The 72,089-nt window shown below is 35.6% G+C and overlaps 1 protein-coding gene across 1 annotated transcript; it reads left to right on the top strand.

Annotated features, from left to right (window-relative positions):
* Positions 1-16,786: 16,786 nt before the first annotated feature.
* On the top strand, positions 16,787-53,708 carry LOTGIDRAFT_135197 (hypothetical protein; the record flags this gene model as incomplete). The annotated part of the gene is made up of 2 exons (XM_009068914.1): positions 16,787-17,034; positions 53,432-53,708. The coding sequence occupies 2 exons, from the start codon at positions 16,787-16,789 to the stop codon at positions 53,706-53,708; spliced, it is 525 nt and encodes a 174-aa protein (XP_009067162.1).
* Between the last annotated feature and the right edge of the window lie 18,381 nt (positions 53,709-72,089).

Here is a 72,089-nt window from a genome sequence, read left to right as displayed (position 1 = left end):
GTCTAGCTACCTTTCACCCCCTTGAGCTCACAATGGTACAGTCTGCTAGTCATTATCGTTCAATTCTCTGTTTTGATTGGCTAAGCGGAAATCATTAAGCAAGCCATTCAATCTTTCAGCATTGTGTGTTTCTTCTAATGAGCGATGTGACAGCGAATTACCCTGCAGTGGAGTAAACCGTGGATCGCATTAACGTACGTACGTAAGGGAAGGCAACATATCGGCGTCATTTGCCCGTGGAGGATTTTTGTGTTGTACATATATAATATACTGTGTCTTGTCTATATATATAAAGTTATATATAAAACTAGTGTTGGAGAGATATATCGAGTCATTTTAACTGATAGCGTTTGACGAACACAGACTTCTGTCATTTAAATACACTTGGTTTAAACTATACTAGTAACTAACTACTGGTAAAGACGAATACACAGTATCGTCTGCTACACGTCGAACTTTTTGGACGTCTGCTTGCGTTTCTTATTTGAAAAGTGTCGTCTGCAAGACTTGATAATATATACTCTTTGTTGGATATTTATATCATGGATACTGGAATGTCTCCTTTTAATGGTGAGTTGGATTTTTGTTTTTCTTTTTAATTCAAATATATGGAATGTTCGAGCAGGTGACAATTCTTAAGTGGTTGTCTTAAAGAGATTTTGTGGTGTTTCGTGCGTCGAGATGACTTGACTGAGTGCTGTGTTTGATGGTTTACAATTATATCGTCATATCAGTAGGTTGACTGTTCTTTGGATTAAGGATGCCAATAGGGTGTAGGGTCGTTGGACGTAGAACACAATGTTCCTTGGAGAGAGGATGTTGATTCAATGATCTTCTATGGGTTGTCAGTTTGGTTGTTTGGTATCTGACGGTTGTCCGGACAACAGGGATGTTTCCGGATCTGCTATTCAATAGTCAAAGGGTCCGGAAGTGACAGGTGACAGCTTAATGTTCCCTTGTTTGGTCGAGGCACTGATTCAGTGGTTTATCCTCACTGCCTGTATTTGCCTTAGCTTAGAAAGGTGCAAGACGTTGGGACTTCAAGCTTCATATCATGACATCCAAGAGAGGTATAGGACATGGGGACTTCGAACCCCATGTCATGACCTTTCTTAAGCAAGGTGTAGGGTATCTAAGAAAGGTAGAAGACATTGAGACTTCAAACGCTATGTCATGACATCTAAGAAAGGTGCAAGACATTAGGACTGAAAGGACCTTGTCATGTGAACCATCGAAGAAAGATGCAGGACATTGGGACTTCAAGCCCTATGTCAGAACATCCTAGAAAAGTGCAGGACATCAGCACTAGCTCTTCAATTACATATGCTTCGAAAGGAACCTACGAGTTCCTACCCAAATTCTATTCATGATCACGTAAGATACAAAAGAAGTTGACATGGCGAGTTTTACGAGTACGATGAAGAAATCCAAAATGTCGTACTCAAATCCCATTTAAAGGTTTTGAAACTGCTACGTCACTTTTGACAACACAGTCAATGACTGATTAGAGACGTTGACATACGGTTTTTTGTTCAAATTAGTTGGTGATAGCTAGAAAGGAAGCCGTCACACAAGACAAAGGAACATGTGAATACTGTACCGTTCATACAAGACATGTATTGTATTGGCGAATTCAATTAACAGTGGGCCATTAAAAACACACTGACGTTGTGAAGGGGACTGCAGCTACTGTAGCAACTCATGCGTTTTGCACGTAAGGTATATTATTATGGTTAGAGCTAACGTTATTGGAAACTGCAGCGGTTGCAGCAATCCATGTGTTTTGTACAGAGGTTATCTAATAGCTAGAGCTAACGACAAATTTACGTTATGGAAAACTGAGATGTTCCTAGTAACTCGAATTTACGACGAATTTGAGGTTATGGGAAATGGTCGTAGGAACTCATGCGTTTTGTACGTATTGAGCCTGTCTTTGAGGGAACTTTGTAGTAACTCTCATATTTTGTACGTAAGGTTTCTTATATCATGGTCATTTGTCGCAGATCATACGTTGATGAAATGTATGTAGAGAGCTAGGTCGTTGAGGAAACTGTAACGTTTGTAGTAGCTCATACGTTTGTACATAGGGTATCTTAAAGCTCGAGCTTGCGATAAATTTGACGAAATTCCACTGTTAACCCACCCTTGTCAATCTAACACCAAAATTTCATGCATGAATTGAGCTTCGAAATCTTCAAAATTACTCAAGTTTAAAACGAAGCCTGTGCTGTAATTATGTTAAAATTGGATACCTTCAGTACATAATTAGGAGGAGCTCTTCAAAGAAATCCCACGAAACCTAATATACGAGCGGTCGTGACAATGTTAATATAGAAGATGACTGAATAAACATAAAACCCACTCTAAATAATTTCATATACAGTATAAATTATCAAAAACGATGAAAAATAAACACAGGGGAAAGTTTGAAGAATAGCGATAAACTAATTAATTGAAATATGGACCACTTTGTTTTGATGTAGCGATTTGGAGAAAAGTTTGTCATATTACAACCTTGTTATTATCTGATCTTTTAAGCGAATTTCTGCTAGTCTTAAAGGAGACTTTGAAGAATATAATATATTAAAAAACACTAATTAATTGAAATATGGACCACTTTGTTTTGATGTAGCGATTTGGAGAACATTTTGTCATTTTTCTGCTGTGCTATTATGTCGCTTTTTTAGCGAACTTCATCAAGTCATAAAGGAAACTTTGAAGAATATATATATTAAAAAAACACTAATTAATTGAAATATGAACCACTTCGTTTCCATGTATCAATTTGTCGTCGACCTTAGGATGGTTTCTGTGAAGAAACGACAAATTGTCTTGCTATGGGTCTTGAAAAGTAAATCGTAATGGCAAGTTTGAAGAATGATGAAAAACTAATTAATTGAAATATGGACCACTTTGTTTTGATGCAGGCTAGCCATTTGTGTTGGAGAAAATTTTGTCATAATACTGCCTTGCTGTGTTTTGTTGTCGTCTGCTAACTATAGTAATGGTATTAGAGAATCGTAAAGGAAATTTTGTAGAATGTTGTTAAATTAATTAATTGAAATACGGACCCTTTTTGTGTTGATGTAGCGACTGGTCTTGGACTCTAATGAATTACATGAAATTTGTCACGAAACCGTCTTGCTATATGTCTTTAAATTTCAATTCAGCATGGTTTTAGCAAATGTTAAGGACAACTGATTGTATGATTTAATGAAATATGAACCAGTTTGTATTAATGGGTCGATCTGTCGTCGATTCCGATGAGCGGAATTTTAGCTATGATAAACGAAATTGGAAAAAAAAAAACAAAACTGTGGAGCTTTTCGTCAATGTTTCTGCACATGAATGGACGAAAACTGAACGAAATATGAACCCCTTCCTGTACCCAGCTCTCACTCCCGACCCGCGACTCCCGATTGCGGATAAAACCCACATGGTAGTTCAAAAGATTGATTTGAAATTGGCGCTTTCTAAGAAGCAAATTGGATAAATTTATTGGAAACTTCTGTTAGTATATCCAATTAGGATCGTTAATGAAAAAAGAATCGGAGGAAAAGAAAAGAAAAAAGTCTAAAGAAAAGAGAAATCTCATTAGAAATGTCATTAAAGCATTTAATAGAACACAATAGAGTATTACGTATTTAACTATAGAAGAAAGACTCGAGCCTTTATCTCTTCTAATGTACTAGTGAATGCTATGATAAAAGATCGCATTACTATCAATAATGCTTGGTCTAAAATTAATTACATCGTAACTTTTTCATTAGTTGTGTTGTGTGCTTGTCTAATTAAATCAGAAAGTACGTTAATTAATGAATTGATTAAAAATCTTTGCCTCTATCTCTCTGTGTGTCTCTCTCGCTTGCTCTTGCTCTCTCTCTCTCTCACTCTCTCGATCGTTCTCTCTGTAACGTGTTATTTGTTATATTTGATATTGACGTACGAGTTATGTTATTAGCTTGCGTGTACCAAATAAATTCGACATATTATGATGAAGGACATTTTTGTTTTTATGGACTTGGATGTGCAAAATTTGGAAAGGACTTGCGGTTGCGAGTGTGCTTGGCGAATATATGCCATGGGTTCGAATCTCCTTCTTTATGGTGCTTAGTGAGATAGTAAATGGACAACGAAGTATTTTGTTCTGTGGAATGAGTTGCAATGTGCAAAATAGCGGATCATGCCCCCGGCTTAGAACCCCCAGTTTCGAATTTCTTAAAGCAGGAAAAGCATGTAAGCCACTTTTGAAAATTCTGTGCCCTACTCACCGCGCTTGCCCATCCAGTAATTCATAGAAAAACGCCATAATCACCGACCTGTAACCAAATCTGAATTGTCCTCTAAAAGAAAGACCAACATAAATGATGGCATCATGTTAATAGATTTCCAGGAGCATCAGGAACTGTGCATTATTAAAAATGTCAATAGCAGAATATTGCAAGCCTTTCAACATTATAAGGAGATGCATATTCCAGCACTTAAAGGCCTTTTCTTCGAATCCATTAGCAGTTAGCTTTAGTTTTTTGTCGACGCGGTTCGTATAATGACTGTGCCCTCAGTTAAGGTTGCATTAGAAAACATTTAAAAGTGTAAGCACATTAGCCAAATTTATTTAATGGCAACAAATTACAGGCGAAGAATAGTCGAGCAATTACCCTTTTACAACGTGCTAACTTAAACCTAGGAATTAGACTTTTCTTTTTTCCTCGAACGATTCAACGTCATTAGTTGCCAAATGCTTTTAAAATCACCGACAGTAATTTTCCTATAGGTTCTTTTTTTGTCATCTCAATGCAGCGTTTTCATCGACTCAGTTGTAAGAAGGCTTTCAATGCATTATACGAAGTAGTGTTTGTAAGCTATTTTAACGCTGGCGTTAAGTAACTTTGCTTTGCTTTATGAGCTCTCTCTAAAAGCTTCTATATACTCAAATTCGAATTACGCGGACTGATACATTTTGTTTATCGTTACAAGGTAATTTTATTCGTGTCCATTTACTCAGTTAATAGATATCCTTACTCAATTCCTGATTGCATTAAAGAGGATGAAGCGATTAAAGCACCCAATTGCTTCTCACTCGTAATTGAAATTTAACTGACCGCTGTGGTTTCCGTAATTGGTTACGTTAGATGTATGAATCCACTCTTTTGTGAGTGCGCTCTAAAATTGAGGTTTTGTACTACGTAATACGAGTACACAATCGTAGTTGAATGTCCCTCATTGCACACTGTCAAGTGTCCATATAAAACGCAGAGCACTTAAACGATAAACACGATCTCTTTCATTCAATGAATTCAACTTATTAGCTTCCTCATTGAACACAACATGGTGTTCATCTGTATAGGCTATTAGCCAGAACATAAACTTTATTGCTTTCTTTCTTTGCATGTCCCGACAAATTTCCCCCATTGTGCACTTCCATCTATATTCGTAGTTTAAATGCATAACAATAGGATCTAAAACTCTGCCTCTTTTATTCCCGTAACGTAACGTATAGCTCAATCTAAATTCTAAAACCTGATTATATTTCAACCAGTTTTTCTTGAAACGACAATAACAAAAATATTATTTTGTTAACAAAAGTTGACCAAACATTTGGGCTTGGTTCAAATTTGGTGAAAATAAATTTAAGGTTGTCAGACCATAGCCATTTTTGTTGGCAATTGATTAGAAAAATATCCATTTTGAAAGAAAATCTGTTTTCATTTTGAGTCTAAAATAACAAAATTGTAACGGACCTTGAAATTTGTGTTTGGTTTCCTCGTGAGCTATATAATAAAAAGCGTAATTAAGATTTTAAAGGGACATTACCGTGTAATTATATAGGGTATCGTCTTTCTTCATTCTGGTTGACCCAGTTGTAAATTAGTAATCACCACCCGTTTGACCCCAATTTTAGAAACAGGAATATTTAAGCTAAGCTAATCAGTAATAGTATTCTGAGCTCATGGTCAAGATGTGAGTCTTCAAATCCATTTGTGTCCAGAGTTATCCGCGTTTGAAAGTTTAAAAGACGAGTCGTCTTTTCTTCAGACACAGTCACATATAGAAAAGACATATATAGATATAGGAGATATGTTTGAAGGAAGTATGCGATTTTCGTACATTTCTAGTACTTCTGAAGACTATTTACATATATTCAAGATTCAAATCCACCCATCGAAAATAACGAATCATGCCTTTAAAAACGAGGATGAAAAATAATACATGACAGGAAGCGGTAATATAAGATATTCAAATATTGGACGGCGACCGAAATTTAAAACGTTAATCTAACGCTAGCCTTGTGTATCAAGAGATATGAATGGGTAAATTACTTTATGGGCCACGTAATGGTTTTTATCGAGATAATGCGAATTTTCACGGCCTTTGTTGACTTAATCTGCGTAATATTATCCATGAAGATTTATGAAGCTCGAGATAACCACTAGCCTGGCTGGTCTTCTAATGTGAAATAAGAATAATTTGCTTGTTAGATTGGTATGGAAGTTTACTAACTTGACGGTTCTGGCCCTATCCGTTCTCCGGACATGATAGACGTCGACAAAATTCTGTTAAAATATTCTGTAAATTTTGGCAACAAATTCTATAAATTTTGGCAACAAAATTTGTCAACAAATTGTATATTTATATCAACAAATTGTATATTTGTCAATTACTTGTATATTTATATCAACAAATTGTATATTTGTCAATTACTTGTATATTTATATCAACAAATTGTATATTTGTCAACAAATTCTGTAAACTTTGTTAGCAAATCACATGAACTTTGTCAACAAATTCTGTAAATTGTCAACATATTCTGTATCTGTAAACTTTGTCAACGAATTATTTATCCGTCAACAAATAGAGTAAACAAATATTGTTCACAACTGTTTCTGTTGAAAATAACAAGTTTGTAACGTCTGTTGGCAATAAGTCGTTTGGAACATGGTTCGGAGTTAACACTTACAATTTTGTCTCCATGTAATAAAAATTACGATTATTTCGGCCACATTACCAAAGAAAAAATATCATTAAGAAAGACTCGGTTGTTCAAATCAAGCATGACATTAATATATTTCATGGGAACGTCTTTGTAATTTTACAAATCAAGTCGAACCACCGTCCAATGTTATTAAATATTAAACTTCAATCTCTGATATTCTAATACCACAGTAATCAAGTTTCCTTAATTCAAGTCTAGTGCCCCAAGGTATCCAGTAATATCTTCTTTCAGTGGTCGTATCAGCAGTCGAGGTAGGGGGTAAGCCGTTAGGTTTACGTACGCTTATCATGCTTATGTTGTTCTGGTTCTGCTTACACTGGTTAGTTGAATAAGGATAGAGGTAAGGGGGCGGGGGGTTAGCCGTAATATTCGCTTTTCTGCCTATAATGCAGATATACACTAGATGGTATGGAATTTGAAGGGAGTTTTATGTCGTATTGCTTGTACCATGGAGCATTGTATTATTCAGCAATAGCTTCCCTTGTTCCCTATCCATTCTCAATGCACTATAGAACATAGCATTCTTCAGGCATGGCAAGTAATGCCTCAGCAAGTATGTACTAAATGACATATATTGTGTAGTTATATACTTTAAGTATATTCTCCCATTCAACGTGTGGTAAAACCATTAAGACAGGTACCGCGAGAAGAAAACAAGCGTTTCATGTTTTACAAGTTCATGCCATTAAGTCGTGTAACTTTGAGATTATTAATTAGGAACTCTTTAATGATGGAGGCGGAAAAGAGTAAAGGTATGTTATTATTCATTTAGATCATAGGGATTGAAAGCCAATACTGAGCCGACTTTCGGAAGCACCGGCCTAGGCATTAATATTGTTCTTACGATAGGTCCATTACCACCCAGTAGACAGCAATCGAACTCCACCGACTTCACTATTCAACTGCCATTCACTGGTCGTAAGCCTGGTGTGTAAGATCACTTTTCGTACTAAGAAATTATGGATGGTCAAGGGGTTTTCTCTAGAAACAAGTCGTGGACGTCATACAAGAGCTTCTTAATTCATTAGTTTCGATCTTGTTTTTACGACATTTTGTCTCCCCACTTTTGCTCTCATACTGATCTAAATTGTTTATATTCGTTTGGTTTCTTAGTTGTTTTACAACATTTGTTTCTCGGTCTTTTTTCCCACTTCTGTCATTCGAGATGTCGTCTGCCAATCTTAAAATGTCTTCTGCTACTTGGACAAATGGTTTGGCGAGAGCGACAACTGACAGAAGGTTTACATGTTGTTAAAGACTCGACTGTCGTTCAACATACAACCAATTATCTTGATATTCATTACACCACACTCCAGTCTAATCCACAAATCAATTCTTAGTCATCCTTAGCTGCTGGAAGTCTTTAAAAAGGACGGGAAGTCAACTCGTGTTGTACTGTTGTTATGCTGGGTAAGAGTCGTTCGGGTTGGACAAAATACTTTGGCTTCTTTCGCTTCATGCTGCGAAATCCAAATGAAGATTTTGGAAGGTTATGCCGGGTAAGAGCTGTTCGGGTTGGACAAAATACTTTGGCTTCTTTCGCTTCATGCTGCGAAATCCAAATGGAGTTTTTGGAAGGACTGCTGGTTGTATATTAGTAGGGCATGGGAAATTGGGTCTGTTTAAAAGGGTCTTGGGGAATCAAATCGTGTTGCGCTGTTGGTAGTGGTAGGTAAGGAGGTGTTCGAAGTGATACACCGCTGCTTTTTTTTCACTCCAAGTAGGAAGTCAAATCATTTTGGGATGCTGTAGGTGTACTGCATGTTACACGGGGAAAGGGTTCAAGTGGTTCGGATGAGACAACAAACGACCTCTTTGCTATAACTTGAACACATTGACGATCTGTAAATCTCATTCCATTCCATGCTAATTCGAAATGGGATTCTGACTTTTGACGAATCCATAATTGTTGTGGGACAAAAAACGAGTAATTGTTGGACGATTATTTCGAACAATATATCAGTGGCAATTTTATAATTAATGGAACTCTAACGTGTACCTAACCACTTACCGCACCAGAATACTTGATGGCGGAAGTTCCATTAGTTTAGGGGGGTTATTGGTGCGGAACTTTCAAGAGCGGGGAATAATTTTATTGAAGCCCAAACGACAACAGACTTTCTTATTTTGAAATGAAATTCATTCATAAATTTGAAATAAATAGTTAGTTAGTTACATCCGAATATTTCGTTTCATTTCTTTCTATGAGCATGTTGAGAATTTTTTCAGATTCCTTATGTCACCGTCCTACAAAATTTGATGACAATTGGAAGAATTTTAACTTTTGAACCATCCAAGCTTATGGATCTTGGAATGGCGGCCGTTGGTTAGAAACTCTTTATGTCAATAATATCTAATACCACGACCATCGCTTTCGAGTGTCAGTCTGTCTTAGGTCTCAATTACTGTAATAGAAACAATCGCAACCTGTGATCGACAAGTCTGGCAACAACTCAAAACCAATTTCCGTTCATCTAATAGCCATCACCCAAGACGCATTAATCTTTTAAGTAATGGTCTAAGGTAATGACTAGACTCGACACAATATCAGCGAAAGTCCCAAGCGTAAACTGATATCAGGAGCGTCGATTTCCATCCTCATGCAATGGCATAATGTTCGCCTTCCGTAAATTGAAAGCTCATTCATTTAGCAATTAACTCGTTGATTGAATCTGTCGGAAACAAGAGGACCCCAGGGAGTCGCCAATGATCGGCAATTCTTGTGTGGTCACAGTTATCCTATAGACTCGCCCAGCGAGACATGTATTGTTTTCATTCACGATTCATGATACAGTCAATGGTACAATGATTGGTGTCTCTTTGATACATGTTGTCTATAGACTTGTGTCTCCGTTTCAATAAAAGAATTGGTTTGTGATCGCAATAAGTTGTTAGGTTTTTCAATCGCAGTATGTCTACAGCCACTTGCTTCCATTTTAATAACATCACTGGTTTGCGACCGTAATAAGGTTATGTTTCTCTATAGACGCAATCAACTTAGTTGGTTTGCGATCGCAATTATCTGTTTCAACCAGTAATGGTTTGCAACCGCAGTATCAAAGGGTTTCTTTATTGAAACATGATACAGTTGGTAATACTGATGATTTGAGATTGCAATTCGGTACTGGTTTCATTCGTGAATCCTGATAGTTCTTCCTTATATGCCTGCGACTGCGACTAATGGTTACGTTGCATCCATGCAAATGATTAATATCCATGCTACTCTCTCAAGCATTCTTTTCTACAACGTTCACTACATTTATTATAGATCGAAGCATTTCACGAGTCGAGCTTGAAACCTTTTAGTAATATAGGACAAACTGTAATCAAGCTAAGTGGCTATCAAAGGACATTGTGTTCCATTACGTTGGTCTGGCCTTTTTGCGAGCCGAGGTCAATTAAATGAAACTATTATTAAAGTATAGAAAAGATAATTGGATATGACACATTAAACATAAATATTCAGGTTTGTTAATAACGCTAGTGTAGCCGCGAGGCGAAAGACCATTTTCTTTTCAATTGTATATAAATTGGAAGTTCATACAAATCTAATAAAACCGTTACATGAAATGTCTATTCGCTCGCACAATACAAGTTAATGACTGTCCCTTATATAATTGGAAAAAGGAGGGGAAATTGTATTGAACGACGCAGACGTCGACATATCCACCGTTCACGTCTCGTTTGTCAGAAATAATATCTTTTGTTTCGTTCGTCTTCGATGTAAGGCGACGATTTTAGACGAGTATTTGATATTATTCAAAGCTATCGTATGTCGAATGTATTGGACGTTTCTTTTGATTTTGGTTAGAAACGCGATGGTACTCCTGCATGTGGCCCCGCACCCTTTCCGCACCCTGCACCCTTGTAGGTAGTAGTTTAGGTTACGTCAACGCAGTAGCTGGTGCTTTTAATACTGCAGTTGGGACTGTCTTTTTCTTATCCCACCCCTCGTTAGTAGCTATTCCGTTTTACCTATAGGCACCCACTTTTGTTTTCAATTTAATAACATTCTTGAACACCTGATGCCACTTTGCGACTTTGTTTGTAGAGTAGTTAACGCTAATGCCGCTGTCATTATCATTGTACACTGCATGGCGTTGCCCGTCTTCATAAGCTCATTAAGAGCAGAAAAGTAGGGCGTAAAACTCCATTCATTTTATCTGGTTACTGTTCTTTGGTACATATTCAGTTTTGTACTCTACGTAGGACAAAAACAGCAGAAAAATATATCTAATCAAAATAAGGCGGCAAAGATTGAAGAGCAGACGAACAAAGGCACCAGTGTGGAATAGCAGACGTCGTTTATTAATAACATTATTGACAACACAAGCGGCAATTATAAGCCGCCATATTAACTACTACATTAACAAATTACATCGCTGGTGTATTCGGGATAATTAAATTCGGTAGATATAGGATGATAGACTAGTACAGCCACAATTAGGGCAATTAGCGAGAAATATGGATATGAAAAAGATCGTTTCAACATTTTTTGGCCCATTATAATGATTGTTATTTGACTAATAACATTTAGCAATTAGTAGAAATTCGCTGGCGGAGTATTGGTGTAAAATGCCATCACGCCAAAGTTGAGTTACCCCTTAGAATTATTGCTACTAAACAGTGGGTAAGCTTGGCAAAATATAGCAATTGACCATGCGTAAAATGATTAGCAAATACGATGTAGCAAAACAATTTAAACACTACTGCTAAATCCTTTGACTTCTTATAAAAGTTTACCGGAAGTATATGGTATCGTACATTGCTTACAGCCCCAGCAAATAACGTTATAGTCCTCGTTCAATAAATGATGTAATGTAAAACCATCCATAATAATAATCCATTCATATGTTTGTTAAATCGTAATATACTTCGCCCATAAACTTGATAAATAACTGGTTTGAACTCTTTTGGTTAGCTAGAGACTCTGGCGTTTCCTTCTCGACAGCTGGGTCATTAGGCAGTTTGCATCTATTTTTATAAAGATATTTGTAGAATGTTGTGTACACAATAAATAAATTGGTTAGTAATGAGCAAAGATTCGATGTTCGTTTATTTTGCTAACATTTCATTTTGTGTAGCATGATGTCGCATGTGATATCGAAACGTGACCTCGGCTGTGTAATTATTCAAATTAGTCGTTATTTTCCACAACACTATTGAAGAATGGTTAGGGGACAGTTAAAACCAAATTTTGAAGAGGTTTTATTCTGCTGTAACATATTAATGCTTTTGAGTTCATTGGAGTTAGCGACCTATACGATATTCGCACTTACAGAATACCTGGTATCACCTTGCATTTGGGATTGCCGAGAGTTTGTTGAGACATGTCTCTGCACAATACCAATACTGTTCGCATAGTTTTCTCTTTAGTGTCGCTTACAAAAATGAAAAATATCATCTGAAGTCAACACAAAATCGCATGCCGTCGTCTTTCTTTGCAACGATTAGTACATGCATACTCTGAGGTGAACTTAGAATTTATTCCTACAAGATGGCAATACTGTTCGCATTAGTATTCACTTTTGTCTCGTTTACAGTCTGAAGTCAACACAAAATCGCAAGCTGTCGTCTTTCTTTGCAACGTTTATTACAGGAAACCTTTAAGGTTAACTGTATTTCATTAAGATATTGAACCGAATAGCTGTGGTTGTAGTTTAATGTAAACCATTTCCGGTTGAGCCAGGGGCTATTCTGTTTGATATACCATTTTGATAAAGCGACTGTCTGCACGTCATCCTCGTTTTTTTGAAAATGTACTGATTGTTTTCTAAGATATGTTTAAATTGTTTTGTATCATTATCATTTCTTTAGTTTCGTTTATTTAGTAGATGCTTCCATTGAAAAAAAATGTTGGTCGTTGACCGGATTTGACTTGAGAACAACTTAAAGCCAGGGTCTGATTGGATTTCAACGTTTAGAACTAGGCTCCTTATTCCCGTACGTTGAATTATGTCTCCCCTAAAAGAAATTTATCAATGACCATTTTTAAGGGTTTCTGTAGCATTGTCGGAGTGAGTGAGAACATTAATGATGGTCGTGGGTTATAATCTCAAGGGATCGATGCTTAATGTACATGTACCTTAATTGTTATGTCTTTAGAAATTGTTGTTTTTTTTTTTTCAAGTCAAGCTAAGTTCTCCAAAAACGATTTATTATTGCGAATTAAGTGTAATAACAAACGCCATTAAGCTGTGAAGTTTGTTAAGATATTTTGAGTGGGTATGCAACTTGAAACTGAAATTGAATCTATCTTGTTACGGCCTTAATTATCTCGCGTAGTTATTGGCGTTTTGTTTTTTGTTTTCCTTCTTGTGTATTCATTTGTTCTGTCTAATTAAATTCCTAATTAAAAAGCACTATTTTAAACTAATTAAGTGAATGGGTGAATATTTTTAATTAAGCTAAAAGAGTTTTTCAACAAAAATTTCGGAATTTTTTTTCTTTTAGAAGGTAATTTGTTGAAAATGGTTTTTTTCTTATTCTAAGGCAATTTTTAACAATTGAATTTGGAACCAAGTTTGTTTGAACACGTCTTCACAAATCTGAAAATGATTTTAACGTTTAAGTCAACGCATCGGGAACTTAGTGCTAGGAGCGAGCGGGTTCGATGTTCTGAGCGAAGAACAAGATCATTACCAGAGTGTTGTGTGGCTAGGTATGCTTTAGCAGTTTTCCAATTTCTCATTTCTTCATGCGTTCATTAAGGTACCAAACAGTAGCACATAAAACGTGGCTTCATTTCCTGTCGTTCATTGCCGTAGGGGATACCGCTTTAAAGTTCACAATAGTGACACAATTTCCTTTCAACCAGATCAATTAGCAATTATATCTCGACTGCATGAATGTATGCGAGTTAATTTCACCAGGATCAAGACCAAAATGTCGCGGTATTACGATAATGGTCGTAACATGCGAGTACCGTTACGTTAATTTCGCTCGATCCGTTAGCATGTACATTGGTATGTCAACATAAAAAGACAAACTTTAATTAACTATCACCATTTTGTGGGTAAACATACATCGTCCACTTTGTTATGGTTGGTTTGAAAGGCCTAACTGGCCTTGGACATTTTGACTGATGTCTATAATTGGTTTTGATAAGAAAAAACTAGCACATGTCCCAGATAAGGGTGTTTTTTTTTTTCTTTTTTTGAAGAGAAACCTTAAGCTGTTCAGGTTTTTTGTATTGTTGGATAGGACAAAGGCGATGGTATTGTTGAACGAGTAAGCGCATCCGCTTAGCGCCCACTTTTGAACATAAAGTTAATGGCAGGACTGCTGTGGATCGCCAAATCTCGAGTTATGGTCTGTTATGGAAATCCCAGAGGCTCCCTTGGAAAAAACATTATGTCATTTGGTCGAGACACTGTGGAGGCTTTGTATTCAAGTCGGAATCTTTTCCGTTACGTTATCTTATATTACGTTCATGCCATCGGCCCCGTCTTGCTCAAAGGAGGCAAATCAAACCAACCAAGTTTCAAGTATAATGTTATATATAAATAAAAATTATAAACGTATCGGTAACATCGCTCTATGTTTGATTTTTAATTTTCGTTTCTTTTGAACGTCTTGGTGTTGAGGATGTGTTCAAATTTTCACTTCAAACGTGGGAAATATGTTCATAGTTAACTCTTCATTTTATGTGCGATGGAGGCGATATTAGATTAGATTTTCAAACTGATTGAATTGACGAAACCTGCCAAAATATACAGATTGTATGCGTTTTACATAAAGGAATATGACGACTTTAGGTAAATTTGGTGTTCTTTTCTCTTTGATGTTGCTTGTTACTTTTTGAATAATGTCATTTTAAATTATATTGAGTTGATTGGTTAGCGAAACATGCCAAAATATTAAGATTCTTCTTAAAGATTGCAATGGCTTATTGGTGATTTTGATCATTTGGTTGTGGCAGAAATTACCAAGATCTTTCCTGGATGACACTTTACAGTTGAAAAACTCGAAACATAGTGCAATCTAGATATTCAATTTCGGCTGATTTTTTTTTAATCCATTTCATTTCAAAGTTCGGCGGACATTTTCATTTTCATGTGATGAAGGAGTCCAGTTCATTTCAAGTTCGTTTAATTTTCTAATTCTTGCGACTTGGACTTTGACTGTTGCATCACAAAGCAAAGAACTTTCACAACACGGTCATTGTATTGAGATTTCACTCCTATCACCGTCTCTATTGAGACATAGCTTTCCTCTGTTTATATTTACCTAATGATTGTTTGTTTGTGAGGATGTTTACTTCTGGTTTTTACGACGATCATTGTTCGGCCATTTCGTACACAATGCTGTCTGAACTCGTTTGAGACAGTAGGTGTTGCGTTGAAATACGTCATTTTGGATATTGTCAATAATTGCGATATAGAGATTTGGGATTGTGATTTTGTCGTAAGGTATGGTCTTTTTTAGATTCTTGTAATTGCGACAATTATTCTTCGATAGTTCCGTACAAATACGGTCTACAATAACAATACGGCGACGAGTTTCGAATGCACCGAAAGACTTATTTTAGAAGGATGAATATCGCAAAAAAATTGAACATGGACATTGATAAACATCGCGCTATTTGAGTATCGTGTTGTATTAAAGACAGTTTAAGACTGGGTTTTTGACAAAGAGTGCCGCACCATTCCGTACTGACGCTCGTCATAAGGATTGGGTGTTATCGTCTACGTTTTTCATGGACAATTTCTGAAACAATTTGTACTTTAGCGATTTTTTTCATTAAAAATGGCATTAACTGTTCTTCTTTCAAATCGAAAATCTTAGCCACACTTTTGTACTTATAGAAAACTTAGAATATCCGATGCTAGGAAGCCGGCATAAGAATGAAAACTTTGACAAACGAGCATGGTAAAAGACTAAAAGTGGACCATTCTGTTCTCTTTTTTAGCATGGAAAGTCAATTCAGAATGTATGGCGTACTAAAAATTCCATATGTAGTTTTATAGAGGAAAGTTACTCGTGCCAAAAACAATATTGAAACCATTGTCTTTAAAAGTAATGAATGGCTTCCAACACCGGGGTTTGCCAGCTTGTACTCAAGTGCAGTGGCGGTTCGTCGAGTGCTTGTCACACGAATTTTAAAAAGCTTTCATTCATTGAAAATATCAAGTGGTAGCAATAGTTGAACTGGGTTAAAACTTTATATTGAAAATTATTGTTAGGTCTCTCTTTGAGGTGGTGGGTTTTATTCACTGTTTTATTGCATACGATATGCGTTCGTAAGAATTGTGTATATGGTAATTGATCTCTGCTTTAACAATGATTTGATAATGTGTTTTCACTGGTATTCTGAATTAAAATGCACACCTGAATGTCTCGTTTCATTTTTTCACGAAGGTGACTCCATTTGTCATCCATGATCTGACGACATTTGTTCATCTTCTGTCGTTCTAGTTCATGTAGTATTCAACCAAGGAAATGTTCTGTTGACTTGCAATCTCTTTTAATAGTGTTTTTTGTTTGAATTTAGGATAGTTAGTACTTGGTTTATTTATAAGAATTATTTTTGACAACCGACATTCATCCATCGAAGACTATTTCATGCGGTTATATATATTTGACGACGTAGTCTGGCGGATATGGCGTTGTTTTGACTATGCGATCATTTACGCACATGACGTTATTGTCGCACATCACTTTATTATGTATTCATTATGACGTTATTGTCCACGTTCTAAAATACTTAAAAGTTCATAAAAGTGTTAATGTATGCTCATTTGTCTCTTTTCAGGAAATCACGATTCAACACAACTCGTAATGAACACATCAATGGGCAGTAATGGACCCAGCCCCGGATCAAACACAAATATGAACGCTAACACGAACAATAACGCCGCAGTCAAAGCTTGCGCCGGGTGTGGTGGTCGCATTTGTGATCGTTTCTTATTACATGCCTTGGATAGATATTGGCATACCGGCTGCTTAAAATGTTCCTGCTGCCAAGCACAACTGGGAGAAATTGGCACATCCTGTTTTCACAAAGCTGGCATGATCCTATGCCGAAATGATTACATAAGGTAAGCGCATTTTAGTAATTTCCAGATCACCTGATACCGCTTTTTTTATTTGGTTTATTTAGTCTGAAACGACATCATGGCACTGCGTCAGGCCTTCATACATTAAAAGCAGCGCTATCAACATTCGTCGTAACAGATAAAATTACGCCTACGACCAATTCAATCGTATGGAGTGTAGAGACAAACGGTCCAAACCTACCGAAATCCTAATCATATTCCAGGACTCGATCTTTGCTTTTGTGAACTAACGACGGACAGACATATTAGCGTAGAATCAATGCATACTGAGCCAAAGTATTGTAATTGCTTCCTTTTTTCTGTTAGTACACATATACTCAATTATATAACAGGTTGTCAAGCTGTAAAAGAGACAAGTGTCTGTTTTTGCTGTTAGGTTTACAGGAACTCAAAGCGTTATCGGGAAGTTTTAAAAAAAAATATAGCATAGCAATATCCGGCATGTATCATGATATCGATATGTTAAGGTGTTTTGTCTCTTTTCAAATTTGTGAAATCGCATTATGTTTTGTTTATATATTTCCTCTCAGCTTCCGTGTACGTGTTTTGATATCAGAGCTGGTTAAAAAAAGGTGGGAAATTAAGAACCCCTGTGTAATATACTGCTACAATGATTATGTCTCGGTGAAGTCGAGATGACAAGTTAACGTTGGCTTTCAGCGGATGCTGATGTCGCAAACTTGGTAGTCGTAGTAGTTGGTAGTTGGATTGGTTCAAATGGGATGATTCTGTGCTTGTGGTTTGACAATCCAACATAGTCAATATCATTTTGATTATGTAGACTTATTTTTCGATACGATTTTTCATTGGTTGAGGATCAATGTTTCGACCAATCAGCTTCATTGAAACAAAAATTTGTAAAAAATTTGGTGTTAAAGAGGTCGCTTATTTTAATAGATGTCCAAGATGGAATTTAGATAGATATTATTGTTTGCGACGTTTGGCATTTCGGATCAATGGCTGCGTATGGAATCTGACTCGCGTACCTTATCAAAATGCATTGATGCTGACTTAACACGTAGTTATAGAGAAAAACCACCCTCGAATGATCTACATAATCATGATCGTCACACATAACGTTGCCTACTTCTCGAATGCCCACTGACTCAAAACTTCGATTCATTTTTAATATAAAATCTGAATAATATACAAAACTAAATTAAAATCGAAATTGTCTGTAAAATTTCAATTTATCTTGCGCGTTTGAAGCGACTTAACGGCAGCTGTTCGTGGCAAATTTCAATTCCATGCTTCCAAGTCTTTTAAATCTGATCAAACGGCATTGATTATTATAGAAAATCACTTAATACCATGATATGACTACTGACACAGTTTCAAATATAAGGACATAAATTAACATATTAAGCTCCACCCACCTTGGCAAGACAGACTGACAAATGACGTCACCAATAATAATAGATATTCAGAGATAAACATATTAAGCTCCACCTACTTTTATATAACTAGGAACAAACATTAGTTCACAAATTAGTTAAGTAACATTAGTTAAGTAACATTAGTTCACATCTTGACTATATAATAAAATCAGTTGGCATTCTAGATACTTTTGCTCTTAGTAACCTAAAGACCATGTAAGTTACAGATGGTTAAGAGCTATATTAGTTAAGACAAAAGTAATATTACTTAACCAACATTAATTAACAAATTAGTTATGTAATACTAGTTAAGTAACATTAGTTCACAACTTGACTATATAATAAAATCAGTTGGCATTCTAGATACTTTTGCTCTTAGTAACCTAAAGACCATGTAAGTTACAGATCGTTAAGACCTATATTAGTTAAGACAAAAGTAATATTACTTAACCAACATTAATTAACAAATTAGTTATGTAATACTAATTAAGTAACATTAGTTCACAACTTGACTATATAATAAAAATCAGTTGGCATTCTAGAAACTTTTGCTCTTAGTAACCTAAAGACCATGTAAGTTACAGATAGTTAAGAGCTATATTAGTTAACCAACATTAGTTCACTAATTACTGAAGTAACATCAGGTCACAAATTAGTTAACGTAACTATTAAAGAAAAGCATTTTTTGCCCTTTGTAACCTAAGAGCCAATATATCATATAACCAAATTTAATCCTATTATTAAAAACGTAGTTTATTTCAAAAGCTTATTGATAACCAGTAAAGATTTTCAATACATCGCAACTTTTGATGAAATATAGACTTGTATTGCTGGATTATTGGCTGTATTCAAAACGAAAGTGGAAAATTTGTTATTAATACAAATATCAAATAGAAAATGGATTTTTTCTTGAAAGACTTTATTACATATTGAATTGAAATATAATTAACTTTTATTCGTATTTACCTTATTCGACAGGGATAACTCAATATTTAAAGGTATACTACCTCTTAGGATGACCGAAAAATTGAAATTTTTAAACTTAGTTAAAATGAGTCTTTGTTCATCAGTGGACTTAGGTGTCAAACTATTCAACAGTATCCCTCTATAATTCAATAAATCCATAAAAAGAAGTAATAATTCATTTAAATGAGGAATTTTGAAACATTCTTGGAAGGGTGTTTCAATAATTACTTAGTTTAATTGATATATCGTGTTATATAGAGATTCTATTGTTTGGTCATGGCACCTGGTAAGTCCAACTGATGAATATATACTCTTGTTGACCAAGTTTGAGACTTTAAATTGTATGTCCATTTTAAGAGGCGGTATTCCTTTAAAGAGCTTAATCGAACACGCCATTCGTTGTCGATATTCCAATTTTGCTATTGTTACAGTGGTTTGAAAAACGAAAGAGACAAACTTTTCGTTTCCGGACGAATGTCTAGAAATAAACTATACGTTTACTTAGAAAATACGTTTGGCTGTAGAATAACACTGTGAAATTTACAGTCAAAATATCTAACTAACGATTAGCGTTTTATTAAGTTTTATTACGATGTCAAACAGGAAAGCAAATAGGATATGACAATGCAATGATATGGAGTTTTACGTCATATTTCTGCATCTGATTGTGCTAACAAAGACATGCAGTTTACAATGAGGGAAATTTTGCCACAAAATGAAATGGAGTTTTACGTCATATTTCTAAATTTGATTGTGCTAACGAAGACATGCAGTTTACAATGAGGGACATTTTGTCACAAAAGAAAATGGAATTACACGTCATACTTTTGTTTTCTGTTTTGATCGGGCTTATGGAAACGTGCAGTTTACAATGAGGGAAATTTTGCCATGAAATTTAATGGAAATAGATTTTTATGTCTTACGGATTGAACTAATGAGGGACATTTATCCAGGATAGTTGAAAGGTGTCTGTCTGTGACTGTTTAATCGAATTAAATAAACTTGTTAGATTACAATGGAGACAATAATATCAGAAAAAAGGAACGAAAATGTTATCCTATTTTAATTACGTGGATTGTCACTTTTGATAAATTAAATAATTATCAAATATTGTATTAATCGACTTTTATTAATAAACATGTCAGTACTTAATAGCTTATCAAGTTTAATTATTGAGATATGAGATACGCTAAATGTTAGACTGGTAGCAGGTGTTTCATCAAAAGATGTATAAATCATTGACAACTGGTGTTATTCCATTAAAAAATTATTTTTTTCAAAAGGTATTATGAGCTTCGAAGACACTGATAGCATCAATTTGCAACATTCAAATTTTCAGTCAGACGTCTGTGGTTCCTGCAAATCCACTAAAAATGTAAGAAAATGTTCTGCAGGGTTCGGCTTATGAAGAAGGTGCAATTCCACTCAAACTAAGCGTTTTATGACGTCACTATTGCAAACTTGCTAATGATAAAAAAGGGCCTAAGCGATAATAAAACTCAGAACACCAGTAGTAATTTAGCAAACAATTGTTAATTAAGAGAGGGTAGGGTACCTTTAAATTAAGCAGTAATACGCTACAACGCCCAATTTGATATTTTCAAAATGAATATATAAGATTAGACGACAGAATAACTTTAAGTAAATTGGCATAACGCTAGAAGGATAGATTCCTTATTTTAGCAATGAAAATTTTAGATTAGACGACAGAATAACTTTAAGTAAAATGGTATAACGCTAGAACAACCAATTTAATATTTTAACGACCTATTGGATGTAAATTTTCAGTATTAAACGAACCATTAGGTGTTTTTCAAACAGTTTTATAAAATTAATTGTTAAAAGGCGCTCGTTGAATATGTCGTTAGGTATGGCAAATTGCACATTGATAGTTGAAATTAAATTTAATTGGACGAATGTCTGAATACATTGTATGGCATTGTTTACGTTGTTCAAGGGTAAAAATTTCATTTCAAAGACCATATCATGCATAAACATACATTTCTTCAGTAATTAATGTTTTATTTTTTATTAAATAACGACACACTATTTTTTATGGTAGATTACTTTTGGTTTGTATGGGTTAATGGTCGAAAGCAGTCCAATGATGGTGCGGGAGCACGATTTGACATGTGCTCGCGCTTTCACGACGTGTGCTCGCGCTTTCACGACAAGATTATCATGTTGCCGACAAGATTTATAATATCAATCCAGTTTGATACTTGTCGCCACAAATGGCCCTAAATGCCAGAATGTCTATTCTTTTCTTCATTGTCTGTATTTGGGATTACCCCTTTTTAATTAGGTCGTACATTTGACCCAATTACTCCAAGGTGCGCCGGCGAACTTGGTTGACCTACTTTTGTTCAATGTCATGCTATATTGCATTGTTCTTGGAAATTGGCTATAATAAACCCATTGACCCATTTTTGAAAGAAGCATGACAATTCCACTCAAATGGTTTCAATTATTTTGAACTTTTACAGCGAGCATCTTTAGAACTTATCGGGCGTGTCTCAAGAACTTGTTGAGACAAAATAGAAAAAATGGAAAAAATTATGGCGTAAAATTTGAAGAATCATCATTAATTAGAAACCTTTTGTTCGAGAACGTCTCAAAGAAAATTGGACGAGCCACTAAGACAGAGTTGAAAACAATTCAATTATAGTATGATTCAATGCTATTGTTTGAACTGAAAACAAGTCCGTCGACAAGGCAATTAAGGTTTCAAATTTAGATTAGAAAAAAGCAAGGCCTCATTCAAGCATCGACTTCAATTTGACAATATTAGGGCCGTCCGAACAAAACAATTCAATTAAAAGCACTTAAGTTATTGGTATCTTCTTAAAAGCCTTTCGTTATTTGACATGAAATGAGTCCGCCCCTCCATTATTTCAAGTCTTCTAATAAGTAGAAAGGGGATTTATTTAATAGTGCTTTTCTCCTCGTTTCCATCAAAACAAATAACACTAAGTGCTGACGAAAGTTAATAATTTTAAGAGGGTTTGGATATTTCGCGCCATTCTCTTAAAGTTATATCTTCCTGTAATATTTGTTTTTTATATATACATGTACTAGCATTTTAAAGGTATTCATTCTCGTTATAAAGTAATAGATTCGTGTAATAGTCACGTTTATATATCATATAGCATTTTAAAGGTATTCATTCTCCTAATAACATTTTATAATTTTAAAAAGGTTGCCATTGACACTCTGCTTTATACTGATATTAGAGCTTACGTACAATATTTGTCTTGTTTGAAATAATAACGAAGATGATTTTGGATAATAATGATGAATGATGATTATGATAACGATGGACGATAATTGTAATGATATTGAATGATGATGATGACGACGACAATTTTGATAATGATGATGATAATTATGACAATGATAATGATGTTGAATAATGATTATATCGACGCTTATGTTGAATGAAGAATTTCATGAATGATGGTAATGGACGATAACTATAATGATATTGAATGATGACGAAGACAACAACAATGTTGAATGATAAAAGTTGATCATAATAAATGATGATATTTGTGGAATAATGATGAAGAATTTCATGATGATTATGATTATGACTTTGTATTGACTTCAAAGTTTGTAATTTTAAGAAGCAATTCCTTTAAAGAAGAAATATTGTCTAATATCTCCAGTAACTCACCAGTCATGTATATATCCATATATGGATGTCCGTAATTCTGTTTAATGAAGATTTTTCATGTATCGCTCTACCTCGACGGTTTTCTAATCTTTTAATGGACTACTTTAATAGATCTAATGCATTGTTTTCAGCGGGAAAAAATATAATGTAATTATTGGTTAATCATGTAAAAACACAAGGATGATAACAAAAGCCAATTTTCTAAACAGCTTTTTCACTAATTGCATTTACATCTTATCAGCCTGGCCTGTTTTTTTTTTCTTCTTTTAAAACCAAAAATATTAATAACTTAAGGCCCTTCCCTAAAATTATTTGCTCCGTTATCATCAGATCGATTAGGTGCCGAAGAGTAGGACGTAAAACTCCATTTATTTTTTTTAATTATTCGCCGCCGGTAAGTCTTGTTGATTTTTTCTTATTTCTAGAGCATATTTTATGAAAATAAGGCCTCCGAGGCTTTCTAAACTTGTTATGTGTATCAGAGACACTGATAGCATCGATTTGCACCATTTCAATTTTCAATCAGACGTCTGTGGTTCTTTGCAATTCCACTTAAACTTTGTGTTTTATGATGCCACTGTCACAAAAGTTCTTATATACCAATTGCAGCTTTTTCGATAGTCACGTCATAAAACGCTTACGTTTAGTGAAATTGCAAGAACCACAAACGTCTGATTGAAATTTTGAATGGTGCAAATTGATGCTATCAGTGTTCCCGATACACAAAATTTATTTAGAAAACCTCTTTACAATCTTTTTCAATGAATCTATTCTACCGTTTACAACAATGCATGGAAAAGACTTTTAATAACAAGTTTTATCAATTTCCTCTTTTGCTCCAATCTCAATTTCTTAATAGAAGTTCTACAAATTTTTAATCAGAAAAAACAATGGACTTTGGACCTAAAAATTAATATTTTATGTTGGGAAATGAAACTAATAAATGGAAAGGAAAAAGTCTTAATAGAATTAATTTTATTGAATATTGAATGGGATTTTCATTAAATGGACGGCCATCTTTTGTGCTTTTATGTGTTGAACAAAGGAGAACGACTGGATAAAAGGGCCCGGGCTGTAGCTTGGATGATTAGAGTGTTCGAATCTTAACATGACGTCAATTTGTTATGGTGGTGGTCCATGGGTTCTAATCTGGACTGGCGAGTGAATAAGTCATATTTCCTCATTATTCCATTCGACCCAGTTGTAAATGGGTACGTATTATCTGGAAAGAACAATGCCAAGAGGTTTGTCCACGGACCAGCTGGTAGAAAGGTTGCTATCCTTGTAAAAAAAAATGATTGTTTCTAGTGCGCGCCATTAAGGGTAAACACTCTATGTCTCAGTTATTGAGACGTATATGATAGTTAACCTGTTACCACTTTAAGATTGGTAGTGTCATCTTGACAACATTTTCCAACAGTTGACATTTATATGTGTCATGACCTGCCAATGAAATATATAATGCAATTGTCACCAAATATGTTATGGATGAACTGAAATGTGATTCAAGAACAATTCAACCACTAATTGCTTTGTCATTTTTATCGTATTGGGAGGCCTTTATTTTTAATCGATTCTATTTTAATTATTTCTAATTGAGCTGGCAGATCTCAGGGGAAATGGGTCGCCGATGTATGTTAAGGTAATGCAAGCATAAATCAATTTGTATTTCTTGAGAGGGGGGTCGCGGGGGCTGAATGAGGTATATCGTTGCTCCCTTGCCTGAAGATCCAGAGTTCGATCAGGCCATAGATCGAAATATACCATCGGTTTTTCCATCACGGTGCACGCTAGTCTTATACGTAGGAAGTTCTGATGGAAACACTGTCTGGTCTTTCGGATAAAGCATTATATCGAGGCAATGTATACTACAGATTGTACACGTAAAACGATCCACGAGCGTTTAGGCCAATGTCACTGTCCTGGCAAACTGTCCTCATGGCTCACTGTATGGCGTTTCTAATTTTCTTTAGCCCGATCAGGTGCATAAAATTTATTCCATTTCATATTTATTCTCTGTTGGCGATTTACCAAGGACAGTTTTCACGAGGACCTGTATTGTCCCTCTCTGTACCCACGACAATAGTCTACAAGATTCCAGACTAACGGTTCTGAAGCCAATATTTGCCATGTACTACCTTCATAACAGTTTTATATTATACTAGAGTCTGGCTTTATTCAAAACTCTTTTTATACTATTATGATAAAACTAGCCATAACGTACTAGCCTTTTGAAACACATTTAGTAAAGCTAGCGGCAAACAAAAGTTGAATAACGAACCAAAGAATCACATTTCATAAAAAAAGCAAAAGGTCGATGACAAGAGAGTCTATCCATTTACCAATGGTTTTGAATAGATCTGCTCGGCTGCCTTTTCAATTCAACTAAGGTCTTTTGTGACATCATTAGCGTCTCTTCAGCATCTGAAAAGAAAATTGAAATCGAATTACGTCCGAATAATGAAAAACTGATTTGACTGAAAAGATGTCTTTTCAAACCATTCAAAACTGCCGACAAAGGTTCGTCATTGGAAGCAAAAATGGGGAGGCGAAGCACTGTTATTAAAACCAATTTTCCTCTTTGCAAACGCACCGCTCGTCTTCAATAACAGTCATCGTGGCGTAGTCCCGTAGTTCTAGTTGAAAAGAATGATGGCAGGGGTCAGTTTTGCGTTGATTTCGCTCAACTTTTATGCAAGATGAAATTATCATGTCTTTTATATTAGAGTGACAAAGCCAACAAACTGGGTTGAGAGGAAGTTTTATTGAATTGCAAGGTTTGATGGGAAAATTAGACAGTATAAACGTGACCCCCTGAGTGAACCCTTATTAGAAAAGTCGACACTCGGTTTGAAGGCAATTAAATATGGCCAATAGAATATTGCATTAGATAATCCTTAAAAAGATTTTAAGTGTTATTGTTCTGAGGAAGGCAAATGTTTTTGGTATATATCTGGTATTGCACCAGTACTCTTTCGTGGATTCGAACCGAGTTTCTTCTTGTTAGCGGCTGACATTGCAAAAGCGTCTAGTCGTATGAAAAAGACAATAAACCAATACCCCGTGTGCTACATGCTGTACATGGTACAAGTCCGTCTTCAGTAGTTGGCAATTATGTCGCTGTCGTGACAAAATTGTCCCTTATTGAACAATACATGGAGTAAACTCCATTTCATTTTCTGCCAAAATATAAGGTTTATGTCCAATTATTATGTACAAGATGTCGTTGCTCAAATATTTCGTTCTGTTTTGTGTATTTGTTCAACTTGCGGTGTTTGTACCTTTTTATGTCTTAAACATGCTTTTGTATCCATTCTGAAATGAGTTTTAGCTTTTGTCGTTTTATTGCCTTACAGTTAATGACGCTTGACGTTGATGATAATCTTTATGAGTCAGTAACTTTGTAGAAATAATGCAAACATCACGGGTGCTGTTTCCTTGTGACTGCTCAAGTATACAACTACAATGGGTTTTCTCATAACGTTATCTATATGTAGAATCTGTTCGTTGCTTGGAGCAGAGGTGGCCTAGGGAGGGCCTGGGTCTCGCTAACTTAGTGCTCGGGTGGGACAATAAACCGAGCTCTATGTGCTGTTTCCTTGTGACTGCTCATGTATGCAAACACAATGGGGTTTTTTCATAACGTTATCTTATGTAGAATCTGCTCGTTGCTGGAATCCGTGGTACAGAGCAGGTCTCGCTGACCTAGCGTTCGGATGGGCTATTAACTAAGCTCTATGCGCTGTTTCCTCGTCACTGCTGAAGTATGACAACACAATGGGGTTTTCTCATTAAGTTTTCTTATGTAGAAGCTGTTCGTTGCTGGTGGCCACCAGGAAGTACCCGGGTCACGCTAACCTAGTGCTCGAATGGGACATATATTTCTCAAGTATACGAACACAATGGGGTTTTCTTTTAACCTAATGTTGTGTAGAATCTGTCCGTTGCTGAAAAAAACCAAGATGGTTTAGGGAGTGCCTCTTCACGTTAGACGTTTGCTCGTTTACCCAGGGGGTCTCGAGGTGGATACCAGGGCAAGACATGATGGTACCTTTTGCATGGAAATTTTCTTTATGTCGGTGATGCAAGTCGAAGATGCTGACACGAGTAAGCTTCTTGTATATCAGATTGTACAATAAACCGTTCTCCCGATAGTCTGGTGTAATATCCTGGCAAAATGTCTCTCATTGTCCACTGCATAGTCATCCAAGGGTTGTTTTTGTCATCTAAAATCTCTTTTAGTTTCTACATTGTTAACAATGTTATTTCGGTATTTGCAGTTCTTATTCGTAAGATGTAACTATTGCGAAATCTGAAATTGCCAACCTTTCAAGAAGACTTGCAAACTCTTTCTAAAAGAGTGCTAAAACCATTCCGAAATAAAAAACACTGAATTATTTAAGCCTCTTAAAGCATTAAGTGCCAAAAATCCCAACCATTAAAGTCCTTAATATGACAAAAGACCACATTTCCTTTTCTAAATAAAAGTTATTAGCAAATGTCTTAATCGTTTACTTGAAAGAATGGAAAATATTTCAACATTCATACTTAAAACACAATTTTTTTTCTTGTTTCTTTCAACGAAAACCGTTTAATATCCGTTTTATTGCTCTATCGTTTAACTTGCTTTTTTCTCTCGCATTTTTCCTTTTAACGTTTTTAAGTAAAGAAACATAAGCACTTCAATTCCATGGCTCATTTATTCAGTATCAGAGCTTTCAATGAAACAGTCCATTTGCTCAAATGAAGAAACTCGTCATTCTTTGCTTTCTTGATGACCAACAAATGGCCTTTTCACACGTGCTTAATGGAAAGTTAGTCCTTTACAACAAACGGTTTAATGCGATGTTGGAAATCTCACCAATTATTATTGCTTTTAGCTCAACAAATTTGTAAAAAGCGTGAAAACGAAATGGAATCTTTTTTGGAACGTTTTACTATATTTCCTGATTGTTTCGCGCCCGTTTATTGTCCCATAAGACCACAATCTTGCCTATCAGAAGACAATTTTCGAAAACTATTTGAAAATGGCAGCGAGAATAATGGAAAAAGTGGCGAGAAGATGAATTTAACGGAATTACAAGGCTTGCTGTGATTACTTCGATCTCATTATGGTCTAAAGGGTAGTTTTTAGAGAAGAATTAATAAAACTAATCAAATTTACTCCAATGTAATTTACGTTATCGTTGTAGAAGGTAATTAGACTGAAATTGCTCTTCTACTCCAAGCAGACGTAAGATATAACCGCCATTTTTATAACCCAGTATACTCGATGAACTAGTCTTTTTCTTTCAATTATGTTACTAATTCAGTTACTAATTACTGGAATATTAGTACTGGACATTCGAATAATACTTAGCTTCGTTTGATCTGCTCTTTTTGGTGCCTCTTGTCCTACTTTCGAGGTACTTTGTTGACAAAAATCTCATGGCCTATGCTATGTCTTGTACCCTATTGGCCTGATAGCCAACAAATTCTATGCATTTCTCTCCTCCAATACCACATTTTCTCAGTTTTGTCAAGAACAAACCACCAGGGTGCCATTCGGCAGACATCTTGGAGTCAATTGGAAATGTGTGCCAATAAGAAAAGGATTTTGACCATCCAAATATTGGCATGACCTTGGGAACATCTCAACCAATCGAACTGAGCTTCCGTTCGATTTAGTATCAGGCGCTTGGAGAGAAACTGACAGAAGTTTTAATCAATTCTTGTTCGTGCTGTAATCTCCGTTTATGTGATATAGATTTCCTAATAATGCTTTATTAATGTTTGCCGATGAGGTTCATTTTTGATGAAGAAGTCAAACGGCGGTCGATGAAGTGTGGCTTAAGAATTCCCTTGATCGGATCAGCGAGCTGGAAATGTCAACGGCTTTTTCACTTAACATCAAGTTTAAAGGTGGATTGTCTCTGAAATGTCCCATGGCTTTTACCTTGGCATTGGTCTTCTACTCGGGAATGTGTGGCCTTTTAAGTAGTAAGTTGCTCTTGAACCTCCTTCCTTTAAAGATACTCCTATCAACCATTTTAATCCAGAACCATGGAACATTTTCTTCATTTTTCTACCAAGCAACCTTTCAAACTTGGTGCTTTCAACCACCCGTACCTTTCTAACAATAAACCTAGGTGGTGTCTTTTCAACCATCCAACCTTCAAACAGTGGTGCATTTTCAACCACCCTAACCTTTAAACTTAGGTGGTGCCTTTTTCAACCATCCAGCAAACAAACAACCTACTTTTTTAATGGCTAAACTAGTTGTGTCCAACCTACCTTTCAAACAACAAGCTGCCTTGCTCAACCATCCTATTCTTCTAACCTAAACGTGAAACTTTTAGCCATTTAACCTTCAACAAGCCGCTTGTGGCGACCACCCTAACCTTCAAGCAAGCTTATCATCTTTTCCTGTCTATAATCCACAACAGATCGTAGAGATAACAAGGTTACCGAAGATCCACAGTACGGATTAATTCACAAGAATTCCTTAATCTACTTCCCATACTGAGGCGCTTGATTCCGAGTTCATGAAAATTTATGATCTTCCTATCCGAGAAACACACAAATCTCGGCAGATTATCTGTTAATCCGAGGTTTACAATTTTTTTTCTAGTTAAACAAATCTTGCAATACAACAGTTTCTTATGTCAATCAAAACATCCAACAAACTTATATATTGGTTCTTGTTGAACTGGTGAATCTGAAACTCGGATTGATATGATGTCTTAGGGTCCATCACACGAAACTGGCAGATTGCCTTCCACAGACGGTACTTCTGTGTTTTTACAATTTCTTTGCTGTTTTACCAGGGGAATAGCTGGTGTTCAATTGCACGAAATCCACAACGGATGTGCAAAATACAAAGAAAACAAAGAAAACGTGCATCGTTATGATTTGCCTGCCAATGGTGATACATAGTAAACTAATTTGTTACTTTTTTACAATGTATCCAGGTATAACCTTAGAACTATGTTCATCCTTCTGAGGGTAGTGATACGTCTACGGCATATTTGGGCGATATATTTGCATATACGTTATAAGTTATGATTGACAAACGCAGCTGCATAAAGGCTCTGGGTGTTCCGGAAGCGTAAATATGTACTTTGAAATTTGTGACATGTACAGACGCATTACTACATTACATATAACTACAACCTTTGAAAACTCGTGGCCAATTTGTCTACGACATCACCTAAAAGGTAATTTGTACATCAAACCGTAATCCTTGTCACGTGACTTTTATCACGATGTCGATCTTAAAACCTTCACAAGAGATCGGATTAGTCGTGCTTATATTTAATTAAATATATAATTGAATTTACCAGTCGCCATTTTTAATTCTGAATAGCCGTTATTAAATTAATCAAAGAATTTGAATCAGACCTCTTCATTTTGTAATTGTGTTTAGCTATAACAATTTTGACAACCTAATACCCCCGTTATTCGTCCAATTAGTTTTTAATTGTATTGCGATATCCAATATCTCCGGCTAGGGGGCGCCACTAACAATCTGTCGTCTGTAACGCGAGATTATTAATTATTGTTATTGCCGCCATTTTGAATACATCTTAGCATGAAAAATTATATTTTGTTACATTTTAAATAGTAATTGGCCTTTTGAAATAATGTGTGTATACTATTACAAAAATTGTATCTTAATTAAACTCAATTCTGAAGTATCATTGGCCAATATTGACCAATTAAATGTCCTTAAGTTATGTCCATATCACTCGATCGGAAAGCAATTCAGGATTAACAAGCACTGTCAAGTTTGAACCCAATGAGTCTGGTCGGATTTGTGAAAAAAGCTAAAAAGAAGCTAGCGTTGTATCAAATTGTTATTACGCGTGGGAAATATTCAAATTGGATTCCCTCCTCCCCGAAAAAGATAGCTCTCTAACGGCGAAAACTATAGGAATGCGAAACTATAGAAGTGTCGTGTATATTTTTATTCTCGCAACTGTTTCACTTTTCTAGACGTCTCAGAAAAACTGAGAAATCTGAAACGCCTTCGGATTACTTTTAGTGAAAATCACGCAACATTTTATCGTGGAAAATTAGCGCTGCATTATTTTATGGGAAAACCGTATACCATTTGAGACTTTCATAAGAATTTGACTCTGAATATTGTCATTCTTAATACGAATTTCTATCATTGTATGTATTATCCTTTGGGTTTGACAATCAATCGGAGAAAAAATAGACGCCACCGTCTTTGAAGATTCTTCTCATTGCATACTACGACAGTTTTTAACAGACTGATCATAGGCGGAAAAGAAGGGTGTAAAACTCCATATAATTCATTCGACAACCGGAAATAAAAAAGGACATTTTTTTAGGATCCCTATAGTATCAGGTGCAGAAACAAAGGACGTAAAACTCCATTTCGTTTCTAATTTCAAACATGACATCCTATTTTAATAACAAGACGTTGACAGTTCGGTACAACATCATTATCACTAAAAGGGTTAAGAAAACGAACTGAGACCATCCCACATGACCGAACACAAAAGGGTTAATCCGGTAATAACACTTTACTTTAATAAAAGATCGAAATAACTAATTCTCCAAATGAACAAAAGGCGGGCTTTAAGCTTCATCAAGTTCTCACTTGGCCCTGTAAAGATTTTTCATTCATCATCGTTTTCAAATCAAATATTTTAAATGAAGTTAGTCTACTGTTTGGCTAAACCATTATTCCTTCTATAATTTCAATCTGGGTGATTTCAATAGAAACCCTTTAAAACGTCGGTCAAATAAAATAAATGGTTTTTTCTCTTTTTTCTCACCTCCTTAATTGAATATCTTTTTCTATGTTTTTCTCTCCTTCCCATTTGAAGATCTTTTTCAATGTTTTTCTCTCCTTTCGAATTGAAGCTTGTTTTTTTTTATATTTTTCTCAGTAATTGAAATGTTTTCAATATATTTCTGCCCGGAATTCACAACTTTTTGAATATTTTTTCTACCACCCGAAAAGTTATATGTATTTAATTGTATACAAATATACATCGAACTTTCATTATGAAACATGGTACGTATGGTTGACATTGAACATTGTAAGGCGATATAGCAAATATTTCGATTTCGACGATATTCCTTTGGATTTTCCCTGTAAAACTTTTCTGACCCTCTGAAACGAAAATCAGCCTTGTTTTATCCATAGAAGATCGTTCTTATCTCCTCCAAAATTGAAGATCTTTTTTTAATTTTCCCCCTTCTTAATTGGAGAGTTTATTTTTATTAAGACATTATTAAGTGTCAACGTATCAGTCCGAAATCTAATAATAACTTTATCGAAAAAGATTTAATAAATATTTCTAAGCCCTCTTTCGTTTGATACAAGACAATTTAAAAAGCAATTTTGATGAAAATTTGTCTCGACTTTTGAGGTCGAGTGAGGTCAGTTTGCATGAAGTGAGTTCGTCTTATTAAAGGCCTGGTTTGATTTAATTAAGAATTGGGGTAAAAATTTTATTAATAAAATATGGGTTAAATGTGAAGATCAAAGCAAGTACGCCCTGAGATAGATTTTATTTAATGAATTAAAGTTGGGTGCTTCTGAGAAATTCATTTACGAAGATAGTGTAAAATCAAAAGGGAAAACCTTATGTTTGTTATTGACGATAATTCGAATGTAATTTTGCATTGAAATTAATGTTCTTAAGGATAATGGGATTTATTCCTAAAATACGATGTTTGGAGTTTGTCATCTGGGTAAAAAGACACATAGGACAATCCAACTTTAAAACAATGATCTATAATCTACATTCTAGATATGGTAGATACGACAATCCATATTTAAAACTGTAATCTACAATTTACATTCTAGATAGGGTAGATACGACAATCCATCTTTAAAACAATGATCTACAATCTACATTCTAGATAGGGTAGATACGACAATCCATCTTTAAAACAATGATCTACAATCTACATTTTAGATAAGGTTAAACAATGCAATTCATCTTTAAAACAATGATCTACAATCTACATTCCAGATAAGGTTAAACAAAGCAATCCAACTTTAAAACAATGATCTACAAGAACCAAAACAAGCTACACTGCGATCATTAATAGTTTATTATACTTAATTAGAGTTTTTTCATTAATGCTGGAGCGATTACAGTGGGTTTTGATTGACAGCTTATTTCATTTACCTTTCTTTGATATCTACACGAATACTGTAACACAAACCGAAATAGTCTCGCCGTGAAAATAAAATTAGATTTTATTTGATAACTGTTGAATAATCCGAAATAGTCTTACCGTGAAAATAAACCTAGCAATTACAGAAATGTTCTACCCACATGAGAAATATATTGTATTAACACGTCTTTGCCGCTAGATGGAGCTCAACGTATGCTCATGTTTAAAGTTCGTGGTGTCATTTGGGATATATGGTTAGCTTCAACCGGAATTGAATTCATAAGCTCAAAGTGATCGATGTAGTTCTACTTCTACAATCCAAAAATGTATTTGCTACTGAATTGTCGTTTTACTCGGAAAGTTATCTTTAAATGTATTTGCTACTGAATTGTCGTTTTACTCGGAAAGTTATCTTTAAATGTATTTGCTAGTGAATTGTCGTTTTACTCGGAAAGTTATCTTTAAATGTATTTGCTACTGAATTGTCGTTTTACTCGGAAAGTTATCTTTAAATGTATTTGCTACTGAATTGTCGTTTTACTCGGAAAGTTATCTTTAAATGTATTTGCTACTGAATTGTCGTTTTACTCGGAAAGTTATCTTTAAATGTATTTGCTAGTGAATTGTCGTTTTACTCGGAAAGTTATCTTTAAATGTATTTGCTACTGAATTGTCGTTTTACTCGGAAAGTTATCTTTAAATGTATTTGCTACTGAATTGTCGTTTTACTCGGAAAGTTATCTTTAAATGTATTTGCTACTGAATTGTCGTTTTACTCGGAAAGTTATCTTTAAATGTATTTGCTACTGAATTGTCGTTTTACTCGGAAAGTTATCTTTAAATGTATTTGCTACTGAATTGTCGTTTTACTCGGAAAGTTATCTTTAAATGTATTTGCTACTGAATTGTCGTTTTACTCGGAAAGTTATCTTTAAATGTATTTGCTACTGAATTGTCGTTTTACTCGGAAAGTTATCTTTAAATGTATTTGATACTGAATTGTCGTTTTACTCGGAAAGTTATCTTTAAATGTATTTGCTACTGAATTGTCGTTTTACTCGGAAAGTTATCTTTAAATGTATTTGCTAGTGAATTGTCGTTTTACTCGGAAAGTTATCTTTAAATGTATTTGCTAGTGAATTGTCGTTTTACTCGGAAAGTTATCTTTAAATGTATTTGCTACTGAATTGTCGTTTTACTCGGAAAGGTATCTTTAAATGTATTTGCTACTGAATTGTCGTTTTACTCGGAAAGTTATCTTTAAATGTGTAGATTTCATGTGTGCTTGTTTATTTAAAGATAGAGTTTCCCTCTAATTATTTATAGGTAAGAATGTAAATTAATATTTATTTTTGGAATGTAAACCTATGTTATATACACGTAAATATATTTATCTTGCATATTTGCAATTAGTCTCAGCCGATTTAAAAAAAAAAACAGGGCAAATTTGAGGTCACTGATATTAATTGTCAAAATAAAGGAACAAAGCTTACTAATTTGGTTACAATGTAACTCAAGGCAATTTGGTATCGGTCTCCTTCGGGATTTTCAACCCGGTTTCCCCCTATCAGTGATGCAGGTCAGAGGGCTTGATATGGAAACACGTCTTGTCGTACGGGATGGGACAGTAAACGGAAACTACATGTGTCACACGTTAAAAGTCCATCGATAAGTTGGAAATCAAAAACGGGCAGGCTAATGCCACTGTCTGGACAAAATTCCCCTCACTGCACACAGTAAGACATTGTCTGTGTTTATTAACACAATTAGGTGCAGAAAAGTAGGACGTTATACTTCATTTCATTTTGTGGCTAACATGCCATATGTCACAAGGAACTTCCGCATTGCCTTCATGTTCATTATACGAGCAAGCTGTTGGGATTAAAGTGTCTTATGTCATAATGAGAATCGGATCAAATCCTGACGAACTTAGCCGCTCTCATCTCGTTTACATATCCTTTAATGGTTCCCGAGAAGGTCACGTGTGATGACTTCTGCCATAGGCGTAGAGTTCAGCTCGACCCATGTTTACTGACAATTTAACAGGGGCAGAGCTTAGATTGGGTCGTCTACAATTATATGTTTGTGTTGTTAACGTTAACGTTTTTCGTTGTATCATTAACGTTGAGAATGGATAATTCTCTAAACGTTATCCACAACTTACGTCATCCGTTTCGATAGCCTTGATAATGCAAATTTATTTAAACGTTATCTTTCAATAAAGTTATCGGTTTCGTTGGCGTAGTTATCTGACTATAGGCTTGTATCATTAACGTTGAAATTATGGAAAACGCTCTAAACGTTATCCGTTAATAACGTCATCTGTTTCACTACAATTTCCATACATTATCCGTCTGTATATTGGTATCGTTAACGTTGAGATATTGAAAACTCTCTAAACGTTATCCGTTAATTACGTGAAGTTGACTGAAAGCAGAGACTCGAGATAGAAATAGTGGCTGGAGGGAAGAATCTTTCCTATTTTCCTAAGAAGCGAAAGTAAATGAGATTTGGTCGGTCGGTAATCCTGTCCACAATCACTAGTGAAATTGGATGGTCTACTATAAGGGTACTAGTAATTACGTTGCTTGCCAGCTGCCGTAAATAAGACTCTAGCAAATAAAACATCCAAGTAATTTAATTAATTTTGATGAAATTGTTGTTTTTCTTGAGCCGAGATCGTGATTCGTTGCCAAGGAAGAAATCAGTCGTCTATGCCATTACTTTATCAGGATGCTTTGAACAGCTAAAGAGTGTTACTATTATCTTGGTTTGTTGGGCGGTTTAGGGAAGAATGTGTTTGGGGTTACACTGGAAATCGTTAGGAGTAGGGGGGGGGGGGGTGTTGAAATGAATGCATGTAGATTTGTATGGATTTCAAACTCGTGCTTCGAGCATTTGGTAATTCCCTTGGCCACTCTTTTGGTATTGTACCAATCAAAAGAGGTTCATAGCCAATCTATGACAAAGTAATGGGAAAGGGGGTCTTTCAGACCAAAATGGCTGGCGATTTGATGAACCATCGACCCGACTAGTATCTGTTTTCAAGGGGATTCCGTAGCACAACCAACAATGCATAACGACATACTCCACGAGATCTCGTAATGGGAATTCGCTCAAGATGCATGAATATTTTCTAATAAAGGGAATGAGTGCACACGTCAATATTTAATGCAGATCGTATTGGATGTCTGGAGGGGATATTCCAATCACTTAAGAGTACGATGCAATTACTCGAATATCGGCAAAGGAAACACGAGACCCCTCTTAAGAGAAGGAGGCTACTATTACCGAAGAGTGGGAATGATATTGAAATTTGAAAGCACGATAGCAAACATGGTGAAGAGCTTTTATTAAAGGCATACATTCCCGAAATATTTTGCTTTACCAGGTTAGAATTCAGTCCCAATTGTGCATATACTTTTTCAGAATGAAAATTCTACTTTAGATTCGTCTGTAATTAAATAAAGGAGTATAAATTGTTGAAGTATCTTGAGTGAAGAATGATAGTAAAGGCATGAGAAACTTTCTGTCTTGACTGACGTAGGTTCAAAACAGTTTGTTCTATATCATTGTGGACGGACTGAGAGTAACAGTAACATCTTCAAAAGTGGTACAGGAAGCTGAAATTAAGCTCTTAAGCTCTTGATAAAGCAGATATTTATATGACATCAAAGACGAACCGAGAGTGAATTTCCCATCCTGAAAATTGATACGGGTTGCGCCAAAACGTCATATCGGCTAAAAACCCTTACATTTGACGCGAATATTCCTTTAAAAGTAATAATCTCCGCCTAAATTGGCGAGTTACTTAGATATTGAAGTTTGTTTGCGAAAACCATAATGAAATACAAGCGTTATGTTTACGAAACTATAAGTTATAGCCGAGTGTCACGTTCAAGAGGCTTGAGTTTAATTGAATCTTAGAGGTAGAGTCCGCTTGAAGAATGGATAGCTATTAAATCTGTTCTAATTGAATTCTAGCTCTAGTTTAATTAAAAGTTATTTATCATTGTCAGATCAATCAGCGGCTACAATACCACCACAATTGAGATAATATAAAAAAAAATCCTTCTTTTTCTTTTAATAAGCTTTAGTTTTGAAATTGGGAAAGACGGTTGTGTCATTTTTTCTGCGTCTTAATTACTTAAAGGTGGATTGTCGTCTATGTGAATGAGGAAGTTTTCTTGCAGTGCATCCCTCGAAATTCGGAAAAAGACAGGTATGAGTTGTCTTGAAAATGGGATGTCGTTTGTTCTTGGTGGCGAAGGTTATTGTAGTGACGTTTAATATGGTTTCCTCAGAAATCAAATCGAAAATAGCAGGCTGAGGCAACAGTTATTGCAAGATCTCCCACCATTCCATAATACATAGCGTTGTTCAATATTCGCTGCGCTTCTTGCAGTGGAGGGAAAGGCATATTATGTGCCATTTTCGTGAGTTCTGGCTTGAAGGTAATCTTTTACGTTTTACTCGCCCACCTTTCTAGGAAAATTAAATCAGAGGGAGTATCCAACCTTAATTTCTATTTAACTATACTTATTGCTTTTAAATCGATCGAATTCCAACTCCGATCATAAGAGTTTTTTTTCATACAAACTTTGATTCAATTTGATACAAGTGCAAATTAAACGTAATGCGAAATAAATAAGTGCCGATATCAGTTTAATGAAATAAAAACGAAATAAATGAGAAAGGACACTTGTAGATTCTAATTTCTTTCCAAGTCCAATAACGACACAAGATTGGACAAATTGTTTTGTCAACGTCTTGTTTTCAATTTGACAGCTCCAGATAAAGGACTGCGTTTGTATCTGAATTCGATTAGTTCAACGAAATCTGATTAAAGCTTCTTTTGGATGGAATGTTCTCAGATTGTCAGAACATTTCTGGTGCCAACTCAATGAGGTTGTTTTTAGCAACGGGTTTGTACAATGTTTTTGAACATTCCTAACGTTTCTTTTCCAAATTTTAAAGTTGTCTCTCTGGTAATGTTCTTATTTTGATTATGAGAACATTTCTTTTGCCAAATTAAAGAGGGCGTGCTTGGGTGAACATTATGGTGACATATTTTCGTGAACATTCAACTCAATTGTATATGTTCGCATTGTTCTTAGTTTAATGAAAAGAGCCTTTTGAATGGAATGTTCAGATGTACTTGTGCCATCTTAAAGAGGGCTTCCTTAGGTGAACATATTTGTGAAATTCCTACATGCTCTCTCGTTCGTAATGTTCTATTTAAAGGAGTCTTTTGAATGAAATGTTCTCAGATCGTCAGAACATTTCCTGTGTCAATTTATATGATTTGAACATAAGACATGCATTATATTTGTGATCATTCCTTAGGTTACTTATCCCATTTCCTTGTGCCGTTTCGCATAAGAGGATATAGCTGTATATTAGATTCTAAAATCCAATTCATTTCATGTTTTTTTTTCAAAAATTCCAATTCATTTCGTTTCATTTTTGAATGTAATATCCCAACTCATTTCGTTTCGATCCCAAATCATTTTATTCTATTTCATTTCAGCGCATAAGGGTTGAAAGTTGGAAGCACTGGCCCTTGCATCAGAATCAAATCAATTCTTTTCTTTTCAATCCCAATTCATAGTGTTTCATTTCTACGCATGAAATCCCAATTCATTTCATTTCACAAGTGTACAATAGAGAAACACATTACACAAATTTTAATCAACTACGACACACAAATGGTTGGTTATTTAAACATAAATGTAAGCCTCCCTTAATAGATTACCATTTGATATGGGTGTTAATTATCTCGATCCTCTCTAACTAATAGGCAATTATAGCTTACTTATTTTAACAATGGCCACCAGATTTAAGGCAGATATTAGTAGAGAATATTATGAAACCTCGCTTTAATTAAATAGATATCGAGTTTCGGTTACTTTAATAACAAATTCAGTCTTTTTGTGTCAGTTCTGCTCGTCTTATTTTTTTTTATCCTTAAAACTATGTTTTCCCGCCTTATTTGATAACTTCGTGTAAGTGTTGTCGTTGTTGTAATTGAAATGAAATGAAGTTTTACGTCTGTCTTTCATGTATCTTTGATATTACTATGTTTGCCAGATCTGCTCGTCGTATTTTTTGTTATCGGTTAAACTATGTTTTTCCCGCCTTTTTGATAACTTGTGTTGTTGGTGTTCTCCGAATTGAAATGAAGTTTTACGTCTGTCTTCTGTGTATCTTATTGAGATAATGAACATGAGAAGGGTCATGCAGTGTGCAATAAAGGAATTCTTAGCCATGACAGAGTGTCTTGTTCCAACCGAAACTCCTTTTCCATATACGCTTTTTTGATCCGACCCCTTTAGAAAATATGGTACAGGCCAGCTATCTTTTAAGATATACTTCTGAAAAAGGTAAAATAATGCCCCCATCCGTAGAATGGTAATAGGGTAGATGAGTTCAAGACCTTTGACCTTTAATTCGAACAATGGGTCGCGAATGTGTCATTAATCCATTCAACGTTATATCATAATGTTTTAACAGATTAAAAATCTCACATTCTTCTCGGAGCGATCCGAGCCATTACGTGAGACAGCGAACCTCAATCAAAAGAAGTCGCTATATTTCAAATAATTAACCCCCAAAACATTGAGCCAGTCTCAAATAGAAACCACGTGACCTCCATCTCTTTAAATAATATGTAAACAAAAATAATTGGACCTCGTTATTTTCTTCTGGTCGCGCCTTATATCCTAAAGGACTACATAATTCGTCTGTATAAAAATACTTCGCGGAGTCACCATTAAAAATGGCCAAGTGATATGCTTTTTGGCATGCGCAAGTGAAATATATATTTTCGTGCTGAATTCCCAGTATTTCGTGCTAATCTTCGATAGTTTTCTGAAGCATAGGCAACTTTTTAGCAATTTTTAGGATCTACGTTCTTAGGCGTAGTCATAAAACCTTATAATTCATGTCTAACGTCATTCAATATGTTTTGGCGCGCTGCAAGGAAGCTGACGATTGTACGTCTTTAACGACCACCCCACCCTCTAGGGGGGTAATAGGAGAATCCGTCCTCTCGGTCGGCCCACCACTTACGACATCAAAGAGAACAATTTTAATTTGAGCCAGCCTTTCCCGTTTGTGTATACATTATTGGAAGCCAAATACGTGCAGGGCATCTTTCCTCATTTATTTCATAAAAAGATGAAAAACTCGTTTCTCCTTCGTGTTTCTGGTAGGTTTTTACTCATTAAAAATCCAATTAAAATGTTGAGATGTGGTTAAACGAATGTTGCTTAACTTATTACAGCTGACCTTATTTCAATTTATTTTTCTTTCTTTTGCCCAATTATCGCTAATGAAGTCGAAAGCGAGCTTTTAACTCGTACGGTGACGTTTGCTTAAGTTAAAGCCACAATATGTGTAACGTTTGTCTTCAAGGCACACATAGTTGTATACTTTCGCATTACTATACACAAAGGCAATGGAATGACGTATGGTGACATCTTTCGTAAGTTAAAGCCACAATGTATCATGTCTGTCTTAAAGGCTAAAGAGATATTTTTCGTGTTTTATTAAAGCCACAACTGTCAAGACTGCCTTGAAAGTGGGTATGTACCAGACCTTGCAGAATCGTAGCCACCACTATGAAGCTTGGCTGTATGGCATTTGTATCAAAGGAGGCCGCCATTCTATACTATGTCTGCTTAGAGATCATTAGCATAAATTATGCCATCTTCACAAATACCCACAAATTGCTTACACAGATATAGGCTCTGGTTGGCTGTATTCGCTTGCGTACTTCGTCTTCGGTTTATGCCTTTACTGCAAAAGCCACCTTTCGTGTATCACGGAATGAAGCGATTTGATTGGATTGAATTGTATGCATTAGACGAAGTTCGTAATAGCTTGAAATGATAAAGATGACGTTTTGCTTGAGACATATCTCAAAGACATACTATCGCTTTAACTCCAAGACGGTACTAGTCGGCTAATTACCTTGTTGTAAGACGTCCACTTGTCGTCCAATCTACGGCTCTTCTCGCTTAATTTGTACATGATGTAAATGGTCGACTTCAGTCGTAAATTTGACGAGATCTTCACGAGTTTTAACAAGCTATTCACATTTGTCAACAATGATGAATGACATTAAGTATATCCGCCAGTTCTCTTGACAAGTACCATTCGGTTGGTATAAATAGCTTTCTTGGACCATTCTTTTGCTGTTAATGGTATTCTTATTTTGGACTCACTTTCTGTTCCACGAGGCAAAGGGAAACAGTTAAACACACATTTACTTTGGTTTCCAAAGAATTTTAAGTTCACATTTAACTCCCAAGACGAAGTCATTTTGTTACTATTAATAGTTTTATTGGATCATCGTTTGCTCCAGTTGGCAATAATTCAAAGAACTTTGGGATCGTTTCCAACCTGTTGAAGCCCAAGCACTCTCGGCCAGTTCTCGGGCGTTTTGTACGATCCAACTGCTTCAATGGTAGTTGAAATTAGCTTTTCTTGAAATGACACGATGATCTGCTGTTTCTGGAAGTAGCTAGCCATATCCTTTCAATTGATCTAGGTCGACTTGTACCCAACCCAAATCCCAATTTTGAGAGAGAAATGTGTTACGGGTAGATTAGGCTCGGTCTTGATGTACATGTACTGTTCGTTCAATAGTTTCCACTATCAGACATCGTTTAGAAACTTCACAGTTTTGGCAATCCACGACAGACTGTTAAAAGCGTGGATAATTATTTCTTTAAACAAACTACTCGTTCGTCTTTGATATTTGTGTGTGAAGTTGGTTGTATAAGCTGTTAAAACGATGTAAGGTTGGTGTGTTGGAGAAGATTAAAGATAGATTGCCACGGAATGGGATGAAATGCTTGGAAACGTATATTCTCTCTAGTCTTCCTATCAAACGGCATTCCAGGCTGGCTCAGACGCTTGCTCGCTAACCTGAAGGTCGGGTATTCGATCCTGACATAGGTCGAGATGATACCTTTTTAATAGACAAATGTCACTGGCCTGATAATTGTTACCTCATTGCACACTGCATGGCGTTTATCGGCTTCAATAGCTCAATCTGATGATTGGCATTAGCTTTATCTAGAGCATGGCGTTGTCCGACTTCATTAGCTCAATCTGAAGCATGGCGTTGTCCGACTTCATTAGCTCAATCTGAAGCATGGCGTTGCCCGACTGCATTAGCTCAATCTGGAGCCTGGCTTTGCTCGACTTCTTTAACTTTATCTAAGACATGGCGTTGTCTGACTTCATTAGCTCAATCTGGAGCCTGACGTTGCCTGACTTTATTAGCTCTAACTAAAACATGACATTGTCTGACTTCATTAGCTCGATCTGGAGCCTGACGTTGTCTGACTTCATTAGCTCAATCTGGAGAGAAATATGATTTCAAATTCTGCATGTAACAGCCGCTGTCGTATGTTTTTAAATGACACTAATTGTGGATAGCGAACAGTTTGAAAATGTCAATTTGTCCCATCTGATTCCAGCTAACTCACAGTGTAAATATTTATAACGAGTTTTAATTAGGCTTATCTGATTATGTCATTGACGCTTCAACTTCTACTGTAGTAGTTCATTGTTAGATTTGAAATTCCCAATACCAGTAGCTAAGATTAACCAGTCAGCTATATACAAGAACGTGAAAAACAAAAATAAATCGGACGCACAAACACACGACGATGTCTTGAAGCTTAGCTTTCCAACTCATTTTTGTGCGATTCCTTTCGCAATAGTACCTCAATTTTAAGCATAGAATCCTCAAATATGATCCATTATGATTAATGCCTTTTCCCCAGTCATTTTTTCTTAATGCATGTTTTAAGGCATTTGAAACTGAATTCTAAAGTAATTGCTCCTAAAAAAAGAAGCTAAAAAGGGGCAGATCAACTTTCGCGATAACGTAACTGCTGGAAAAGACCTAATGATGTCACACAGTTTGTTAAGATACATGCCCCCTCCCTATCATTAGTGAGATAACGGTACTAATTAGTGGCAATTAATATTTTATTTCAAGATATGCTGGGTTGACACTTAACGCTGGTGGAACAAACAGTGCGATACTTTTCGTTGACATGTTATTATTCAAATCAGATACAAAATTGACGTCCAATTTGTACCGAACGTGTTTATATTTGGAAGGTTGAAAAAATGAAATGAATTGGAATTACCTTTGCGAGTCTTACTTTTCACATGTCCTACGGTTTATGAAATGAAATAAAATTTTTCTTGCTAGTCTTACTGTCGTGATTTTGTAGATTTCTAGTTTATGGAATGAAATGGAATAACTGTTGCTCTGTGTTCCTAATTTTTGCAAACCTTGTTAATAAAATGAAATAGATTTTCTGTTTTGAAAATCCTACGTTTTTTCAGTTTATGAAATGAAATGAAATGGAATTACGGTTGTACGTTGGCTTCCAGTGCCCATTTTTTACTTATAAACATAACTTTCAAGATCTACCTTAACCGTAAGGCTTACAGAAAACACGTAACGCCACTTTTCATAGAATCCCTTCCGATAGCTTTTCAGTGAAAAATCATCAATATGCTTATCAGACAAGCTGGTGTTATTCATCATCATCATTATCATCATTAATCATGATTCTTGTCATATTTTGTTGTAAGGTCATATCTTGATACCGGATCAGTTATGTTTCATATCATCTAATGATTAATGACCATTTACAGTTTTAGTCTGATCCGTTCCGATCCGATCCGCTGAAGGAGGCGTGTTATATTTATTGAAGATCCATAAGGATCTCTGTATTTAAAGGGGAGGTATGCATTTTATGTGTATCGGGGTCACTGATATCATTAATTTGCACCATTCCAACTTTCAATCAGACACCTGTCAATCTTGCAATGCCTCTAAAATGAAGCGTTTTATGACGTCTTGTCGCAAAAGCTGTAAAATGTATTAGCAGCTTTTGGGACAGTGACGTCATGTACTTTTAAATACACGAACCGCAGACATGACTGAAAATTAGAATGGTTTGATTCGATGCTATCACTCCACATTACACATAAATGTCTAGAAAACCTCTTTACAATCTTTATAAATTCTGCATTTGAAATGCGTTGGGATTGTCTACAATGGTCAAATATTCGAGGCACAAATTGTATTAAAGGTGTCCAGTATTTCGTATAAGCCCTTCGTATATTGTACCAAGATGTTAGCTAAAGGCCCTAACGAAGATTTCATAGTCAACAAACGTTTCAAACTTAAGACTCTCTCCACTCTGGCCTGGGTAGTTTTACATGGGAACTAATTAGCGTAATGGTTTTCAGATCGCATTCACTCCTTGTCAGTTAACGTAAACTAAACACATTGGCTAATGAAAAGTGAAGCAAAGGGTCATCTAAACACTTCGTTTTTAATGATACGAAAATGATACTTGTAGCTCTCGAATACGAAACTAAATTTAATTGGTGTTGTGCCACTGATCCGCCATTTCATCTACATCTTCGTCCCAGGGTCCTGATGATATGCACCATCGACGCCCAGGGGGTTGAAAATATAAATACGCCCCAATGTTCTGTGGTTTTTCGGCCTTTTTTACCAATAGCTCCTTGACCAATCCATTTGCTAAGATATCCATGCTTGTTCTTTGTATTGGCTAATTTGGGCTTCCGTAACTTTACATTTCCTCTGCATGAGCTGTACTTTCGTAGTGTCTTTGGTTTCTATAATGGCCTCTAATGCCTTCCATAACATTTCAATTTTCTTAAGATTTCAATTGTATCCAACAAAAATTATCAAACATTTGAATACTTGTCATGCATACTTTTTCAATATTTCTATGGGCCACGCTGTACTTTCATAGTGTCATTTTCTATAACGGCCTCTAATGCCTTCCATAACATTTCAATTTTCTTAAGATCTCAATTTCAACCAAGCATTTTATCAAACATTTGAATACTTGTCTATCTTTCGTTTTGATTATTTACTCATTTTCTCGGCTACCAAATTATGTTGGTTTTCTGTATATTGAGGTTTTGATAAAAATTAAAAGCCTGTAGAGGCTGTTGTAATGGGTTTTTGTTGTCGGCTTGTCTTGCTTGTAAATTGAAAATTTCCTATTTAAAAGAAAACTATTTTGAAGCAAATTTAATCACCAGATCTCACTGGGAGATCGTTTTAAAGAGGACATCCCATTTAGGAAAAGCATCAGCTCATAATTATCCATAATTATTGTGCCATTAGGTTTCTTATAATTACAATTTGTCGGGGAATATTTTTTGATATTAAAGAATATCAGGGAATATCTTCTTAGATTGAAAAAATCGTTTGATTCTTAATGTTTTTTTGAGCGCGTTAATAAACAAGACTACATATTCTTCATGAGAATGGAAGATATTGACTCGAATGATTAGACTTTTAATGATTTTTTTTTACTTCAAATACCAGAATTGCTTAATATTTCGATACAAATTTGTACAATAGCATGACATTTGTTGACTTATCAAACGTATTGAAGATCCTTTAATGCCATAGTTTTGAATATGGACATTAGACCTATCTGGGTTGCTCCCTTTAATACCAAATCTCCACCTTATCTTCACAATGTTTCGCTCCTCTTTCTGTCGCCTACTCATTAGTGGGGTCGACTATCAATGCCAATTACGATCTGGCGCCGCTCTTCGTTCGTATATCGCTTTCCCTAATTAGGTTTATTACGGCATACAGCCCATATTCAATTACCTTCAATGTCCTATCAGCTTTCAACCAAATTGATTTAATTTTCAGTGCAAGCTTTTGCAAATGACGACAGGTGGCGCAATTAATGACTTGTCATTCTCTAGAAAAAGAGATAGAAAAATGATTAATAATGGCGGACTTCCATAGCACGAATTTAAAACCTAAATGTTTGACACCCCTGCGGAGTTTTAAGATGGTAGACTCGCCCTTTTCTCTGATATCTAAATAAGCGAGATAAGTAGGGCCCCTTTGATGGTGATAACGACTTAAATTACTCACTAGAAATTAAATTTCCTTTTTGGCCAACTGTTTATTCGCTATAATATATTGTGTTTAGGGTATTAAACAGAAAAATAGACGTGGCGTGGATAATGGGAAAATGTGATGTGTTTCGAAGATAGACGCGTGTTTTCCACCGATAGAACAAACTTAATAATTATTTAAGGTTATTTCGTACCTAATGTTTACGTTTTGGTATCAAATGTCTCGCTTATCGCCCATTTTCTTCACTTTTTACATCTACTGTAGAAAAAGAAGCAAGATTCTCATTAAAAATTGTAATAATATGAACTTTTTATCTGCGTGAAGCAATTTAACGTTCATTAAACCTGGTGCCAAGAGTATAATTAAAAGGGACGTTACGTACCAAAGGAGTCTAATTTCGTATCATATGTACCTTCTTATCGTGGACTGCGTACAAATTCTTGATTGCCTTTCAGATTGTAATAACACGCAGGCTCCGAAGCCGAAAGTATAATGCCAAAAGACCATTAGACTAGAATTTGGGTATTAGACTAGGGACTGGATTACGCATAAAGACAGCAAACTGACGAAAGCTCATTATCCTAAATGTGTAAATAGAATTAAAACCTACGTGTACAAGTTAACGTACTCGTTTCCGTCTCAGAACATTTAACCTTTTAAGTGTTATACCGGACTATTATTAAAACGACTAACCGACGAAAACCATGGCAACTTCATATTTGGATATTATTTGCGAAGAAATTAATAAGTCTTCGCGCCAATAACTGTATATTAAAAGCACATATATATTGCTAATAATTCATATCTGGAGTATTATTAAACTCATAAATTACTTTCTTTATATTATTAATTTGTAAAAACGCAGTCGTTATTATTGGCTTCACATCTGTTTGCAAACATGACACGTGACGTATAATACCGAGGCTCTTCAGGCTTGTAGTCACGATCATTCCGGACTGTCAATGGCTTATTGATCGATATTTGATAGTTATGACTGGATGAACTAGTCATTAACACGTGTCTTATATTGTACCCAGGCTCTTCAGGCTTGTAGTCGTTATCAATCCAGACTGTTAATTTCAGATTATTAATGTGATGGTTGTGACTGGATAAAAAAATGCACCCATACCATTTACATTTCAAGATTCCTAATAATCTTAATCAACCAGACGTGCGTTACAGTGAAGAATTCAAAGACATGACTGGTTGATCGAGGCTTGAATGAAAATTACGTTTGCGGCTGTTACATACTCCTGGCACGTGACTGATTTAATTTTAGGCCCTCGACGCCGGCTGCTACGCCACATATCGGCTATTTTTAATTGAATAATAACGTTTAGGGAAACATTAAGTTCAATGCAATTGGAGTGTGTTTGAGCAATTAGTGTAATTAGTAAACATCTACCAAAATTTACCCATCGTTTATGATGATTCATATGGGGAACGTTGCATAAAGTCCTAATTGAATGAATTTAAGTTTCTGCGATAGTAAGACTTGAACGCCATTCAATGTACCACGAGGGATAATTTTCCAGGAAAGCGGTATTGGTCTACCTCTTTTTCCATTGTTAACTGTTGACGGATCCTCAACGTGCAGGGATTTGGAACACTTGGGGATTCTGTTTGACGACCAGACACTGCAGTGTGTTACTTAAACGTTAAAGTAAAGTGGTTGATTGGTTTCTACCATGGATCACCGCCTTCTCACCATCAAGTCTTTATGGAAGGAAATGTCAACCCATACCCTACGTTTGCTATTGGTATAGAATATACAAATCGTCTAGTGTCTAGAATATACAAATTGTCTAGCGTATAGAATACACAAATTGTCTAGCGTCTACCATGTATAAAGTGTTTAGCGTCTAACATGTACAAATTGTCTAGCGTCAAGCATGTATAAATTGTCTACCAGCATACACAAATTGTCTAGCGTCTACCATGTATAAATTGTTTAGCGTCTAAAGTGTACAAATTGTCTAGCGTCTAGAATGTACAAATTGTCTAGCAGCATACACAAATTGCCTTTCGTCCAGCATATGCAAATTGTCAAGCATGTACAAAATGTCTAGCGTCTAGCATATACAAACTTTCTGGCATATACAAAAAAGACACAAAGTCTAAATAAACATTTCAGTAGACAAAAGTGCGGGCTGATATTTTCTGCGTTCTTATTCTCTGTGGCAAAAATCCCGCCATAAATCATTAGACTTAAAAGTATCAGTTTTCACTAATTAGGAAAATTAAGCTCATTATCGAGGGAAGCTATATTGTCATAAAATATTGAATACGCTGCCTTAATTAGATCCGAACGCGAAGATTGGTAAAGGGAGTTGCTTAATTAATATAGAAAATTAGATTACTATTTAATGATAGAGAAAAACTAAGTAGGCGAGATTGCAATCTTATCAACGGCCTCGTGCTTTGATATATCTGGTATATGGCATCTGGAAGCACGAGTTGTTCCATGAAAGGTTTAACGAGTTTTCTTGATTCTACCCTTGATCGACAAGTTGGTGGGGACTTGGTATTTATTAGGGAACAGCAAAGTAGGCGAGATTGCAATCTTATCAACGGCCTCGTGCTTTGATATATATGGCATATGGCAATTGGAAGCACGAGTTGGCTTGTTCAATGAAAGGTTCAACGAGTTTTCTTGATTCTATCCTTGATCAACAAGATGATGGGGTAAAATCTTAGATGTAGATATATGCTTAACTGTTTAACTGAAGGCACGTGACTCTATCTAAGGGTAGTACAAGGTCTGTAAGAGTCTTTCTGTATCTGACCTTTGATCCAGTAAATGAAATCTGCTTGATGGTGGGGGAACTTTTGCATGTCCCATAATCCTCTTCCCAGGTCGGCAATTAGGAGATACTGGTATGGAAAAGGCGTTTAGGACATAAAACATTCATTTGGTTTCAATTTCAAACTTTTATACCTCTTGTAAGACTATCATTACATATGTAAGACAGCCCTACAACTTGAACCAATTTTCTTTAAAAACATCTTCTTAACCTACACAAGTCAGACGACAATTTATTTCCCATAATTCTCTGTAATGATATGCACCTGTTGGAGGTTGAAGGTCAATAGATGTACGTAACATCAAAGTCGAATGTAATTTGTCGAAGAGGCTCGAAAAGTGCAAATAAATTGTGCACATGTTTGAGTTAAGTGGCCTAATGATGATGTTTTATGAGGTAAAATTGCGTCTGGGAAAACAAGTCTATGTGTATTTGGTAGCTCATTAAGAGGCTGTCTTCCGCCTGTCAGCCAATCAAATCGTTAGTTTGGTTTGAGTAATTAGACTTGTTTGAGCGTTTGCCCTCTAAAACTAATATATTGAAGTAAATTACACAGTTTTTCTGTATATACGATATACTGTTAACTTTTAGATACGAATCTTCTAATTTGTAGAGCTTACAAGTTTTATGGTTTTCGGCAGACTACGTGTAGAGGATCGGCGAACATCGTTTTGTGGCATCTAGGTCTCTTACCAGAAGCTTCATAATTTCAAATTTTCCTAAATGTGAGAAATCTCCGTCTAATGCCTTGACATCATTTTGGCACATTTCTTATACTATCATTTTGATTGGTTGTATTCGCGTAAAATCCAATCAAATCCATGTATTTGTTTACAAACTTCAGTGATACAAGAAAGTTGACGTTGTGAAAATGTCCATAGTCCTGAAATAGTTTGACGTCACATCATGTTTAAAACGGAAATGGGTCTTGACTGAGGATTATCCTGCCTAAAGCCATTTATCCTGCATTATAATATTATTGAGAAAAATTGCATTTTTTTATGACAAGAATCTTCTTCAATTAATTCGTCAAAATTTTCTTGAAATTTATTTAATTACGACTCATTGTGCTAAGTTAATCTAAGATTATGGTTTCCAATTTTTTCAAGCAATTTCTTCGTTAATCTTTTAACAATATCATTAAAGTTATTGCAATTTTTTACAGCCACGAAGCTTTTCCGTGATTTAAGCCGTAAATAATAACGACTACCAAAGATTAGCGACATTAATCGTTTTACCAACGTTCCGGTGTATAGACTCTTTTTATCGTTTTTCATATTTTAAGATCATCATTCAAATTTGCACACAAAGGCAGCATTTTAAAACAAATTAATAAAAATCCGTCGCATCGCTAAGCTTTTGAGCTCGATTAAACCAAAAGCAAACAAGTTTCGTTTTGCATTCTCTTTGATTGTGTGAAGAACTGTAACATTTCGTTTCGCCGCCAGGGAAATTCTGTTTATTAACTCGACCGGATGTAGTGTTTACTGGCGGGATTAAGCCGAGACATTCAACGTATTCTATAAAATTTTGTCATTTTCTTAATTGCTTCAGACCTTTTCCGCAGGGAATTGAAACGCGAGTGAAGAGCTTGCTTTACTGGTTATAGTAGATTGTATGGTAATGATGGAAACTATTCATTCGCTTTTCCTCGTTTGCCTTCTAGATCATCATATAGCCAGCGAACAAATCGACCCAAAATTTCCTCCCGCGAAACCCGACTCTTTTTATTGACCAAAATAATCAAAGAAGATTAAAAATCGGCTTGAGCGCTCTTCGTTACCAAGGTCGTTTATTACAGCAAGAGGCAGCTAAGTGTGCGACGTGGTTAATAGCCCGTGCTTAGATTGTCTCATCTAAGTGCTTATTTTAATTTAGCCGAGTTGCCGAGCATGAAATGATTTTTGCTCTTTCATTGGCCGCCGTGATTTATCTTCGACAGACTCCTCGTTTATTTGGGTATCAACAAAAGTGGATACATGTAATAAAAACTTATTTATTTAGAAATTTGATTGACGTGAGGTGATGGTGCGGAACGTTTTAAGCAACATTTTTCACTCCTTGAGGCATTTATCTTCCTTTGATAAGAAACCAATGTTAACAAAAATATTCCAATCTAATCCCCCGAAATTTGAAATATATTCTAAGTGGACTGAAATTGATTAATCTAAAACCTCCTCCTGCTATGAATAACTGTTATGTAATTGCAATATGGCGAAAGGTTATTTACTGTTATTTAGCAATATAGGTTATAAATTGGCATTAATAACATTTTGAAGTACAGAAATGCATTGTGTCATGCCAAGGGTCTACGAGTTTGCTTCGATACCCATCCCTTGATCAATCAGAACAACATTAGCGTTGGGCTTCCAGCTAGTTTTTTTTTAACTTGACCAATTGGTGATGGCATTAAAAGAATATACGTATAGAAAGTTTGAACTGACGTCACTACCAGGTGCAGTGTTATTAGCGATGTCATGACGTCACAGGTTGTTATTATTGCACGTGAGAATCTTATAAACGACTCCCCGGTCATCATTTTTTTGTTGTTTCCTACTGAAAAGCTCTGCAAAAAATAACAAATAATGTGGAACAGCATCTTTACTTTGATGAGTTCCGAAAATCGTTTTAACGAAACATGTTCTATACACCAAAATGGACTTCTCTTTGAAGAGTTAATGAACTTGTTAGCTTTATGTTTCTCCTTGACCCTCGCTATATTGGTTTAAATTAAACTCTAATTATGTGGATTATGAGGCATGTTATTGGTTATGGTTAAAAGTTATTAGAAATAGTAAAAGAACACTAAAAATCGAATAAATTTGTAATTTAAAGCCAAGACATAAGTCTAGCGAGCAATTTTCCCTTCATTTTTCTCAGAAAATTAATATCACAGGCCTGTCACAGATGGCCAGCCTTTAATACGTTTCCAAATTAACAACGTTAATGAGCTAGTTTCGAACAAACACCTCTTTTTAATCGTCCTTTAAAAAAATCAAATTAGTTTTCAGAGAAAACAGCTTGTAGGCGCTAGGAAACATATGGCGTGTACAGCCTCGGTTAGAATTTTTGACTGCGGTACTTCAATTCCGTCACGATTATCCAGTTAAACAGTAGTCTCGATTGTCGTAATGCAATTGCTTGCACAAAGTAGTCTGGTTTATCAAGTACACAACAGTAGTCTCCAATTACAAGATGTGTAATTGCCGTCTTATCTTTTTAACTAGATAATTAGGAGTAAATCGCTTGTTTACAGTGTACCTAAAAGTTTATTTTCAAAGCTGTAAGCGGCTCCAGATAATTTCGGTAATTGGTGGCAATTAGCAGAATTTGAAAAGGGCGGTAGCAGTCAAAAATATGGGTCAAAATCGTTTAAGTGATTCTTTTTGTCCAATTTCCTCCGTACACAAATATTTTGTTATCACCCTGAACCCGCTTGATGTGAAGTTCGCTCTGCGTTTTATCTTATGATAATAAGATTGTGTTTACATATTTGCTGTGAAGACGGGCTGTTTTCGAATGCAACGAATTTTTATCAAAGTTTCCCGCATTCCATGCATGGTGCTATTATCGAGTTTGGGACAAAGTGTATATTCTCAAGTGCAGTTCCAACGTTGATGTAGGAAGTTTCCCCTGACTTTAATATCCCCCATCGAAAGGCTGACTTTATGATCGAACATGCAACAGAAAAATAAGCATACGCTTGAAAAGTAAGACGTAAAACTCTATTTTATTGATATGACTTCTAAGAAAAAACACAGAAAAATAATATTATTGAAGCAATGCACATTGTTCCTTTAAACTGCGTCTTTCATGTACTATTACGGCATAACGTAACTTTAAATGACGCAAACACACATACATTAATAATTATATCCCTTGGCGATTGCAGAAAATGCATGGTGGTTGAAAAAGTTTGCAACGGGTGGTTATCTTTTTAATTGGTTTATTATAGTGTAATAATTGATAAGAATGGAGTTTATAATTGCCTTGTGTTTGATGGCGGTTGCTTTATAATTGGTTGAATGTTTGCTTGAAATATGTTTGTTATCGAATGATATAATTATAGCTCTATAGATTTTCTTTTGCTGTTATAATTGGACAGCCAGTCAGTCAAAGGCAATTATTCTTTGTGAAAAGAACTATCTGATTTTACAATTTCTGGAATATTGATATGATCATAATTTTCAATATTGCTCGTAAGTGCACCAGGGGCATCGTAAATGAGCTTGTGTACTGTTTTATTCCAATATGCCAGATGCACGTACGATTGTGTCTGAGATAAGCAATTTTGTGCATCCCTTGATATGATCCCAACTCTTGGTTGTAGTGACGTTACAAAACCTGCGTTATTTTTAATTTACAAACTTTACGGTGTCCCCGAACAACCATATTTCTTCAGTTGTTATAAACTGCCTTACTTATGATTTTCCTTTCCGTATCTTTTCAGATTATTTGGTTCGGGCGGAACGTGTGCGTCCTGCTCGCAGAACATTCCAGCCAGCGAACTAGTCATGCGATTACAAGGCAACGTCTACCATCTCAAATGTTTCACCTGTATGTCCTGCAACTGCCAACTGATGCCCGGTGATCGCTTTGGTGTCATCAACGGAAGTCTGGTCTGTGAACAAGATTACCCTAAAGTTCTCAAAGGACATGGTCCCCTCACGTCGCGTGCCACGCATAAGGTAAGCCTTGAACTCATTTCCTGTTGCGTAAATAAATGAATGTTTTTTTTAGTCAAATTTGATCCGACTTGCCCCAGTTTTCCCTAGTCAATGTTGATCAGAATAAATTAATATGACAATACGACCTATGACACTCAAACATATCGTATCTCATCACCCAATGATGGTCTAATGCCCCACTCTCCCAGACATACTTGTCCCGTGCTCTGAACCGTTCCCTCAATGTCGACTTGCCCCAGTTTCTCCAATACCGACTTGCCCCAGTTTTCCCCAGTCAAAGTTGATCGATTTTTTAATATGACAATACGACCTATGATATTCAAATATAACGTATCTCATCACCCAATGATGGTCTAATACCCCACTTTCCCCAGACATACGTGCCCCGTGCTCTGAACCGTTCCCCAATGTCGACTTGCCCCAGTTTCTCCAATACCGACTTGCCCCAGTTTTCCCTAGTCAATGTTGATCAGAATATTTAATATGACAATACGATCTAATCAATTGACTAATACGATTACATTTTAGATAATATAGGAATAGATAGAAAATACAAATTGAGTCACGATATAATTTCCACTATTTAATTAAACCAATAGAACATTACGCAGCTTTTTTTATATCCTTGAATATTCTATCTAAAGCTAAATTACATCATTCAAACGCTACGACGTGCCTTTTCATATGATGAAGGAACCGTTTTGAAATTGTCCAGCGAACGAATGAATGAATAAATGATGTGATGTATTTTAAGTTTGAAAATAAGCTATACATGTACTTATGCTCGTTTGAAACCGTTCAGCGAAGAATATTTCTTGCATTGTTGAGAACATTCGAACCCACGGCGCCAAAAACCGAGCAGACGACAACCCAACTCGTTACTAATTTAGCTATCCCACTGCCACATAGAGTCTGGTCGCAGCATTGTTCTTCCTTGAGGGGGAATTCGAACCCACGGCGCCTACTCGTCGAGCAAACGACAAGCCAACTCGCTACCGACTGAGCTATTCCACTGCCACCGGGTCGGCTCTTGGAAGTATAGCCGTGGCATCAGATTTTCTTACTCAGAGAGATTCGAACCCACGGCACCTAATCACGTAGCAGACGACTGAAATAACCCACTGCCACCGGGTCGACTCAGCATTTTTTCTTACCTTGATGAAGATTCGAACCCGCGGCAACTTTTCGCCGCAGCTATTCCACCAATACGGTCTTCAAGTACATAAATTACAACATTCGCTCTTATCGCATTTCTCAATCAAAGAAAACCATCAAGCTTGTCTAATTGCTTTACATGTGTGTCAAAACAATTTTGGCAAAGTTGAAAAAACTTGAGACCGACAGGTTCGCGGTGCTAATAGCAATACCAATAGTCGTAAACATGGTGTATATGAGATTTCCTTATCTTAATTTGTGAAGTGCAAATTTTAACTGACGTGAATGCGATTTTAATGTGCTTTTCTTTAATATTAAATTCCACTACATAGTCTGTTGCATAACTTTACCATAGCCAAAAGTTGTTTTTTCTAGGTAAAACTACATTGGTCTAATACATGACGTTATTATATTCTTAACACACTAATCAACTGCACTACAGCCCTCACCCTCCATGACTAAGAATTGCACTTTTATTTTAAATTCTCAGACTGTCATTATTCCTCTTGACATAAGGCATGACGCTATAGAATTCCAAATACCCTAATCAACTGAGCTACAACCCGCACCTTTGATACCATTACAGACTATTTCCATGCTTCTTCTACACTCCGAGACTAAAAACAAAAATAAATTCTCGAACTTGAAAAAATTATAGACACATGACGTTATGGAATTCCAAACACCTTAATCATCTGAGCTACAACCCTCACACCCATGACCAAGATGAGATGCAAAATATATTACACTCGAACAAAAATAAATTCTCAGATTTAAAAAAAATCTATATAACATAATTTGTTACCTAATACCCTTATAAACTGAGCTACAGCCCTCGCCCCCATGACCAAGACGAGATGCAAAATATAATGCACTTTCTGGACGATATTACACTCTTACAAAAATAAATTCTCAGATTTAAAAATAAATTCTATATCAAATAGTTTGATAGAGCGCAACATAATTTGTTACCTAATACTGTTAAACATATGTTTTACTGACAAACAATTTATGGTTGAAACCATGTGGGGTTCCTTGTTAATTCGACCTCCCTACGTCTGGACAACTCATTAGTGATCGCATTAACATCTCCACCATTTCAAGATGGCGGAAATTAGCAACCATTAAAATTTATGACTGCTACAAAGCTTCGAGATAATGAGAATTTTTTTGCACGGTCTGTATGAGTTAAAATACATCTTTAACGCCTTGGAATTCTAAAAGTTTTGTTTAAGGATGACTACAAGGGACGGACTGAGCGGTTTCCTAGGGTCCCCACTCTAATGCCGAAACTGATCGAGATTTTACTTTCTTAAATTTTTCATTGGATTTAGGCTGTTACATTTTTCAATGAATTTGTTCTATTTTTGGGGATAGCCGGAGTCGTAGGGCCCCTGATATTCCTGTGTCCGTGGCCGGTGGTCGTACCCTGGATGGTTAAATTCTCTGTACTCTTGAGTAGTGGTTTCATAAAGGGGAAAGTTAAAACTATTGAACCATGGACTTGAGATTCAACGAATTTCTGATCGTGTCATAACATAGCCTACTCACTGGACGCCCCAACCCCCACCTTTATTCTTATACCCCCACCCCCCTTTCCTGTCCCGCCCCCACACCCCACCGAATTACTAAAGCTATTTGAAAATTTCCTTAAGTGTACCCCAGAAGCACGTTCTTACGTTTTGAAAGACTATCCCTTCCAGAAATTCCCAAAATCAAACACCGTTGTCTTTAGCGTGTGTACACATTGGCTGCTTAAGTCTAGGTGCAGAAATGTAGGACGTAAAACTCCATTCCACTTCATTTTAGATGACAATGATGGATCGTTAAGTAAAATGCAGCAAGACGTAATTTGATTAGATGCAAAAGTTTAGATTAATTGCCTCTGTCACGATTTTGGTAGCTTAAGCTATTTTTAATGGCACTAGCATGGCCGTAATGTGATCCCGTTCTGCAACTTCTGGTGCGGAATTTAATGCCATTAAAATTTAATCAAGGTGCGAGATCCAATTAAAATCGCTAATTAGCATCTCTGGGGATTTCATTTATTTAAAATTAGTGCCCACGTGTGAAATTGGAAGAGTTTTTCTTGGTAAATGTTGACAAAAGGACACATAATGTCGAGATTTTTGAGGACTAATCACAAAATCCACGTCAGTTTTATCCCCTACGGTTGGACAGAGTTCGCTGTAGACTTGCTTTTTATTGAAAGACAGTGCGGACTTACGTATATAGTCTACAACTTATTTTGACTATTTGAAATTATACGTAAACAGGCTACTCTTTGGTATAAACTGTTTGTCTAAGGTCCCTTGATGTCTGTACAAGTTAAGAAATACTTTTAAAAAAGAAACTTTTAATTTCTGTACGGTTTAAAACTTAGGCTCTTGTGGATACTTTCTACCCTGTGGTCTTAACGATTTTCTTTTGTGCGTAGACCCACCCCCCTCCCCCATAGCTTTTCTATAGAGCGCATTTCAATGTTGTTTTGTTTTACTTTCCCACTGTGCGCCTATGCATTCCAACCGCTTGGCATTCTTCTGTGCGTGTCTCTTGCTTTTTCGAAAAGTTGTTCAGTTGTCAAATTGAACACAACGTCTGTGTAAACGTCAGAGCGCGCGAATCCTAAAGCAACTAAAATGGCCTTCAACCCAAAAGAGTTATTTTGATATCAAAGCGTTAATAAGGCATTGTGTTTAAATTATAATTGCCACTGACATAATAAGTCAAGTCCCCTTTAAGGCATAGGTCAATAAGGAACTGACGACGACTTCCAATGCCATCGCCTCTGGCATTAGGTGACAATGTACTTAATTTAAATTGCAATACGTTGACTGACATTTAGAAAATGTTAATACGATCGTCATTAATAGTGTTTTATTCCAAAATAAACTTAATTGAAATGCGCATTTCCGTCGCTTTGTCTGGTAGCTCTACATGATACCTTTTGAATTGAAATGGAGTTTTACGTCCAAATGACTGTATATCAAACAGAGCACTGCTTTTCTTTTCGGAGAAATCTTCATGACGACATCGAAAATAGTTATACGCAAAAATGATTCTGTAGCAAAGTGGAATTGTACCTTCCTTTGTGTCCAAATAAATCGGGTATTTTTGTTTTTATTAAAGTTGTGTTCCCCTTGTTAATATTTCTCATTTTCTCTTTTCAGGTCTGCTGAAAGCTTCTATCATTGTGCTTTACTTTTGGAAATAACGGCCATTTTGTTTCCCGGCATCCAATGTGAACCGGATATGAATGAAGACTCATCTCATTTCTTCTCAAGCGTTTGCAAACTTTTACGGACACCTATGGTATAATATTTCTTCGGTTACTTTTTCACTTTGTGATTAGATGGTATTATTTAAAATATTGTTGGTCGGTGTACATTAAGTGCCAAGTGTGTGTTGGAAAGGGATGGAGGTATTGGAAACCTGGGGAACGTGGTATAAGGTTTGATATCCGTATGGCGCTATCGTTACACGTTCTCAACAAGTGTGAAATCCTAGAGCTAAAATCCTGAAAATATCGCCTGGAAAAGGAAATCCAATAGATGAAGCGAATTCCATGTTGATTTAGGTGGATCTACAAGTTCTTTGGAAGAGGATGGCAATTGGTTCAATGATGAAATCCACGTGGATACCTTGGACTGTTCTTTGATAGAACTTGAGAATCCGAAATCCATAACCGTTCTTCGAAATTGGAGATTGTATCAATGAATGAAAGAATCATAGAATCCGAAATCCATACAAATATACTGGTCAAAGAATACTAATCTGATCGTTGAAACGAATTCCAAGCTGATTTACTCAGGATCAATTGCTGTTGTTACGAAAGTAGAAAATTCAGACGAAGAGCTAAAGCCCAATTGCCTTAGAATTAGTTGTAATAAAAGAGCAAGATATTTCTAAATCCAGAGCAGTTCACCAGACAACAGGAAATGAAATGAAATCCAAGTGTTTTACATATTGAAAGGAAATCCAAGAATCCAAAAGCCTATAAACTTCTCTTCGAACGAATGTTAACTGAAGTGAATCAACAGTTCTAAGGAAATATACTGAATTGAAATCCTAGAAACTTCAACATTAATAGTAAAAACTTTACATTATAGAAAATGCTTTGATCTATTCAATATTTTTCAGTAACAACGTGCAAAAAAAAAACAACTTTGAAAATTTAACAAAAAAAAAAAATGTTTCAGACTAAGTTATTTTTCTTGGTTGGTTGTCCTACTGAAACACTTGATTCCACTTTGTGATTTGGCTGATCTATTTAGTTGAAATTTTTCCATATATTTGTTTTGGGGTTGTGCTTTCGTTGGTCTTAAGGTATGCATACGTCCAAATACAAAGCTAATACATTCTTTTTGAAATAAAGTCATATACATTTTGTAAAACAAAAATATTCAAACACAGTTATCAAACGAAATTCAAAAATGTATTAATTATTAAGATATGAACTTAAAAAACGAAAAAATAGTTCTAAAAAGAAACTTAAATATTTTGAAAAATTTTGGTTAAAAAATAATAACAAGAAAATAATACCATTAATTTCTATAATGAGCAAAAAATACCATATGAATATGCTTGTCTATTATTTTCTAACTCTTTTCAATCGCTAAATGGGGATAACTGCTGTATATGCAGGCATATTAGAAAAATAGAGCTGTTATTTAACTCTATTTTGAAGAGTTCCAAAAACAATTTGTTTTATAATATAAAGGATTTGTTTCCATTTGTTTATATTTTTGAAGTTATAATTTTGGCTGTGTTTTTTTTCTTTCTTTCATTTGTGCTATTTTTTGTCCGAAATGCTCTGATATAATCAGTGAAATTTTCGGATTTTTTTTTTGCATTTTTGAATGTTATGAAATTTGAAATTTTCAAAATGTTCATGTGTTCATTGAAAGACTGATAATGCTGTGGCTAAGAGCACACTATTTCGTGCACAATTAATGTGCCTCCGATGTTGGAAAAAGACAAAAATATGATCTCTGTGAATATGACGGACACTCATCGAACAGGAGTGAATTTAATTACGTTTGTTCTTGGCCAGTGTCACTCAAGTGAATTCTGAACACTCGCCGAACAGGAGCGTATCCCAGCTGTGTGAAAGCATGACACTAAAAGTGAAAGTTGAAATACATTGAAGAGCGCAGTGACACGATGTCGTTAATTTGTTTATAGAGAGCTTTTACATTGCGTTAAACGTAAACGTAAACGTAAATGCAACATTATTTTAACCTTTAAAATCCATGTGAAGTCTACAAAATCCCGCATCATGATTCTAAGCATGCTAATTTGTGAAAAGTAGGACGTAAAACTCCATTCATTTCATTCATTGTGAAAAACTGTAGGCTAATTCACTAACTAAATTTTCCTGTTACGAATGATGTCAAATGTGTTTATTACGGAAAACATCTCACTGCACACTGCATGGCATTGTTTAATCAATATCAGATAAATAGGACGTAAAACTCACTTCCATCTCATTACAAGTAGGCCTATGCTTATTGAAGTCAGAAGTAATATCCTACGTCTGCGTTAACGTTGAACCCAATGCCAAAGCTCTCTAATGTGTTATCCTAACGTACGTGACAATGAAACGAAACAGGCTGATATACCGTACTGTTAAGTTATAACGGTAAATGTGAAATAGACACGTATATAGAAATGTATATTTGTAAATAACTTTCGACTATGTGAAGTTTGGGGCATTGTTGTCATTAAATCTGTACAAACTTATTGTCTTTTGTTTATTTGTTTGTTTGTTTACTTGTTATTTCTAATTGTTGGTCAATGAAAATTTACTTTTTAGGTGAATTGATGAGGCTTTGTCAATCTTATTTGTGCTATCTTCAAGATTTAGATGTTCGAGTCTTTGCTTTGTACTTCTTCTATCTTCGACAAATACAATTGAGGCCATGTCAAAATAAATCTACCGACGGCTATCTATTTCTTCTTGTTATCTCCGATTCAGCCTAAAAATGAGGTCTTGTCAATCTAAACCTGTCGTCTAAACCATATAATTATCGGGAGAAGCACACTTTAATTATAACGAATCCTGGTTGAAACTGCTCTTTTATTTCTCAATGAATCATCCCAATGTCTCAAAATTCATTTATTTTCAATTACCTTTTAATTGAATAAATAAACTCAAGTTATTGAGGCTGTAATTGTAGAAATCACTAAGTCTGTTTAAAGGTGGATTACCCCTTAACGAAATAAACTGCAGTCCCAACTTTAGGGCTAAGTTTGTTTAAAGATGGGTTATCCCTGAAACGAAATACACTGCAGTCCCAAATTTAGGGCTAAGTTTGTTTAAAGATGGGTTATACCTTAAACGAAATAAATTGCAGTCCCAAATTTAGGACTAGGTCTGTTTAAAGCTGGATTTCCTCTTTATAGAACGAAAACACTGAACGGTCACAATTCAAGTAGTAAGGATAAAGCCGAGGATCGAGGAATGGGGATACCAACTATCATTCACTTAAATACAGGTCCCCATTTATATCAGGTGTAGATTTTTTACAGTATGCTTTAAGGTAGATTCCTCTTTGACTGGAAGCTGTAATTGGCAAATTTCACCTCCTTGCTTAAAGTTGGCATCGCCCTTACTGACAGAGTAAAATTTGTGTGGAATATATTGTAGAATTCCTTGATTCTTTTACAGTAAATAGCAATACCGAATTTAAGTTAAGTGACAACCCACCTTTAAGACTTCATATTTAAACGACGAAATTCAAGTATAAAATGATAGGTTTTTTAATGGAAATTGTCGACCATTGAGACAAGAAACGCAACATGTCTTAGGCTTTAATTCCAGTCATTTCCTTAAAAGATTATAGTTTTCTCTACTCGCTTATTATGTTTATCGTGTTGGGAAACGAAAATAGCCCGAGATCTGTCCTAGGAAGTGGCCTGTTCATTGAGTTTTTGGTATAGGTAGTCCGAGATATAGTACATTTTTGCATATGTAATAATCGAAAAAGGAGTAGGCCAATGCCTGTCTTAACAACATTTCCCTCATTGCACACTACAGTCCAATCATTTTTAGAAACGAAGGATGTAAAACTCATATTTGCACCATTTTGATTTCAATGTTCGATGATACATGATGCAAGAATTCTTCAAGTAAAGTATTAAAGTTCGTTTTGGATAAGGCATTTGATTGGTTGTATTGGTAAACATGTATTTCTCAATAATACTTCAGATCACATATGGGTGAAGTACCAAACTTATTCTTAATAAAACCAAATAAAGTTATTATATAGGCTTTGTAGGTTAAGTTGAAAAATGTTGTTGCAAAGTGACATCGGATGTTTCATTGGGGTGGGAGTGTCCTGTCTCGCAAGCAAGGAAAGAGGGGGGGGAGGGGGGGCTGAGTTGACGATCTCAGTTGACGAGTGGCATCGGGTGAACAACAACTTTAAGCATCTTGACATGGACTGGAAAGCTAGTCGTTCGAAAAATGAGCCACCACCACGTAACAAAAATACCAAAAGCCAATACTGTTATACTCTTAGAGGTACTGAGTTGACAATCCCAGTTGCAGAGTAGAATCAGGTTACAACAACTTCAAGCGTCCTTACGCAAACTCAAAAGCTTAAAGCTAGTAATTTGGTGAATAAAGTAAATCCCCCCGTTGAGCCATATTTCATGTTATCCCTTGCGATCACTCTCACAAGTTTATCGGACTTTGAACGAAATGAATTGAAAATGAGAAAAATCAAAGTTAGAGTGGAAGATTTTTTTTTTCATTAGACATTTGATTGACACTTTCTATTACCGCGAGACTTTGTAAAAGGGAGATAATTTTGATGTAGCATTATCTAGCAACCTCCTGCGACAAATTGCCACGTCGAGTTCAAAACGTTTCATGTCGCTATCATAATTTGATATTCCTTTTAGTTAAACAGACCTTAATGCTTCGTTTTAAATACAGATTTCGTGTTATCAAAAGAGCACAAGAATTAAAGATGTGTTCCCTCTCTTTTTGTGGATTTTGTTGTGTAATTTGAATTGTCCAAAAGTTTCGAATGGCATATCAGAATGATGCAATTCCAATCTAAAAGTATATATTCAAATCTTTAATTGGTTCATGCGCTCAATGATCCATATTCAAAACTGACTTTCCTGATGATGGTCTGTATCCGAAACATGAAAAAAATTCATATGGAATCGCATTCCAGTTATCGAAAATGTGTCCGTTGGGTCAACAATATGGCACTGAACATCTCATTTTAAAGGTGTGTGTTCTCGTTTCATAAAAAAAAAGAATTGTAACTTAATCCTTTCTTTCACCAATCAAATTTCTACCTTCTCCAGATCTGGAGTTTATGAGGTAAGGTCAAAAGGTCAATTTGCCGAGAGCTGTCGTTAGACCTTAACTGAATTTCTATATTAAAAATAAAGGCTAATGAGAAAAACAAAACGAAAGTTTGGTATAATTTTAATTAGACTGTAGATTGTATATGGTAAACAGGCTGCCACTTTAACCAAAATTTCAACAATATGTTTTAATTATGTTTTATAAATTGTGACAAATGGAATATTCCGGTTTAAACCACGTGAATTTACATCGCGGGATAAAGCTAATACATCGAATTTGCCACTGTCATTCATTGTAATGTGATATCACCAACATGATTGTTAAAATATGTAGGAAGATAAAACAACATTATATCTGGCGGAATTCAGTTGGCAAACATGTCCATAGTAAATATATTTAATTTGTAATGCAGTTTATCTGATTAATTAGAATAGACGTTTTCTTCATTTTTGCTGAGGGAGCTTCTGTTGGGCAGTAAGATTATCAATCTTCGCATGGTCGAGATTTTTATCCTGGTTCCCCCGGTCAGTGAGTCGAGGGAAATATCTTGAAGAAAACGTCTAGTCGTTCGGATGGGACAATAAACGGAGGCCCCATGTGCTACAGGCTGTACACGTTAAAGATCGCTCTAAGTAAGAAATCAAAAAAATGGCAGGTTACGGTTGCTGTCTCGGCCAAATTTTCCTCATTGCGCACATCATGACGTCGTCCGTCTTTAGCTACGGAAGAGCAAGGCGTAAAACTTCTTCTTACTACTATGGTATCACGTACAGTACAAGAATTGATGCTTCCAAGCAAATTTGATCAAAAAATCCAGGCTCGTATACCCTCGTAGGTAATTAGTGTTTCCAAAAGCAAAGGGGCAATACGTCTCAAAGGGAAATAGACTTTGTCAATCAGCTCAAAATAGAAAGCATTTCTCCATTGTAACATAACCAGGCTTTTAATAGTAAAATCTAGACTCGATCTTATTAATTATGTAACAACCATCTCTACAATCCATTACAGTAAATAACTGAATTAAATCGAAGATCTGCTTTCCACGTCTGGCCAGTTACGCCACACACTATATACTGTTACTTTTAAATGGACGCTCAGCTATTTTGTAATGGACGCTTAGCTAACTTGTAATAGACGCTCATCTTTTTTGTAATGGGCATTCAGCTATCTTGTAATTGGCGCTCAGCTTTTGTGTAATGGGCGTTCAGCTTTCGTGTAATGAGCGCTCAGATTCCGTGTAATGGACACTCAGCTATCTTGGAGGCTCAGCTATCTTGTAATGTACGCTCAGTTATCTTGTTATTTGTAATGGACGCTCAGCTATTTGATGTTTTGTAATGGACGCTCAGCTTTTATCTACCTTGTAAAAGACGCTACCCTGAAGGACAATGTACGTAATGAATTTTCACAAGTTAAAATTCATGTTTTCTAAGCCTCGTTTGGTATTTGAAATAAGCAAACATGTGAAACTTTTTTCTTTCCATAAATAAGCAAAAAAACTGAATTTATTATGAACTTTATTAAACAAACTAGAGCTACGCGTAAAAATCCACTGCAACTCCATTCCAACCAAATAGCTGAATTTGAAATCTGTTTACTCGGTATAAATGCATGTTACATCATATATGACGTCATACGTCTGGTCATTGAAGATTGTCGTCTGCGTTTGAAGTGCATACCTTAAACCACTTAAAGTTGTGATCGCTTTGACTTTGTTCATAGATCCGAACTCTATCTCTTTAAAAGCCACGACAGAAACATTATCTTCAATCCATTTTCTCTTAATTGATATTGGACGGGATTATAAACAAACTCGCGGAAGGTCTTCCTTGATGGCTTTGTGCAGCAACACGTACATGTCAATCATTAGCTGATATCTCTACGCCACGAAATGGATCCGCTATTAATTGTCCGTTTGACTGATTAGACTCCGTTTTTTTATCGTTTTCTCACGAACTGTTTTATATTTTCTTTAATTAAATGGCACAATTTAATTAGATTTTTCGAAAGAAAGCGAAATTGTTTTCGTGTTAATCATTTAAGAAGCTTATAAGAAGCTGCTATCAAAGCTAGCTTTTTGACCTACGTTTCCTTTTAAGATGCGAGTTTAAAATGGACGGGATGTTTTCAAACAATCGGGATAATGATGAAATTGAATTAGACACGTAATCTGACGAACCGTTTCTTTTAGTCTACTAAGTACATTAATAGAAGCTTTCTATTAGGAAAAATATTTGCCGTGATAAGAACATTAAAGGAAACTATGCTTTGATTAATTATAGTCTATACCATTGAAATACATTTTGAAGGATTATTCGGACGCTCTCGGCTGTTTCGTCAAGCCAAATAATGACAGCAATGTCATTAGCCCACATCTTTTCGATACACAACTGTAAAGCGCTCTGCAACGTGCTTAACCTGTAGCATAATATGATACCTAGGTTTAATTTCTGATACGTATGTCGCTTTTGCTAATCAAATTGTCCATGGGTTTAATATGTAGATTTTTGTAGTTTAGTAGCACATGATAATCATTGTCGCGTATATGCATTTTTGGGAGTAGTGACGTCATATCCGTGTAAACCATAAATTATTCATGGGGATTAAATGAAAAGTTTTTATAAGAATGATTATAACGAGATAACATTAAGACATGTGAACTCTCCTAAATGATGCCAAAAATGATATAGCCTAACCAAGTAACATTTTAGCTTTTTGCACTCTCCTAAAATGATGCCAAATCGACATTACCAACCGTAGAGTGCTATGGCATTTTGATATCCTCAAAAATATGCCAAGAAAATCAGGCATGACCTTTGGTTTCAATAAAACAAAGAATCACATGGACGTGCTAAAGGGGTCAGAATTTTTTTGCCCAAAGTCAAGGTCAAAATCAAGGGTACACACTTGAGTTGCTAAGTGAAGGATCCAATTACCAAAATCAAATCATGCTTAAACTGTATGGTCCTTAAACGTGGGACTTTTCATTTCGCCATATTTATAATGATGTTCAGTGGCCAAGGGATATAGCCGTCTATATATTCGCTTAACCAGATTCGGAACCCATTTCAGAATGGAAATCTGAAGCAGGGTTTCCTTTAAAATTGAAAAAGAATTGCGAAAGTGACGTTAGTATCGCTTCTTAACTGTTATTTGTGTTCTGTCATGCGTATATATAGCCGATATGAAAATGTGAAAAGTCAATTGCGTAAAACTATTCTTTTTACAATAGACCGCACGTAGAAATTTCATTTTGAAAAGTACTACGGGTAGCTATAACGGAACTCTATAATTTGGTTATGGATACATTTAGACGTCTAAATCCCTTTAATTTAAATGATTTTTCGTGCCAATTAAGGTTTTGAAGTCAGTTAATTTACGACAACCGAAAAAAGAAGGGAACGAAAGCAGATGCGACCTTTTGAAATATCAAAAGGAAAAAGTAGCCTTGAACAACTGTTAGTTAACAATAGCAAGTAGAAGATAAGGACTTCTTAGGACTTCTTGATGTATTTACAACAGTAATTTAAAATTCACTTCATCGCTAATTAACGACATCATTACAAACGTTGACAATCTCGTCACAAACTCTCGTTCACGCGTGATTTGAATACGAATAGATTTTATTTACGCATGCGACATAATTAGACATCTTGATCCATTCTTGTTAGAGAATAGAAACTAATTGCCAGCAGCAATAAACAATCGCAATACGACAATTTCACATACTTTGACATGTCTCTCATTATGTACACTCCCGGGAACCCCAAGCCGCCAGCTATAATTAGCCAGAACGGAAAACCCCCGTCACACAATTCTAAGTTTTTCAAAACGAGGCCTGTGGGTATAGAATCGAGGCTAGATACCAACATGTTTCATTATTCCGATCATGCACAGTTTTTGTCATTAACTTATCAGTCAAACACAAGTATCTCAGTTTTTTTCTTAATCTCACATAGAAATTGGTTTAATGGTAAACATGCATTGTAATGTAAATCACGAATATAGGTACTATACGGTTAAGTATATCTAAAGTTGATATCCTTTGTGTTCTTGAACCTTTCCGTTTGTGTACTGCTAAGCAATGCAGCCATATTTTGATGCCTTCTGTCAGAATCTTGAAACAGTCTTTGGAATAGCCTATATGTTGAATAATCGAAAAAAGTTCCTTTGATATACTTCCTCATATGAAAAGTTCATTAACTGCTATTAATGTTTCACCAATATGTTGTTTTGGATTTCGGGTTTCGTTGTGCTGTTCGGATCGTTAATACTTGGTTTATTTATTTGAACATTTGCATATAATTACGAGAGACAAAATTGTCTCAAAATCGAGAAGAAAAAAACACTGGAAAACTTCGCTTAAAGCGTTTAGTAATGATTACAAGCAATCTTCAATCTTCAATCTTTATATATTCAGCCAAAGTACAAGAATGTTTCCCTTTAATATAGAATAATAAAGGTTTATACACAGATCACGCAAAATTTACACGGGATCTTTCCTTTAATAATTCAGCAATCATTACGAGAACGTTTCCCTTTCATATGAAATAATGATTTTTTTTACTAGTGTTTTTACTAGTAAATTAGTACTTTTTAAACTGGTAAATAACAGAATTTACACGGAAGCTTTCCTTTAAGCATTCGGCAATTATTACGAGAAAACTATCCATTAATTTGGAAAAGTAAAACACTTATGGACAGCAAATGCAAAATTTACGCGAATACTTCCCTTAAGATAATCAATAATATTGCGAGAACGTTTCCCTTTGATATAAAATAATGATAGGTTTTAACTCTTGGCTATGGACAGGAGAGACAAGTGTAATAAACATTCATAGGATCAATGTCGAAAACAAGAAAAATATGTCAGCGAGAGAAAAAAACAAGCTTGAAACGTTAATGGTTTGACATGCAGGGAAATCGGCGGAATGGATTGACAAATTACCCTTAATGCTTCTTTTAAATGGAATTGAATGGTTGTTCGTTATGACAAGTCAAGATATTGAAAGCTTTTGGTTTTAAAGGGACATTGTCGTGTAAAATATATATTATATTCTGTCTGAGAGAGCTCAATTTAAGCCATCTGTACACAATTTAAGCAATCTGTACCAATATTCATATTGAAAGCTTTTGGTTTTAAAGGGACATTGTCGTATAAAACATTTTTTGTTTTCTATCTGAGAAAGCTCAATTTATGCAATCACCATCAATTTTGAAAGCTTTTGGGTTTAAAGAGACAGTGCAGGAGAAGCTTAATTTAAGGAATATGTATCTTGTTGTAGTTGTAAAGGGGCATATTTGTCTAAAAAAATTATGTTATTATTAGCTTATAGAGCTCAATTTAAGCAATTTGTACCAATCAACAATGAATCGAGAAACGTACACCTGGAAGTTCAGATTGTCTTTTATCATCACTCAAGAAGCTACAGAAATGTTAGATTGTACCAGTCTTAAATAAACTGATCGGTTCAGGAAGTCAATCTCTTACCACTGTTCAATATCAAAATCATACTTGCGGTGTCCCTACAATGGCATCATTACTGAGTTATTGCAGCCTCGCTATATGAATGGTAAGGTTGATGAACGAAGCTACTGAAATCTACAGTAAGATTTTACCAGTCTTTAATAAACTGGTCGGCTGAGAAAGTCATCGCCCTCCTAGCATTTGACTTGAGGTTCCATTTTAATTTGACCAATTACTCAAATCTACCCTGATTAGAGCAATGATTCAAGCGACCAATTTTTTGCCGCTGATACTGTTTTTGCGATCATTAAGAGCGCTAAGGGTTCGAATTAACCAATTTATATATGGCATCGGTAAATCGGCTTATTATACACCATTAGTTTTAAATTGAGGAAGAAGTTGCACCTTATTAGAGTTTATAAATAGGTTTTTCATATACCAGTAGGTGAACGATTTTCTTCGTTTACTTGCGTGAATGAGAAAAACATTTGAGCATTGAGCAGAGTACAACATGAGCGTACAACGTGGGTGTTCTGTATATCAACGTAAGCGCACGAACTACAACATGAGCGTACAACGCGAGCGTACGGTGCGAACGTTCAATTTCAACCTGAGCCTACAACGTAAACGTGAGCGTACAATCTCAATGTGAGTGTTCATCTTCAGCGAATAATATTAACGTGAGCGTAGGGCATGAGCGTATAATGTCAACACGTGAGTGAATAATATTAATGCGAGTGTAAAATGTCAACGTGAGCGTATAATGTCAACAGTAAAGTAAACACGTGAGTAAATAATATTCGTGAGCGTATAATGTCAACACGTGAGTAAATCATATTTACGTGAGCGTACAATGTCAACGTGAGCGTATAATGTTAACACGTGAGTGAATAATATTAATGTGAGTGTAAAATGTCAACGTGAGCGTATAATGTCAACAGTACAGTAAACACGTGAGTAAATAATATTCGTGAGAGTATAATGCCAACACGTGAGTAAATAATATTTACGTGGGCGTACAATGTCAACGTGAGCGTATAATGTCAACACGTGAGTGAATAATATTAATGTGAGTGTAAAATGTCAACGTGAGCGTATAATGTCAACAGTAAATAATATTTACGTGAGCGTACAATGTCAACGTGAGCGTATAATTTCAACACGTGAGTAAATAATATTTACGTGAGCGTATAATGTCAACGTGTGCGTACATGAACATATATATGAGATCAGACGTTTTAGTTTTAGATCACAGACGTAGAAGATGCAACTTGCTAGTTTTTTCTTTTTGATAAGTTCGTCTAATTAATTATTGAAATTAATTAGTTGTGTTCGTTATTGCGAAGAAAAATGTAAATTTCAAAATTTCAGGAGTACAACGTGCAACATACATGTTTATACGTTTTGTTGAATGCCGGAAGTATACTAAGTAAAATGGCGTGGACGAATCACATTCTGTTGATCTTGGTTCGATTTTGATTGGTCATTCGTAGGCTTTCAATCGCTGACTAAAAGCCATAAGATAATATGAAGTGAAAAATAGGACCTCCTGTGCTCCGAAGCCACCATTAATCATAAGCTTGGGATAACATGATGGACAAAGATGAAGCATCTTGCTATAGAGGCATGTATTGGAACTTGAACTCTTATCAATTTCCAAAAGGCGGTTTTGTCACTGCCTTCACCAGACCAATCGAACCGTAAACGATGAATATACAGGACCATTTATGACTATGAATAGGAAACGAGCGAGAATAAAAACGCTTTTGATGGATAAGAACGTTAAGTCATTGTATGAAATGATTATTAATTACATTAAGATTGGGTGGGTTGGATTTACAAACTTACAAACCGCAACAAAAATATGAAGTTACAAATTTCGGTTTCTTTATTAATTTATTAGAAATTTAGGAATAGTGGATTGGATTTACAGACTAACACACTACGACAAAATTCAAACCAAATGGATTTCGAATTTTGGTTGGATGCGGTGGGTTGCTTTTACAAAATGACACACCACGACAATAATCTATGAATGTTCATGCATTATCTACTTGTACAAACATATCTGTACAAACCAAACGTGTCCTTTAATAAACTTTGGGTATCATTCCCATTCTGATCGAAATATTTTGGCTGTTTGCTAGGAATCTCGCATCTCGCAGACATTTTAAGGAAATTACAAACGATCTAGGAGTAATATGCATATGGTGTTTACTAAAACAAAAATACAAGAAAAACGTACAATATAGTCTTCTTGTCTAGTTTTCTGAATTGTGGATTTGTATTTGATTGGTAGTTTGTATAATGATCCTACCGATATTCAGACTTTCATTAACTAATTCCATTTACACAAAACGTTTTAATAGAATTAATTGATGTAGTGACAAGCCGAAATGTCAACAAAACAAATAACTACTAATAGATTAATACATCAAATAAATGCGCCAATTTTCTAGTAGAACTACTTTGTTATTGGGATATTGTGAATACAGAGCGACGTACACGTCAGATTTTAAGGATGAAATAATCATGTCGTACTGATAGTTGGGGTGACCCAAAGGGTTAACTTTGCAATAATTTGACCCTTGAGGTCCCCTCTACATAGACGTAAGCGAACTGCGTTTTCGGGTACAAGTCAGATAAATTTCTGGCAAAACTGGCATTTTTTAGTTCCCATTGCGCCACAAAATTTTGGATCCCTACGGCGAGGACTGTAAAGCGGCACGCATTTTAGGAAATAATTTTACAAGCTATATTAAACCAAATCATTTTTATGGTGTACATTTGTTTGTTTTATAGACGTCATCAAAGCATTTGAAGAAATTAAAACCGTTCCTTCAAAATTTCCAATATATTAATGGCTGTTTTCCTCATTACACACAGCAAGGCACTGTCTCTTGAGGGATGTAAAACTCCATTTCATTCCATTATGCAAGGTTTTGAAATGTGCACTGTTGATTGTAAGCTATCATGGCCGCCGAACTGGTTTTGTCAATCCGACGGTCAAAGTTTCGTCTCTAAGGAGCTGACGACAAGAGCTCGAGGCCGAAAGCTCATCAAATAGTCGCGACATGTTAATAATCCATTTAGATACAATAACCTTCAGATTATTAAGTTTTAAATACGGATACTGACACAAAAGAAAATGGCGTCGTTGACGTGTCAAAATAATCTCGACAATTAAAAGCAAACAATTGACCAGGTTTTTCAATAAATATAGGTTTGGCTTAGAGATTATTTGGCTCTGTGCACGTGCAAACATGGCGAGCTGTCTATCAATGGACAATTGGTTTTTAATTGCTCAATTTCTTGTGTTTCTGGCTACATAATGACCTTTCACATTTGACCCCTAGCCCACAGGTCATGTCAAACGGTGTCACTTGTAAGCAAAATATCCACTACATCATTTCACATTGCTACACAAAGAATAAAGTGCGCGGATGTGTGAAATTAGATGTAAATAGGC

The sequence above is a fragment of the Lottia gigantea genome (assembly GCF_000327385.1).
Source record: "Lottia gigantea unplaced genomic scaffold LOTGIsca_96, whole genome shotgun sequence".
Lineage (NCBI taxonomy): Eukaryota > Metazoa > Mollusca > Gastropoda > Lottiidae > Lottia > Lottia gigantea.
Note: the sequence above shows the minus strand (reverse complement) of the source record. Positions and strands in the feature narration are given on the sequence as shown.